Below are 72,089 nucleotides of genomic sequence, written 5' to 3' on the forward strand. Positions count from 1 at the left end.
CAGCAGCCTCCATGTCATTGTGAGTGCAGACACACAGACTGCCCTGAACCCAGCAGCCTTGGTGGTTTGGCCAAGATAATTGAGACAGACAGGGTGTCAAGGTCTATCTGTCTTAAACCAATCCTCTCCATCACCATTACAAAGGGGGTGGCTCTGGAGGCAGCCAACTTCCCAAAGCTGCTTCCTGATGCTTCCCTGCTTTGCAGCACCACGTACATGTCACAGCCTTCAAAGAATGAGGCTGTCACAGGGTGGCCCATATTACCCCATGGCTACAGGGAACCAATGGTCCAGCCTCATGGGCCAGCCCCACAGTGTCTGCCACCATCTCTCACACCAAAAGCTGGCTCTGTCAGTACCAACCATCTGGGTGTAATAAAGGCTTAAAACCCTACAGCAGGCTCTGTGACACAGTGATCATATCCCCTGTCAAGTGAAATTGAAAGAGAATCAAAGAAAGTCTCTTCTGTCTGAGTTTAAGTCACATTTCCTCAGGACAAGTGTGGCCATTGAGGCAAAAACAAGTCATTCGTAAGCTAAAATTCTGCAACCGAAATCTGTGTTTTTTAAGCCAAGAGTTTTTAAGAAGTATGTTAAAAATGATGAAGCAAAGCATGTTCATACAAGATGCAGCCATCTACACATGTGCCATTTCTAGAAGGGCTTTAACATCTGCTGGTAAACATTTGTGAATGGATCTGCAGATTGCAATGAGCTCAATGAACTCCCAGCCTTTGTTAGCAGGAGGTTGGGCTGCTCAGGGCTGGGTACAAGAAGTGCTTTGTGCATTGAGCTGTGCTTGGGCCAGCTGACAGATCCCAACATTCTCAGTATTGTGGCAAGCAGTGTATCATTTGCATCAACCTGTACAGCACTCTGACAGGTCCCAATACACAGCCCTCACACAAACATTTCAACATGTTTGGAGAAAAAATCTAGTCAATATATGAAGTCATTTCACCATAGCTTGTACCCAGTAGGAAAAAAAATCCTACTAACTTCTTTTTAGATGTTAAAAATAGCATGTGTGTGTGTGTGCACGAGATCAGTAAAAACAAATGAGAAAGACAGGAGCAAAGGTATATGTTGGTTGCACCTCTGAGCCACCTGGTGCTGGTCCCCAACTGGGTGGGGGGCTGATTTTCCTTTTCTTTGGACAAGCACCCTTTGTTTAATGGGATCAGGGACAGAGGGCTTTTCCTATCAGTCCCCCAGCTGCACCCCTCTTCTCTCCATGGGCACAAAGCACAAGGTCACGTACCACTTCACAGGGGTGGCCCAGCAAGGAAATGTACCCACTGAGTCCGTAAAAATAAGCCAAAGCAAGAAAGTTACTACCAGGGTGGTGGGATTAGTGACACAGTGTCAGTGGGCATGTGCATGTGCAGGTGTGCAATTACTTGTGATCCCCAGAGCAGAAGCACAGTCTTGCCCCTGCCCATTTGTGGGGTGCCTTGGCACCCCAGCCCTGCATGCTGCTGCATTCAGGAGAAGCTGGGGCAGGCCCACAGCTCCACCAGCAGCCCATATCTTCCTGTGGGAATAGCACAGAGTCCTCCAAGCAATAAATTTCCTGGAAGAAGATTATGCTTTCTGGCAGCCTAGTTTTTGATGTTGCATCTACCCTGCAGCACTCTGCTTTCACTTATTGTGTGCAGTGTGTGATGTGGATTTTCATATAACATTGGTGCACTCAATTTTGTAGTTGTGCAGCACCAGATGCTGCCCATGGGCCCTCACATCTGGTGGAGGTATAGCAGCAAGGTCTGCGGGGGCTGCTTTCCCACAGATGCACACAAGCTCTCACAGGGTGTGAAACCGCTCCTAAGGTCAAGACTCTTTTATGAGCCACCTCTTGATGCCATCTGTAACCCTCCAGCCCTCAGTGCAGTGCTCAGATTCGTTCATGACTAAAATAATACTGGAGTAATATTGCTGTGCTTATTCCCGCCTTTAATCTGATGGCTGCCTGCATGTGTAATGGCACCCAAAGTGTTTCCCTGATCTCAGGGCTCTGCGAGTATTTAAGCCAACAAGGAGAATAAAATATTTGCTTATCAAAAGTTTGCCTTTCTCGTGAATTGTGCTGGTGTGTCAAAAGGAGACATGAAAATCCTTCCTTTTTCTGGTTGCTGTCTCCTCTTCACCCCACTCCTGTCAGCTCCTTTCCCCGCTTCTTTCCTCCTCCCCATTTTCCTGTCCTCACTTCATCCTCTCAGCCCTATCCAGCCTCATGCTTCCTTCTCAGTGACGTAGGGAGGCATGGGGAAGATGTCCTGGCTCCTGCTCTGAGATGTTCCTCTGTCAGCCAGTGTACAAAAATTGTGTGGATCTTTCCACTCACATACTACAGGTTTTCTCCAAACCTTTGGGCAGTAGGACTGCCAACTTTGGCTACAGATTAGGGAGTGAAGGGAAGGGTCATCTGATGCTGTCCTCCCCTGTCACTACTCAGAACGGCTGTGTCAGCTCTGCAGCAAATATCTACTCCTGGCAAAGCTGGCAAAGTAAGAGGAAGTTAATGCTCAACTGTGGCTTTTTGCTCACCTTTCAAAGTCCATATTGTGAATGCCAAACCGTTGTGTTCCATGGAAAAATGAGAAAAAAGGACCTGTGCCCCTGCCCAGACCTCTTAGATGAGCTTAGATTTCTAGGCTCCAGCTCAGTGGGTAGTTTTCCTGAGCAGTGGGTAAGTTTTCAGTGTACAGCCACAATGTACCTAAGAAGAGGCATATTTATGCTGCTGAACAAAGTGCATTCAGTCATTCCATATAACAGGCAGGACTAATGGATTGCTGTTGTCTTTCATCAACAGAGGGTAAAGGTTGTGTTGAGGTCTGTAATCTTTGACTGCAAATTACTTATACCAAGCGTGATTTGGGAAAAGGGACCACTGCATGAAGCGTGGAAAAATTTGCTTCTTCCCTAAAGGGCTACCAGGTATGTGAATTTTAGTTTTTCAAATTAAATGCAGGAGAAATTCACGGAGCTTTTTCTACACTAAAGTTAGAAGCATATGGGGACAATGCCCTGCACAGCATAGGGTGATTTTCCAGCACTGCTGATATGACAGTTTTTTACTTCAGGTCCTGCAAGAAGAAACTTTCTCACCTACTCTGCTGGAATAGAAGAATTTTACCAGCTATAACTTCTCAGAAACATACATCCCACCAAAATAAATGTTAAAGTCCCCAACTGTTACAGTAATGTCTCTGCTATACAAAAGGCCTAGCAAATGCAATGTTTGTATGCACTTTAAAGATTGAGATGTGAATAAATATTTGGAAGGTTTCTACATGAGAAAAAATATTCTGGAGGAAAAACCAGAACTTTGGTTTTTCAAAGTGACTTGGAAGATGAGTTCCTCTGATTTCCAGTGAGACATTTGAACACCCTTGAGACTAAGACTTGAAGTTCAACTGTTCTTATACAAACCTCATCTACCTCATGCCTCCATGATGGCACACTGAGCCAGACCCTCTCCACAGCAACCAAAGCTGCTCTGGTGAATTTCATTTACTGGCTCTGCTGGGCAAATTGCAAGCTCCTGTAGAGCAGCTGTAAGGTACAGCTCAGGAAAGAAGACTCTGGAGAGTTTCTCTTTTCTCAGCTCCTTTACAATTCTGGGGAACCTTCAGAACAGGACAAAGATCCTCTTTCAATTAGAGAATGGTATGTTGATCTGGACTACCTCAGCACAGACAAACTGAGGATTTTGTCTCCTTCCCCTAGCTTTTGGCCATGTACTAATGTGCTAGCTTCCTTCCACATTTCTCCCTAGTGGATATTTCATGTGAGATTTACTATCTCCTTTTAGTTATGTACTGAGGCTCATTTTTCTTAGGAATTTCTGAGGAAATTTGTAGTAATATTGGTGAATTCCCTTAACGCATTATTCTCTTGCACATGGATATTCTTGGAGTGCCAGGAAGGTCAAGCTTTCCAAGGTTTGCTTGCTTCTGGTAACATTTTTCAGGTTTTGTCAGAGAGATTGAAGTTTCCTTCCCTCCCTTACAATGGCAACATGGGTAGCTAATCTTTGGGGAAATACCTTTGATACTTCTTCAGTTCCTTGTGCTGTTGTTTAGTCTCTCTGGCAGTCAACACCACAACCTGAGTCTTACTGTTAAGTCCATCTAGGTTGCAAGTGTAGTGCTGCTACTCCTTTGCTGTGCTAGCCTCTTTCAAAACTTCCCCAAAACCTCCTTTCTGTTGTACACTGTCAGCAGTAGTGGAAATCTCTAAGTGCTGCTGGTGATTCAAAATGCTTGGAAGTCCATAAAATACTGCTATTGATTCTTTATGGGGCCAAAGTTTGGCCTTGAGTGCCTCTGTACGCATTTTTCATGTTTGCTGCAGGGAAAACCATCTGACAGTGAAAGCTACGAATGGTGTGAAAACAGCTCTCCAGTATTGCAGAACTGAAGCTTCAGCAAAGAGATTTTTCTTCAGCGTGGTAAAATACTTCACATTTTGTTTTGGGTAGAAACAAAATGCATGTGGATGCCTTGCTGTGTCCTTTTTGGGAAAGCACATTCAAGGCAGCATCCCATTCGCAAACAGAATTCTTATAGGAAGGCAGAAAAAACAGAGCAAGAGGCTTTTGATGAAAACTGTCCCTGCTCCACTGATGCTGACAAAAACAGTGTTGGTTTACAACATCTGAGAAAGACAAGGTAGATGCTGGAGAAACCGCATGCATGCCTTCTAAAGGGGGATAACCTTGCCTTCTTGGGGCTTGGTTCACATCAGGAATCTCCCTAAATTCTACTCACATGGAGGAAATAATTCAGAACTCATTATTTCTTTAATCAGACACTAAAGCCCCTGTTTATTTAAAGGCTCTGCAGAGATAATCAGAAATAATCATCATGTGTAATACAAATAAAGACATTCCTCCCTTAATAGTAGGAGCAGACCTAAACCAGTTGTTCTCCAAGTGAACTCAGCTGGACTAAGATGAGTTTTCTGTACTTGTAGTGATTATTATTCTGTCACTAAAGGGATAATGGGAGGAGATATTCTGCTTTACAAGGCAATAATTGTATTTGCAGGAAATGAAACATTCTGAGTCTGAGTCATTAATTGTATTTACAATGGAATGAACCATGAGGAAGAAGTCTGAGTCATTTATCTCAGCAAAAGGACTTGAATATTCCTACATATGAGGCATACTTTCTATTCTAAGGGAAGGGAAATTAAAACATGTATTATTAATAAAAGCTATAGTCACTCCTTCCAATTATGTTCTGCCCTCAGATACATCTCTCTGGACTTAACCTGTACATGTTTCCACTTCTTAACAAAAATGAGGAACCTCTTCAGCAGCCCAGTTGCATCCTCTGCACCTTCATTCTGCTTTAACCAATTGTTGCACAGAATGAACATAATCATTCCTTTATTTTCCCTTTGTACTCATAGCTGTCTAAAGCTGAGCTGAGATGTCAGCTTCAGTGGTGAGTGACCATAGTACCCGAGATACCCAGGGGAGCACTAATTTGTTCAGGACTCTGGCTGACATTCAAGGGAGGCAAGGAGAAGGTTAGATCAGATGGAGTCAACATTTGTATAAGTAAACATGGGAGAATTCAGACTGATCTATTGTTTCAGAGATAAACAGAGACACCAGAGAGATATATTCAAATGCCCATAGGGAAGGCTGTCCTCTTCACAAATACTGCTGTTGCTTATGATGCTGCAGGATCATCTTGAAAATGGTAGCATTTCAGCTGTTTTCCCAGAAACATATCCCAGAAAAATGCGATATATATCATAAGGAGATATAATATCTCAGAAGTAAACTCAGAGAGGGTGAGAGTGATTACAGAAAGGTACAAAATAAAAAGCTGATACAAACCTTTATGAGGAAAGGCAAATCTTCCATTGAAAAATTTATTTTAGTAGAATCAAATAATCATACCATCATCTGCAGCATCTGCAAATGGCTTAAAGTACAGGAGACATGCCACCACTGTGGTTCAGATAATTCATGGACAAAAAGGATGGTGTAGAAACCATTCTCTGTCTCTGCTGCATCTGTAAAAGATGATCTGCAGCACAATGTAGTACATACATGGTCATATCTCTCTTCTTCTATTTAGATTGCAGTTGATACCATGCACTTACGTTTCACACACGGAGTAACATAATTGTCAAAGAACCCTGAAAGAAAGATACTGTAAATGATCATCTTAATTAGCTCATGTTCTGCAATGGAAAGGGGGAAAACCTACACACATTATATTGGTACCTCTTTTAATAGCTTCATGGAGATTCCCTCTGGCACTACAATTGGAAGGAGGAGACATCAATGAAGCACTTAATTCATCTTGCCTGACAACTATCAAGTGTTAGGGAGATGCTGGAGGGCAGCACTGCAGAAAGGGACCTGGTCAATGCCAAGTTGAACATGAGTCAGCAGTGCCCTGCACCCACCTGTGTCCATGGGTGCATCAGGCACAGCACTGACAGCCAGTCAAGGGAGGGGATTGTCCTGCTCTGCTCTGCACTGGTGTGGCCTCATCTCGAGTACTGTGTTCAGTTTTGGGAGCCACAAAATAAAAAAGACATTAAGATATTGGAGAGTGTCCAAAGTAGTGCAATGAGGGTGGTGAAGGGTCTGGAGGAGAAACAGTATGAGGAGCAGCTGAGATCACTTGGTCTGTTCATCCTGGAGAAGAGGAAGCTGAGGGGAGACCTCATTGTGTCTTCAACATTCTCAAGAGGGGAAACAGAGGGTCAGGTACTAATCTCTTCACTCTTGTAACCACAGACAGAATTCAAGGAAATGGCATGAAGCTTAGTCAGGGGAAGTTTAGGTTGAATATCAGGACAAGGTTCTCCACCCAGAGAGTGTTTGGACACTGAAACAGGATCCCAGGAAAGCGGTCACAGACCCAAGCCTGACAGAGTTCAAGAAGTGTTTGGACAATGCTCTCAGGGACCTGGTGTGATTCCTGCACAGGGTCAGGAGTTGGACTCGATGATACCGATGGGTCCCTTCCAATTTGATTATTCTGTGATTCTATGTCTACATCAGACATCACATGGAGCAGTAGGAGCAGCTCTGTAATTCAAAGCCATGTGTGTGAAGGGCCTGGCATCCCCATCTTTTATTTTGAACTCTAGTCTGCTCTTCTGGACTGAATTCCCATCAGCAGTTGGAGCACACTTGATGGTCCTCTGGAGAGTGTTTTTTGGCTTAGTGCGCACACTCTGAGATGGCACTGCAAAGTTTGAAAAACTGTGGCAATTAAGATATTCACTTCAGAAGTAGTATCTAGATCTAGCTTGAAACATTGATGTAGCTGCAAACCAGGAAACCAGTCTCCCTATACAAATCTCATCTCCAGAATCAAGAACCTCTCCTCTAGTTTTTCTGAAAAGAACCTGATTATATCCTCTGAAAGGCAAATGCGCCTGCAACATTTTGGTTTGGAGTCATGAAGTAAACAGGAGTTTCTTGAGAACTTTGCTTCACCTTCTCACCTTTGCTTTATGCAGATTAACATGCAAACAGCCTGAACACCCTGGTCCCAGTAACACAAAAGGGAATAATACAAACATGTGCCTTTACAAAGCTGAATGATACATCTTGCACGTGTAGTGTATTACCTAAAATTCAGATATTCACTATTGCACATACAGGAGGTTTACTTATCTGGAGAGCTCAAAGGACCTGAAAACAGAAAGGTTTCCCAATTAAGCATTCATGTAACGAAATATCAGTGATGCTAGCTAGTGCTACATTCAGTGGAAGGCAAATTCATTTACAGATCCTATGCAAATTTTGGGATGATTGGCTCATTTTATGTCAAGTAGTTGCATCCATTCTCCATATATTTCCATCTCCAGTTTAATACTATTGCAGACCTATCTGTGGCATACATGAGGAAAAGCATAATGCACAGATGGCTGTGCAGTTGGTAAGCTATATAGGCTGTTCTTGCCACTATATATCACCTATACTATATATACAAGTATGGATTATGAGATCTCCTCACCACCCAACAAAATCCCGACCCACAATTATTGCCTCTTCTTACTGCATCTTTATAGGAAGTCTTTCCATAAGCCCATCACACCTTGTTCGTGCTATACAAATGCCGACCCTTAAGTTGATCAGGAGTAGTCAGTACAGATTGACTCAAGGTAAATCATGCTTGACCAGCCTGATGACCTTCTACAATGAAACAACAACCTGAATGGATGAGCAGAGAGCAGTGAATATTGTCTACCCCAAGGCTTTTGACAGCGTCTCTCAAAATATCCTTAAGGGAAAACTCAGGAAGTGTGGACTGGATGAGTGGACAGTGAGGTGGATTGAAAACTGGCTGAACAGCAGATCCCAGATGGTCACAATCAGTGGCACAGGGTCTGGTTGGGGGCCTGTCACAAGTGCTGTCCCCAAGGTTCAATACTGGGCCCGGTGCTGCTTAACTTATTCATTAATGACTTGGATGGAGGAGCAGAGGCCTCCTCAGCAGTAAATTCATGTACAACACAGAGCTGGGAGGACTGGGCAACACCCCAGAGTGCTGTGAGCTCTCCAGAAGGATGTTGACAGCTGTGGACAATACTGTGTGCAGGGATGAAGCACAGGCAATGCTCCTCCCTGCTGAGGTGACTCCTGGCAGGCACCTCTCTGACTTTTTAACCTCTCTTCCTTTAAACAGCAGTCCTGAGGGTAGTACAAGAGGTGTTTCAGGTGTTCAGCCTCCCAGAGCACAAGGGTTCCCTGTTCCTTCCACAGGAGCAGGATTTGTGAAGAATGGTATGTAGCAAATTTTTTCCTTTAGGGCCTCCCTCAGCTTGCAGGTTTTTTTCAGGGTTAGGATACTCCCCGACCACCCTTTGAAGAAATGCTGAGCACCTGCTATGTCCATTAACTTTAGAGGGAGTTGCAGGTACTCAACACTTCTCAGTGGTGACTCATGGATATCCATGGGCACTGTGGGCACTTAGCACCTCACAGCTCCTTTGTTGGGAATCAGGCCCTCAGAGAGGCTCCAGGAGAGTCCATACAAACTGTAGGACACATGTGCTTCTGTTAGAGAAACTAAAATTGGCCTTTTCCAAAACATATATATCCAACCAAGACTCAAGGGATGTTGAAGTACTTAGGAGCTTGTAGTACCTTCTTGAAATTCACACTATTCTGTTGACATAATAAAGGTCTCCTGTGCACAAATTTTAAGAGACTTGACTGTGCTCTTCAGAAGAAGAAAATACACAATGCCATAAGTAAACATATAAATCAGTCAGAGATCCTAGAGATTAAGGATTGGATTCATAAAGCTTTATGTCCCATATATGAAAAGTGCCAAAAGTAGCTCATAATGACTTTGGAAAAGGAATGTGCTTTTTCTGTAGTCCTAGTTCTTTTCTCCCTTGTTAGCAAAAGGTTTCATTCTGCACTTGAAAAACTCACATGCCAGGAAAGGGAGAAAAAAAGATGAGTGGAATTTAACCAAAAAATAATAAAAATCATTCGTGGTTCAAGTGCTCAGCCTAAGCTATATTTATTCAGTTGACATTTTTTCCAAAAAAGACCAATGTGTAAATTAATGCACACATAGGCAGGTCTGAATTATACCCTGGTCATTTATAATATGCAAGGTTTTATATGACTGTTTACTCTCTTGTTCAATAAAACAATAAGTAGTTATGCAGCAGCCAGAGTAGCCAGTGATTCACTTACTTCCACAGGATGCCAAGAACCTTCTTGAGGGAATACATTCACCAATCTGTAATGAAAGCCTTTTGTACTTCCTGTGGTTCTTCAAGGCTTAACAGAATTCCCAAAGACAAAAGACAAATGAGATATAGTAGCGAGCACCACAGAGGCCAGGTTTGGCCCAGAGGTGACCACATGCAACTCAATTTCTCTGAAGCTTTACAGCAAGTGTGCTTTGCCCACACTGTGGTAAATACAATCCAATGACTCTTGGCTGCCAGATGGTTCTTCCTGCATCATTTGTTCAAATCTGTTCCTTTGGCTGGCTGGTAAAAAAGGAAAATCCTGAAACCAGGAGAGTGAGAAATTATTATTATTTGCTTCTCGCCACAATCAAAAAACAAGAACTTCAATGACAGAACAAGACTTAAAACAAACAGATCTCTCCACCCAATTGCACAGTGTGCTGACACAAGTTGTCTTAATGGATATATCGGTTAAAACCAAGGTTACAACAAATCCGTGGAAGTCTATTGATGGCTACTCCACCATGACTGTCCATATGGACATTCAAGGTCAAGCTGAACCAGGACCTGTGCAACCTGGTCTACCTGAAGGTGCCACTGCAGAGCAGTTGGACTAGATGACCTATAAAGGTCCTTTCCAAACCAAAATATTCTTTGGTTCTATGAAACCTGCAGATAAAAATGTTCCTCAAAAACTGCCTGGAATTGCAGTGATTTCATTTCTTAGGATGCCATGAAGTATCCTTTGCTGACCTTTTCCAGATGAGGTAACCAGCAGTGTGATGCACTGCAGTAGTTCTCTTAGTCTTAAGCAACAAATTCAGGGCAGGTGTGGAAGAATCATCATGGCTTAAAATTCTGACTTTAGTTTATAGCAGCAATGTCAAAACTGATACCAGTCAGACACTAAAATCTTTGTAATTCAATAAAGAATTAATTTCAAATAATGGAAAATGCAAAATTTTCTTCCACATAAATATCCAAACAATATCCAGTAGACAGTGTGAACTGAACATTGCTGCAGTGTTTTCTCTGATTGATCACAGGCCTTGGCTGTGGCTGAGGACGCTGAGAGGAGGATGTACTGAAGAAAGTTGCTGTCATTAGCATTATACCAAACAAAATCTGAATTTTGTGTATTTAGGGAGACTGAAGAGAAAATGAAAATAGATCAGTGTAAAGGAACTACCAGATACTACCTGCTCACCTTAAAGACCAAGAAAAACAGCCAGTCAGTCTCTACCCACTTACTCTTCTGCGTGTCTCTGAGGGTCTACACTTCTTTGTACTGATGCCTAATCCTGCATGCAGGACAGGATGGCTTTCCAGTCTCCTGTTTGCTTGTGTTCTTTTAGAAGTGCACATTCCTAGGGGAATGAACCCAGACTGAGGAGTTCTTTAATATTTTTGGACTCCACATATTTCCAAATGGACCTGGAAAATAAACCAATCTTTGGGTGATAAATCAAGGATTAATTTATGTAAGAAAACAAAAAAAAAATCTCTTCCAATCATACATGCAAGCAGTAACTTATCACACATTAAATTCTAGATGTCAGAAAGTAGCCATTGCAACCCAAGCGTGCTAAAACTCCCTTGAAGAGCTGAGTGATAAATCTGTATCTTTTGCACAAGATGAAGCATTATCATGCCCCAGAGATTGACTGGCTCTGCATTCATGAAAGGCAAATAAGGAGGCAGTGACCCTGGAAAAATCTCATACTGGTTGTTAATAGAGAGCTGGTAACATACCTGTAAGACTTATTTAATGCTTACTGATAAATGCTAGTATATATTGCTAGCAAATTCTCTGAAAGGGATCCAGGCCTTGAATGGACTATTTCCTGTAGAGACAGTCTGACTGGGATTTTCATTCATAGACCTTTGAGGTTATTCCAATACGTCTGACAGTGCTATACACACCAGAGCTTCATTCTTCCCTCTCCTACACCATGTATATCAGAAATAACTTCCAGACACAAAGAATTCTCACTCATGAAGTGCTGAGATGTTGGTATGAAAAAGTGTATTTTGTCAAAATATTTTCTTCTCAGGGTTTTCACTTGTTTCATATTATTTTTAATAGAAAGTGCATTTGTTTAAAAATGTTTCTGCTTTTCATACTTATGGTAAAATATTTTGAAATTAGAATTTTGTCTATAAGCCAAAAAAATTAAAGAAAACTCTGTTTAAGAAACTGAGCCATGTTCAAGGTTCTTTCTTAAACTTTTGGCAAAGAATCTTGAAATCAATGAAATATTTTCTTGTTGTTTCAATTGACTTTTCAAATTATCTCATAAAGTCTATAAGCTTGCTGAAATAAAAACCAGTCTTAATGGTACCACATCAATAACACTGCAGTTACCCACATATTTTTTAGATTTGCATATGACTCGTCTCCTACCTCTCAACATTAAATCAGTTCTCCATTGTCCCCACTAGTGATTTTGCAGTTTCACAGAGAATGGGAGAGGCAAGGAAGAGGCATGTGGACTCATGGCATTAGAGGTTTCAGCCTTCAAGGCATGAAGTGTTTAGCTCTTTTTTTTTTTTTTTTTTTTTTTTGTGATGGAGGATAGACCCAAAGTGACAATTTAATCATTTAAACTATATTTAATGCAATCTCTGTACCCATCTTATTAGATAGCATTTGTTGGACTACCCAATTGTCTTTGGCCCATGGTCACCTATTCCACCCTCCTGCTCAAACCAGGGTTAACAGAGAGTTCAGAACTGGATGTTCAGGGTTTTGCCCTGTTAGGTCTTGAAAACCTCCAGCTACAGAAATACTGAGGCTTCTCTGGGCAGTCTCTTTCAGTGTGTGACTCTATTGACAAATGGATGTAACTTATCTATCCAGGAAAGGGGTCATCATAAATTGGTCCATTAGTAAGAGAAATATTTGATTAATGAATACTATATCATATCCCATAGCCTCTCAGTTTCTGGGAAGCCATTGACATTTAAGGGAGATAAGGAACATTTGCATTACATTCTGCAGAGGAAATGGCTGAAAACCATCTTGGAATTTGATCATTTGTTGGACTTCACAGGTATCTGGGGTGTGAAGCAGGGGACATGACTGAAGCTGGGATATAAAAGTGGCTGTAGCATTGCTTGCCTTTTTGTGGGGGGGAGTGTTTGACAGCTGCAGCCCATCTAACAAATCTCCAGTTTAGGAAATGCAGTGATTATTCCACCTCAAGGGATAGTGATTCTTCCACCTCAAGGGATAGTGATTCAGATTCTGTTACATTATTTAGTCTTTCTTTGGAATCAATATCTTAATGAGAAGCTGTAAATTGTTTCCTGAAAATATAAGATTAAAATCTTCAAGCTACCTTGCTTGTGTAGGCCTCTTGGCTGCTAGTAATGTATCTGATCATGGATAGCTGCTTCATTAGTCAGGGATATTGCTGTTTTAATTGAAGTAGCTCTGTGGTGGTTCCTGCCCTTTCAGAGTACTGGAATACACGCCTGGCGATGGCTACTTGGTCTCCTCACTGAGGACTCTGAAATATGGCTCATCTTTGCTGTCTGTGTTCTTTAAAGTATAGCCAGATGCGGAGAACATTATACAATATAAGGTAGAGTATATTTGTATTTCATGGGAACACTGCAAATTCATTCTAAGCTATGGAGTAATGTCTGAATGTTACTGCATTTTAGCTGCATTAGGGATGTCTTGTCCTTAGCTTTGGATAGACAAAAATACTGATGCTGAATATACTGTCTTCTTGTCTAGAAGATGCTTATCTGGAGATTGTGAATAAGTTTAATAATACTGGCATCATTTTAAATATCTGTATGCACTTGGAAAGCCATGAGTTGGCTAGAGAGTCAAAACATGTTTTCCAGCTATGTGATTTGCATAGTAAGTCCCCCATTTATCTCATGATAGTCTTGAGAATCATGACCCCAGTCTTGTAACTTTTTAACAGTATTCATGGCCTTCTGTCCTATAACAATATTCAGTCTAATTGTGTTTTTTTAAAATATATATTGAGTCTAAAAGTAGCCCAATTATACTCAGGCATATGAATCAATCTACCTGTTTAGTAGGCTTTTCAGTCACAAGCCCTTTGGCAGATCTGTTATATTCCAAGAGCCCAAAATTGTGTGATTTCCTCTTTCTGAAATCTTGCTTGATTTTTTTTCCTGCTCACATCAAGAAAGACTTAAAATGTGAGGGCTTTTTTCTTTCCCAGTGATGAAATTGTTACAACCACTATTGCTGTTCAAGAATTTATTTTTATTGGTTTTGTTTATACTTCTGCTTTAGCTTCTTTTGCAGAGGGGTGGAGATTGGAGTGTCCCTTAATTGCAATAAAATTGGTGTGGGAACCATAACTGAGTGCCCTTCTTGAGGTTTGGAGAGGTTAAGTTTGCAGTGCTTTTTAATACTGTTACTTTAATTCTGTGTTTGTTTAACATTCACTCCTAAGCATTAAGTCTGGCTTTGTCTTGCGCCTACTGGGGGGGAGAGGCAGAAGGGGGAGCAATATATACTTTGGTGATTTCTCAGGGTATACTTGTTTTTGCCTGACTGAACACATCTTTAAAGACCTCTTCATACAGTTGCGCTTGTAAGTTTTACTATAATGGCGCTTATTGCACCTTCTTTTCTCTCTTTCATGGAACTTTTTACTTAGAGCGTTTTTGGTTTTTTTTCCAAAACAATCACTGACACCTGTATCACCTCCTGAGAAAAGGCCATTGTTACCTCTTTACCAGCCTGAGCAAAGTCTACCTGCTTTTCGCTGATAAATCATGACCCCTGACCTTTTTATCAATTGTGTTTCTGGATTTTAGGTGGCCCTGGTTTATTACTAGCTCTTCTGAATCAAGGGGCCCAGAACAAAACAGACTCCATGAGTTATGCTCTTGGAGTCAGGGGGACTGCTGGTATGACTAAGTGCTCACCAACATGAGCCAGGATCTCATGCCTGAGTTCTGAGTTGTGAAAAGGGGAATGCTTTATGTCACTGATTTACTCAGGTTCCCTTGGAACATGTCCAAACATAGCAATTTGCTTTTTTGCACAAAGCATCCTGTCATGCTCTCATGATTAATTTATATACTGTCACTGCCTGGTCTCTTTGTTACTGCTCTCTAGCTGGGTTCCCTCATTGGGCACAGTGTTTCTACAGGTATTATTTTCCCCTAGCCTCCTGTCAACCAGTGCAATAACTACAAATAACTAATATTGCCCATATTGGCAATCCTGAACGAAAACTTGGCTTTTGTTTTCCCTTGGAACCCTTCTCTGCATGCAGAGGTCAACTTTACGTGTTCAAACACATTTAATGGGGAAGGCAGTGGAGCACAGCATGGAGTTGTGGCAGCAGGGGAATTGCTCCCACACACTTAAGAAGCTGAATATCGACTCCTCTGAAATCTACCCCCTTTACCACCCAGTGTTTCACTAGGGCTCTGCCATGATAATGCACAGACTTACAACCTGCAAAAATTGCTGCTGACATTAGGCCAAATCAGCCTACCTGGAAGGAGCAGTTGGAGTCTTGTTGGTGACTTCAACATGAGCGGGAGCAGGTCTTTCTCTACACAGGAGATTTTCTTCTCCAAGTGACGTATTCTCCATACGCTATTTTGCTTTAAATATAATAAAGTGCTCCTAGTTGCTACAAGTAGCACCACTCTGAATGGAAAGTGCTGTTAGTCTTGTTTATTTTGGCTGCAAGGTTTGTACTCTGTTGTACTACTGCTCTCCACAACTTGCGTATTATTCCTTGACTCATTATGTGTAAGCACCAGGGGAGGTGCAGAGGCCAAATGTGATCTACAGATGTCCAGGAGTTCCCCAGTGCCTCCCCTCTGCTCCACCGCTGACCTGTGGAGCTGGCTGAGGAAAGCCATCCCACTCCCTTGGGCTGCTGCCATCCTCCCCAGCGGCAGTGGATGGCTGTATGCCATGTAGTTGTATGCAGATCAGAAGTGGCCATCAGATGCCTGGCAGGTTGCCAACACCGTGCTTGGTTGAGCAATATTTGGGAGCTCTTGCATGTTGTTTATTGCAATTACCACTGGGCAAGCCCTGCAGAGTTTAGTTTGTTTGAGCGACTACAATCAAAGCTGGAGGGTTCAGTTTTCAGAGGTTAGCGCTTGAGCAACCTCTCTGTATTTACTTGAAGGTTTAGGATCTATTAAAAGGAACCATTCTGCTCCTTTGTCCCCTGTAAGCTGTATCACATTTGGCAGGAATGAAAGTACAATAGTTTCTTTGTATGTAATATATTGCCTAAAAAAAGGTATGCGATTGGAATGAGAGAGGTGCTGGCTGCTGTTACTGCCTGACTGGAGAGGGATGTGTTTTCTCTCATGTAGAACCATCATGCAATCTGAAGAAATGGTACGAATCAATTGACATATTGCACATAAAAATAAATTTTGTACTCACAATTCTTTGCTTGTGTGACAGATAACATCCTGGTAAAAAGAAAGTTTTCTACAAATCCAGGGTACATGTCATTATCTAATAAGACTATCTTTCTAATTTTTTTCCCCCCTCATATTTCTACTTCTATTCTGGATAGTGAAAACCAAAATCAAAATCTGACTTTTTAAAAATAGCCTTGTGAGAGGTCCTAGTCCTTGAGGCTGAGAAGACCATACCCATTTGCTTGCAAATTATTTTTTAAATTCATTTTTAGTACCAAGAGACAGTCGATTTCAAAAATTTAAAACATTGTTTCTCATGAAATTCCATAACATCTCCCAAAAATCTTGACTGAGAAGGTGTGGTACAGTTGAGGAAATTTTTCCTTTTCTTTAGTTTCCTGTTGCATTTCCATACACAATCATAGGACACAGGATACTGAGACTGGGAAAATACATTTAGTGTCATCTGCAATATTTAGGGATTTTACTTATAAAGGCATGATGGTGTATGAGACAGAACTATATTACCTAACATTGTCAAAACTGGACATTTACTCATATAAAAAACCAACCATTTGAAACACTATTCTTTTCACTATATAAATTCCTGTGAATTATAAATGCAAAAAAAAAAAATCTTGTACATGGTTGATTTCATAATTTCCTGAAAACAATTCTTCTACAGAAACTGTAAGCTGTAAGTCACCAGTTTTGTCAAGGTAGACTTAAAAAATTTTGCAGTAGTTGAGTCATGACCATCCTACCCAAAACTGAAGCCATCTTTTCCTTTCATGCTGAGCACAAGAATATTATTTTTCAACATGGATCCCACTAAAATAATTTTTATCAATGACACCAATTTAGAAAGCAGGTAGTAGACATTATGGCTAAATGTAATATATATATATATATACATATATATATACACACATATGTATATAAATATATTAAAATGATCAGAGGTACAGTCTCTTCTAAATAATGAAGTTGAAGCAGGGATTTTATGTAATCTATGAATTAAGCTTTAGCTTCTTATCTTTATTTCATCTAGCTTCTTCTGCCTAGAACTTAGTATCTCGAGACCACAATCTTTGAACCATAACTGTAATATCCCTATTTGTCTTCTGGAAAATTTCTAGCCATTTTGCAAGAGGGAAAGCAAAAATATCAATTAATTTTATGGAAATAAGGGATGTGCCTCATTAAACACATTTCTTTTACAGTGTATTTTGGGAACTTCAACATTTCACATGATGACATAAGCTTTACGATAATATCTTGGCTGAATATTGATTATAATTAGTTATTTCTAAGTTGATGAGGCCATAAATTTTCTTTTCTCAATGTGCATGCTTGGGTTCCTCTTTCACCTTTGATATCTTCCTGGAAATTTCATTCACCTTTAAAATTCAATTATTTCACTCCCAAGTTTCTTAAGGATTTGTTCCTAGAATAACTTGTGTCTGATCTGATGCATGGACTGAAATAAAAATTTTCCGGGTAATAGAAATTCTCTGACAGTAACTTATGATCCATGCATTTTCTACTCGATAATTAAGACTTTCTAAATTCTATCAGTATCAGTTTCTTTGCATTTTCCCACCTGTGTTGCCATATCAACCCTCATCAAGCTCTAGTTTCATTACATTGCATTGCATACTTTATGGTCAGCAAGGTCACAGCTTGCCTATGACAACATGTATTCAGGGGTCGTGGTTCTTTTTAACATTTTCAGGTTGCCAAACAAGAAGGGTGTAGCATAACCCTTAATAGTAGTCAATATTCAGTTCTGGAGATGACTCTGATTACAGATATAATTATCTCTGCCAGTCTACAGGCTGTCTTCCAGCAAAGCCTTCATAAGTATTGTGTCACCGATGTACTGCAACTATAAATCTAACTGCCCTTCATTGGGTAAGTTAGGTTTTTGTTTACCCCAGCAACAGGCCACTTTCCTAGAAACTTCCTGGAAAAACCCTTTACTACTTGGCTTTCTTTTTGTTTTTTGATTTTGAGTAAGAGACTGGAATTAACCAACACATACACCCACACCCTTTTTTTTCTTTAATGTATATGTACATATATATATATAGCTATACATAATGAAGTATGTACTTTTATACTGAATATTACAACAGAAACAGTTTTCTGATAGCTCACTGTTAGTTCTCCTAAGTGGAGACATTAACATACCCTTCCAATGGTTCTGCTGGTCTGGTTGCTACCTAGTTTTTGTTAGGCAAAGTTGCATTTAGCATCTCTTCATATGACATGTACTGATTCCTTTACAGCCTAGGGAAAAATGCCTCCACAAACAGGAACTCCCTTACTGTGAAAGCAAGCTCCTTGTGCTGGTGTGAGGTTAAGGTCCTGCTGCTTCTCCAACAGCCTGGTGGGCTGAAGAGCCAGCCTGCTCTCCTCAACACTTGATTTTGAAGATACCAGCCACCTTCCTTGCCTGTTGCTCAAGGACTTCTTGTCCCTTTCTGTGTTTGTGATTATGGTGCCTGTGGAGACATGCTTTGAGTTCCTATAGGGAAGATGGGCAGAGATGGACAAGCACAGTTCCAGCCTGATCTTGCCAGCTCCATGTCTACAGACCTCTGTTCCTTTCCAGACACATTGTGCAGCAGACCAGAGAGACCTGGCTCCTCCCTAGTACCGAGTCAGCATTGCTGGCCAAAAAAGGAGCTGCTGTTTCAGGGAGCTCAGTCTGCTCCATGTCTTGTGGTTAAGTTCCTTCATGTGGCAGAGGAGCAACCAGACTTTGCTGAGCACCTGGGATAGGTGCAGGTCCCAGCTGCCCATACTTTGGGATGGTTTCTTTAGTTAGTCTGTGGTTCTGCTCTTCTTCCTGTCCTGTGGGTTTTCCATGAGCTCCTTGTGCAAAAGGAGGGGAGAGGCCAGAGAACCTGGAGTTTCCGACCCCAGTGCACTGAGCCCTGCAGGTCAAGGGGCTGCCAACTGGCATCTTATTTGTCTTCTTGTCCTTGTCAGTATCCTTGGCTGAGGCAAGAAAGCAGGGGTTATACAAGCAAAGTGTAAAAGCAGTTGTTTTCTGGGCAATGAACAGATCAGGTGAAGGCTGTTTCCTTTCTCCCATTTGCTGCATTACAAACCCTTTTAGACACAACAAGTGGCTGCACAAAAGCCAGGGGCCAGCTACATATTTCAGTATTGTGTGGGTCTAATTCTTTAATCCTGTGCCATTCTTACCAAGTGATCACTGAGTGACTGAAAGAAAAAATCCTAAAGTATATATTTTAAAACTGCAGAAATGGAATCACTTGAACCACGTCTGATTAAAAAGAATGAGACCAGACATTCAACAGTAAGTGGATCAAATTTAGTTGGTTGTAGGATTGACATGTCTCTGGTGTCCTCTGCAACAAGAACCAAATGCTAATTGCCTGACACTATTAAACACCTCATCAACTGTGACTTAGGGTTCTCCCTGTGCATGACTTCAGAAAAACAAGCCTGCCTTTATGCTTATCCCAGTTTTGTGATTTTCAGCGGACCTATTTTTCTGACGCTAATGGGGGTAATGTACTTTGTTGCTGCCGTTTTGCAAACTGCTTTTGATGAAGCACACAGAGGAAGCTTTCACACTGTTTGGATTCACTAATTGGAAAAAGACTTGAGACAAATCTGAATGGCACCATGTTTCCCCGTGTCATCACAGAGCCGTTGATATGTTTCAAAAGACCACAAGGAATGGTGGTGACATACTTCATTTCAGAACTTTCAGAAGAAGGGAGAAAACAGGAAGATTCTAATAAAAATGCTAAGTACAATATATTATCTTGCCAACAAGAACTTGTCCTATGAGGCCATTATTCAGAACAAGATGAAAATATGAAGAATATGACCTCAGTTTTTTAAACCTTTTTTTTTCTTCCCTAAGTGGGAATATTATCCCAAGATTTTTAATTGGTTGGAAATCAAGTAAAATTCACAAATTCTGATATACTGCTTGATTCTTCTATATGGACATAAGGACTTGAGTAAGCTGTACAGCAAGTCCCTTCACTTTTTTGTGCCTATTTTCTCCCATAGCCTTTGACTTGTTGGTAGAACACAAGTTTTCCACTACATTTACAATTCTGAGTAATCTTGTTGGCATTTCATGATACCAAGCAATTTCACCCAGTGTAGCTCAGCAGGGTGTCTGTTCACAAGCATTTATGTAAGTTCACATGGGTAGAACTTTGACATATAACAAAAAGTTAAGGATGAGATTACTTCCTAGTGCAAAATGAAGTATTCAGTTTGATTCCAATCCCTTAGTACAAAAGGTTGCACTTAAAGCAACACTTAAAGGGGAACTCATTGCTTTGGCAAAAATTTATCTGAGTCATGAAACACAGCAACACCCGTGTGGAAGCATCAGTACCAAGGACTCATTAGAGAAAGAAAAGGTGATGGAGGGCTGTAAAGAGAAGGCAGCCATACCTGAAAGGATTTCAGCAGCCTCTCAACACCTTGAATCTATTGAGAAAGCTGCTACTGCTTGTTGGGAACACGCCTGGTGCCATGGAAATTATGCCAGATTAACTTCACCATCCCCAGAACAGTCCAGCAGTGAAAGGGTACAGAAAAAATAGGTCAAAAAAGCTTTTGTCAGCTGTGCATTGTGCTGCTTAGATAATACTATACAAACACCCACAATATTCAAAAAATAATCTAAGGAAGCAATAAATTTTCAATATCCCACATAAGCCTAAGATTTAACAAATGTATGGTCTAGTTCTCCTCTTTTAATGCTTCCTGTGTGGCTGCAGTGAGGCTCTTGGAGTTTCTCCCAAGCACAGCCTGCATCAGGTAGACATCAGATACAAAATAACATAAAAGACAAAGCCATTACATAGTTGAAAACGCCCTTGAACTTACTTTGCAGGCACAGAAAGCCACCTGCTTTCTCACTTGCGTTGTTGCGCACGTTATGGGAAGACTTTCAACTCATGTGGAGTCCGATCCTGAAATCCTGTACAGGAAGCTTAGCTTCTCAGCCCTGTCCAGTGCTGCATGCAGAGAGCTGTCACCTGGGAGCCTCTTACAAAATGTTGGCATGTGCTCTGGGGGACCACGTGCCTCAGGACAGCTTTTAGTTTCAGTCACCCCTGTCACACTGAGATGGGTTTGTAGTACAGCCCTTGTCTGAGAAGTGAAAAAATAACACTTCTCAGGAAAAATAACACTTCTTTCCCCAGGAAGTCTGCTCCCTATTAGGCACTACTTTATGAATTGGGCTAAATCTCATTTTAATATTTCCTTCTGTGAAAGTTGTGGGAAATCATTTGGGTCCTTTACATATTTACATAGCTGACTGAAGGTACAGGAGCTGCTCTGCAACACAGGCATGAGTCCAGGTACAAAGAAAGCCCAAGGTCTGAGCCCTGTAATCCAGAAGAAAACCCCAGGCATCAGGAGAGCAAACATAAGGTCTGAGGCATTCCATAGCTGATAGTCAGAAAATCATAGAATGGTTTGGGTTGAAAGGAAACTTAAAGATCATCAAGTTCCAACCACCCTGCCATGGGAAGCAATGCCACCCACTAGACTGGGTTGCTCAAAGCTCCATCCAACATGGCCTTGAACGCTTCCAGGGATGAAGCATCCATAACTTCTCTGGTCAAACCGCTCCTGTTCCTGTGCCTCACCACCCTCACAGAGAAGAATTTTTCCTGAGCACATGCACCAGGATCTAGCTGCAGCTATTGCATTTACAAGCAGACCTTCAGCTGTTGTACAAGCAAGGCTGCCTGCATGGTGCCTAAATTCATCAACAAATCCCTGCAGGGTTCACCTGGTGTAGCAGCTCGGGTGACCAGGACGTAACACTGCAGGGTCGGACATCTCACATGCAGGCACTACCCCCCATGCTGTGGGGCATAGGAGAGGGGGCTGGAATTCATCCCATGTGCAGGTTCCTGTACAGTGCTGGCCTTGCAGAATGGCTCTGCAGCCACGGAGATAATTCCTTACATTTGCGTAACCCCATGAAACACACTAGAGTTTTCATAGGTGCAACTGAGGCACAGCTTGTCCCTCATAATCTTTATTACTGATGATGACGATGATGATGATGATGTGTGAGAAGGAAATAGCACAAACTTGACCTTCACAGCCCAGGGGGAATTTGCAGAGCTGGCAGACATAAAGCCCCTCAGCTTTTCACTTGTGAACTGAGCAAATTTGTTCTGGGAATCATTAATACATAATGCCATTTTGAAGCCAGTTTTGGAGTAGAATTGCACATTTGATTATCCGAATTCTTCTGTCATCCCCACACTATTCTGCAACGAGGCTGGGACTAAAGGAAGTCAAAAGTACTTCAGAAATTCAGGCAGCCAGCTTAAAGTACCTGCTATTAGGTATTTTCAATTCAGTATGTGATTCTACTCTCCTAGAATTCATTAGGTAAACTAGATCCTGAGAACTCATTCCTGAGTTCGTTCATTCTGAATGCTTCCTGGAAGTGCTGCAAGGTTTTGACTCTACGTAATGGGACCTGAAAGAGGTCAGCATTGGCCAACAACTGTTCCTTACATCTCTTCAAAACATTATGAGTCTGTTCCCTTTCCTTGAAGTGATATAGTGACAGCCCTAATGATACTAAAGGAAAAGTGAAAAGTCCTGAAGTTAGAACTGAATGAATTCATGATCACTTGCACAAACCCACAGTTAGCTTATGCTCCAAGTAAGTGCTGGACATGAATTGGCAAAAGACTGTAATCTCAGCCACATGTAACAATTTAGAGAGCAGTCGCAAGGTTTTTACTGATGTGCCCAATCTTAGCACATCTTTACTGTTGAAGCTTTTTCCATCCTCTTCTGTCATACTTTCTTTCCAATTGAAGTCCTGATAGCAGATAGGAGAGGACAGCAACTCATCCAAATACATCATTCAAATTGGAATTTCACACAGCATTTGCATTTTTTTTGCACATGAACTCTACAAGCACTGAAGGGCTTTGATGTGCTGGGAGCGCAAGCTCTCCGTTCTTGTGCTTACTCTCCTTCATTACAGCTCTGCAGACACATCCGCTCGGCTCACGGAAAGGAAATCACATGACACTTTAATTTACCGAGGTTATTGTACTCACTCCATTCTCAGTCTGAAATTAAAAGGAGGGAAAAAGCCTGGGCTGATACTCTCCTACAGATGAATGGTTAAAATCACTAAATGTTGGAAAATGCAAAAGTAAGGTTCTAACAACGAACTGTAATTTAGCTGCAAACCCTCTGTGCTTTGGAGTCTGGATTGACTCCAAATGTAAATTAATAATACTTTTGGCATTTAAATAATGAAAACAGGAATGGAAATCTGTTCCTGTGTGGCTGACCTACTATTCTCCTTGATAGTGCAAAGCCATTGTGGTTGCATGAGTTCTGCCAATGCTGCCTGCACCTCTCTTCCCTTGCAGCTGGGAAGCAAAGACTGCCAGAGCACCCATGCCTGCTCACCATGTAGAGCATGGCACTTTATTTTACTCCGTTGTTTTCAAGTGGGACCTTGCCTTGGTTACTGTGGGTTTGCCCTTTAATTTTACCTCATTTTTGAAGAGTGTGTCTCTCTTCAAGCCCATGAACAGTTCTGCAGGACTCCCCTGCTGCTGAATCATATCTTTCGGCAAGTGAGAGATCACACCTACCAGCACCATGCACCTGGATGCTGTCACTTTTTCTAATTGTATGGTTTGATTTAGAAGAATGTTTTATAAACTAATTCCAGTCAGCTCACAGAAAGAAGTTCAAAATTAATATTTCAGCTGGTTTTGCTGTAGCAGTGCTCAGAAAATCACTTACCATGAGAAAGTTGTGCTTCTTTTTCTCTACTGTTCCCATAAGTAAAAAAAACCTGAAGAGATAATAGCCCTATTTTAAAACTAATTGCAGTGACTGAGAACAGACAGTTTCAGCCCAAAATAGATTTTTCAGAAGTTTGTAAGACTGTGAAACAATGGAGCTATGATGGAAAATGTTTATGAATTTCAACTGAAGTGGCCAGTGCTATAACACTTTGTAAGGCATTACACTTTGAAAGATCAAAGAGAAAAACAGAGTTGAAAATACATTACTGTCTTGTAAAATGGGCTTGTAAGTCTTAAACATGAACACTTAATGTTGGTCTCTGGGAAAAGAAAGAAAGAAAAAAGGCAACACAGAAAATATAATTAAGATAATAAATGAAAGGCCTTTCTTTTAATCGTTTCTGTAACTACCTTAAATATCTGCTGGAATTGATTATATCAGCAGAGGCTGGACTATATTAAAATAATGAAGAGTGAAGTTTTCACTGTGTTCCCATTTAATCATCACCTCACAACTTCACATTTTAATGTCTGACCTTAGGATATCCTCTTCCACTATCACATTAAGAATGTTGAAAGGAAACAGGAAGGGCCACAAGGGCTGTAGTTTCCTCAGAAGAACAGTGGCTATCAGCCTAATGGATTCTGAGTTTCTCAGACAAAGAGCAGTAGCAACTCAGCCAACAGTCAGAGTTATCAAACATTCACAAAATACAAGCCTTTCCTCTAGCTTAAAGAGTGGCCTTCAACGAGGGCACTACCTTTTCTTGCATTGCATTACTCAAAGGTAAAAAAATAAACTGCAAGGTGGGACTGAGTCTAAAAATAATCTGATTAAATGCAAAACACATCACAAAACAATAGAAAGTAGGAGAGAAGACCTGACAAACATCAGGAATTGTGTTTGTTACATTGTGTCTCCTCTGTAATTCAAATCCTAGAATTAAGTAAAGTCCTGAAGTCATTAGGAAAGTATATGGCAGGTTTCTGGATGCCATTTTTGTAGTGAGAAGCTCAACATTGCTAACTCAGATGTACAGGTGAAAAGTCAGACACCAGCTGCTCTTCTTTAAAGGAATTTGTAGCATTTCAGGAGGGGCAGGGGGAAAAGAATTATTACGAATGAAAACAGAAGATTAATTATTAATCATAGAATCCTTTCAGCAAGCAGACTTACATCAAAACTACATGTTCATGTAGGGAGTGGACAGGGAGAGGAAGAGGGCTGTCCATCATTGTACACATTTTATAGGGCCAAATGCTTGCAAATTCTTTGATATTATCTTAAAGCATTTCCAAATCTGAGAACTGTGTTTGTTTCATGAGATCCTAAATGGATCCCACTTTCTAATATCACCTACAGGAAATAAGTTTAACATGGTTTCCTCAATGAGAAATAGACGAGGATCCGTCCTAGGAAAAAATATTCAAGGAATATTTGCTTTCAACAGCCTCTAAGTTTGGCTGCTTATGGAAAGTGCAAGGCAAATAAACCTGGATGGAAATAAGTTTTGCAAACAGGAAAAGCTACAGTGTCAACTATGGATTGTGGTTCTCAAGTCCTGTCATTTGAAAATAGATTTTACTTTGGTAATATCAGGATGTTTGTACTGCATTCATGGAACTCCCTCTGGTGTATAACTTAATACATGAAATTTCTTGCTTTACTCTACCAAAGATCTTGTGTAGCCCAGTGCATGGAGAGGCTGCTTTCATGATAGTGCTGAAGATGTTTCTACTACAAATAGGAAGAATGCCCCCCTTGTCAGATCATGGCCACAGTAGGGTTGGGAACTAGGGAAACACACATCTGTATGATGTGTGTCCATTAGTCCAAAGCAGCAAAGGTCACTTTAGGGATAGCTCTGTGGCATCACCAGCAAACATGTCAAGCATCCCTAGCTCCTCTTCTTTAAACAGGACCCTTCTCTGAAAGAGCTAACCAAATTTAGTCTTGAAACCAGGATATTAAGGAACTAACTTGCTTTTTACCCCTCATCTTTCTTCACAAAATTCTTCTCTCTGTCCATCTTACACTCAGTTCCCTAAAAAAAAAAAAGGGAAAACGCCATAAAAGTCTCAATCTTGTTCATCCCCAACCACAAATTACGAAAATCATATGGAAAGAAATGTGGGTTGAAGGGTGAGGATTGGAAAACACATGGCCTTGCAATAAAAAGCTTTGTTGTGGTAGGGTAAAGATATGGACAGATGGACGGGAAGCTTTCTTGTGCTATGTCTTGATAGACAGGTGACTCAATATCCAGCTGTTAATTTTCTTCTCTTGATCCTTTTCCTTTCCCTTCCTTCTCCCCATCCTTCTTTTCCCTCTTGATTTTTTTTTTTTGAGTGTGTGACATGGATTTTCTGAAGTGTACATTAGAAGATTAATCAAGCAAGGGATTTCTTTATTTGCCAGATAGCACTTTTCAGTGCTCCACTCCACCCAATTTTCATGCTCAGTATGGCAAAACTCCTATAAAAAAATGTCTGGAAACAAGTACCAGGAAGAAGGTCTCTTTTTGGCACTCTTCCCTTTGATACTACCTTCCACCAAGCCATTTTCTTTGCATACCATACAGAAGGAGGGGAGGAAAGGAAGTACAGGGTTGTTTTAAAAGTATCCACTACTTAAAACTGAGAGTCCATTTTCTTCTGCTTACTCTGGCATTTGACTATAAATAAACTAACAACAGAGCAACTACCAGATCGAAATTTCCTTTCACTTCACATGCTGACATGAAATATCAGAAAACTGATATGATTTATACACCGTATTGTGTGATAGAGTGATCTTGTTTTCCCTCCTTCCATATTACATACTGCAGATGTCCATAACAAAGGATGTATTGCAGGGACTGAAGGGTGTGTGAAGAAATTAGGTTTATTTTTATTTTGCTAATAAGCTTTTGGTATTAAAACAGCTTTTATCTCATCAGTTTTAGCTGACTAAAAGCTAGCCTCTTCAGGTCTCTCTTTCATCAAGGGTGCCTCTAATGAGTGATTCATCTCCTCTACCTTAGTAATACTGCTTTCTGATGGGCTTTCCTTTAGTGGTGCCCTGTCTCTTGCCTTTGATCATAGATGGTCTGAACTTTGGTACCTAGTGTTTTGATGGCTAAAGTGAAATGAGTCTTAATCCTCTGAGTCTTTCTCAGTTTCAATGCCTAAACCATAAAAACCCCTTCTTCCTACATCAATAGTTCATTATGTGACAACATATATTGTGCACTCTCAAAGTCATTGGACTGAACTATGCCAGCTCAAAATTGATCTTCTCAGAGGACTTAAACTACAACCTGAGAACCACAGCCTCAAAAGGGATCTGGGTACCTGATTCCCACAGAGGAAGATATCTGAGTCCTACCACTCAGGGCAATTGGAAGTTCTGTTTCCTAGCAGGCAACTGTTCTCAATTTTAAAAAATCAAACCAAGTAGTCTTTATAGTGTCTGAAACATACTATTTCACTCTAAATTTTCTCAGAAGGCCTATCCAATTTTGCTTGAAGTAGTTTAGTTCAACTGGAAACATGCATTCCAAAAAGGTGATGTTTTAACATGGCTCTAAGTATCTGAAAATGAGCTTTGAGGATGAAAGCATACATGTAATTTCATCTGGGGGAACCAGCATGGAGTCTCATAGAAAAAACAAACTGTATGATATTGTATGCTAGACTTCTAATGGCTCTGCATGCATTCCCAGTTGCCTGATATGAATGCAACACAAATACCATACACTTCACATTTAGCTGTTAGAGATGACCATGAAGGGAGAGCTCATTCATAATTTCACTTTATTTTAGTGCTTTCTAAGTTTGAAGTCATTCTCAATTCATTACAAGGAAAACATTCACTTTCAGATTTATGATCCCCATACCCTTTCTCTCATTCACAGAAGTATTCACATTAAAATCATGTGCACCCTGTCATGACATTCTTTTAACAGGGTGGCAGTGTCCTGGCAAGGCCAGCTTCCAAACATAATGGCAAAATTTTCAGACAGGGCATGAGGATAGCTCTGCCAAAGAGAGGGGAAATTGCCAAGAAAGGATGAGTGCCCAGAGTCTCAGCAGAGAACCTTTTAAATCCCATTCTGAACTCCAGCCACTGTGTCCCTTGGTGATGACCTTGGCCCTCACATTTAATTTCTATAATGTTGTTGGTTATTCTGACCAGTTTCTTTCAGTAACATGGGGTCTACCGATATAATTACATTAATGATATTTTCACTACTAATTTTGATTTTCCATTGTTTTTTTTCACAGACACCATGTGTTCAGTTCACTGAATAAGCCCTGGTCCCTGTCTTGTGCTCCAACAGGCTGCTGCTATGTAAAGATACTGCATACAGTAGTGCACATATATTATATACAGTAATTGCAGCACTAGCGGGACTCCAACAGCTCTTATCACTGACAGGACTGGAGATGTTTGCAAGGGTAGGAAATCATTGCAAAAGTTTCCTACTCTAACCAACAGAACCCCATTTTGGCTACTATAAAATAATGCTCACCCTTTCACGGAGGCATTTGGAGCATTAGTTGGTGTCTCTCTGCTCATCACTGCAAATGTAACACACTATATAAGTGTTATGTTTGGGAGGCTGTAATCTGTGAACTACAGCATGTATTTCGAATTCTATTTTTAAACCAAGGAAAATCAAGTAAGCAAGAACTGACCATGTGTTAAAAACACTTGAAGACCTCTTTCTTGTAACTGTTTATCTACATTTTTAAAACCCTGTTTACATTGTAATAACAGCTGTGTTTAAAGGGGACATGACAGAGCAGACTAATTTGTAAAGCTAAACTTGATTTTGAAGTTAAAAAAAAGCTAATGTTTGAAAAAAACACTTCAAAAGAAGACAAAAATGATTAAAATAGACATAACCATTTGTTTAAACCATGACTTTCTCAAGAAAAACCAGGCTAATGTAAACTGGCCTATACGTAGTCCAAGCAGCTGTTCTGTGTAGCTGTTCCACAAAACCCCCACCGTTGGAGGGAGGGGACAAAATTAAGACAAAACAGGTCATTCTCAAATGAAGGATCCAAACTAAAGGCTGGATTATAAAACAAATGCACATATACTGGTGAGACTTGCCCCAACCTGTCAGAAGAAAACTTGACCTACTTCCTTCAACTGTGTTTTAGCCATGTGTGCCATGTTTAATGTGTTTGGGTTTGTCCACACCTTCAGCAAACCCAGAGCCAGCACTGGCTGTGTTTAAATCAAATTGCTCAATTTCCTACTGTAGGCAATGGATTTCTTAGGGGTTTTATAGAATTTCTTTATGGGATGCTAAAATGCTACGGAGGTAAATGAGATCTATATATGTCATGGGAACTGCTAAGGAGATATTTTCTGTCTGGGCAGTGGGAAACATTTTAATCGCCTGTATTACAGTCATGCTATATCTAAGAAAAAAGCACTTTGTAAAGAGGAAGATGTCACATGCCCAAGCACTAGTCATACACCATTAAATCTATCTTTAAAATCTCATTATATTTTCATAAAATGTTTTCTGTTTACTTGATTCATCTGAGGTTTTGTAAGTTGTATTATCTCCATGGAACCCAGCTGAACTGAGTGAGTCAGTTGTGGCAATGTGGTAGTGAAATGACTCAAAGGGGTCCTAAGTCAACTTTACAGTCCTCTAAAATCAGAAGTAAAAGCTGGAAACAGAGAACAAAGTACCAAACAAATCAGTGAAGGCGTAGAGAGCAGAAAAAAAGGGAGTTCATGCTAACCTGCTCCACTGAGGAGAGCAGATTAATTTGTTTCTGGATCCAAACACAGACAATACCTGCTATAACCCAGCCTGGACAGGATGGACACAAACATTCAAGTCCTCAGTCTCATGCTGCTCATCAAGTTTTGGTCTTGTTTGTGAGTTTTTGTCAGGTCCCATTAAAGGGGAACTGATGTCTCCCAAATGAGGCTCCCCTATCATGGGTGTAGGACAACATTTACTCTGGACACCAGTTGGCAGATTGTGTGTGGACTTCTGACCTACACATTTATCAAAACCAGGAGACAGGGAAGTGCAAACATAGTGCAAGTAACTGTGTTCAAGGTGCTTGTGGCAGGACAAGTGATGGCATCCTTCACAACTTCAGTGATTTACAGCTGATGATCAGTTCTCTCCACTGCAGAAACCTCAGCAGACTCTCTAGTCTGTGTTGACCAGTGACCATAGATGCCTAAGATGTGATTGCATTGCCAGTTTGGCCTCCATCCCTGGCAGCCTTCCTTAGCAGGAGCTAGGTTATTAACTTGCTAGAGAGGTTTTAAAGTGGTTTTGAGAATTCAAACCCAAGCACAATGGGAATGAGAAGGAAGTTAAATTTTCATTCACTTCAGTTTCCAAATATGCTCATTTCTTGAGTTTTAATCTTAGTAACAAAGGAATCAAAACTGAGATGTCAGTGCTTGCCTTAAAATTATTTCATTGGACCTCTCTGCTCATGTTTCCAGGACATTTAATGGTACTTAGACCTTCTCTATCATGACACTTCAGCTATACTGCAGGGCATTACTTTTTATCGTGAAAAGGATTTGCTTAATGGAAACATGATTCCTCTGTTAATGCAGGTGTTAAATAATCCTTCAGGCACAAAGGCATGCAAAAGATGCTATGATACAGTAGTGATACATGCAAAAGATACTATGATCTAGTAGTGTCCTCTAACCACTTGGATGCAAAACCAAGCCTGGCTGGCTTCTCCACTTTCCCATCTTTGGTGGCACATGATGATTAAAAGGCACATCTTAGTTCCTCAGCTATGAAAACTATGGAAAAGTATGGCATTTTAATGTATTGGAAAATGGCAACTGAAAGAGATTTGCATTGTCCAAGCAGTGGAGCACAGTGAAAGCACAAAGCTTATATCTGCAGGCAGGTACTATTTTCTCATTACATCTTTCCACAACACTTAGGAGAATGAGCTCCACTCCTCTGGGTATCTGGGAAATCCCACAGTGTAAATAATGCTAACCGGCTATGGGCGCAAGGAAATGAGAAACATTTTCCCCATCCACAGAGTCTGCTGTAGCTCAGTGTAATCTGCTTCTCAGAGAGACTGTGGCTATTTTTAAGGCAAAAGGGTGTTTTTCTTGGTCTTGTGCTCCAGCTAAAAACAGTGTAATGGAAACCTGATAGACTACGCACTCAGTTACTGGACACCCACTGCAAAGCTCACAGCAAGTTCAACCTTTTTATAGAATACCAAGGGAAATGTTTTCTAACATTTGCATTTATTTACTGTTGTATTTATTTACTGCTGGATCAAGAAAAGAATTGTATTGTATTATTAATTAGTCCCCTAGATTCTCATTTCATTTCCCACAGAATGAAAATGACAAAATTTTAAAGTTTACTTTATATTTAAAATAATTTATAAAGATGAACCTGCAGTTTGAGGATACCCATGTCAGTTCATCATGTCTGTGCAATACTTGAATGGTCAAGTGCTAAAAGAGTATTATATATATGCTTACATACTTACATACATACACAGACACACATAACCAAAGAGATAACTGACTATAACTCACTAATTTCAGTATACTAAGGACATCTATAGTGACAAATTCTTCTTGCAGATGCATTGGTAGATTGGTATTTATGTCACTGGCTAACTGAGTTTATATATAAAAATATATATATAAACTATAACATATCTTTCTCTGGGTTAAGTGAACATGTATGAATACCTGACTTGCATTATTTCATTTTTACATGCATTTTTGAGACTAAAAAGAGTCTTCTCAGAATGAGAAGTGATCTCATTTGACTTTAGAATTGACCCCAAATAGGAAATGGAGTACTTGTGGCCTGATACTTAATGCAGTGTGTCTCATTTTCCAGGTGCATACATCTGGTCCTTAATGGCCATTTTATCAGGACTGCATCATTTCATCTCAGTCCTTTCACCACAAATATTTGATTGTAATAAGATCTGACTGTGGGATGTGCCATCTGTAGTACTGAATGTATAGAACGGCTTGGGTTTATTATTTCTATCTGTTTCCATGTGCTGTTAGGGGTGACAATTTTTTCATAGCAAAACATTGCTGGCAAGATATTGTGCAATGAGATTTGCATGACCAAATATCCTGTGAGTAGTGCAGTGGTTAGGGTAGGAAACAGAGCGTCAGGATAGCCTGGCTCTGTTCCCACTTCACATACTGACTCATTTCATGACCCCGGGGCAAATCGCTTAGGCTGGAATTTACAAGGGGGTTGAGATGCACTGCTCCCAGGGAAAGCCAAGCAGAGCTGGGTGCCTGACTCCTTTGTCATTTAGAAAACCTCATGTCTCAGCTGTTTGGCATCTCAGTTCGCCCACATTAATAAAGGGACAAGGTTTACAAATATATTTGGGTCCTCTGGAAGAAATTTTTTATTAAGGAAATCATAATCATGGCATAAATATGTAGTCCTTACCAACATATCCTATTTGGTAGGTAAAAGAAGATAAACAAGTTATTTCCTCTGGTCCTTGAGAAGAGCAACATAGTTTGTTTCTTTTTTATTAAGACGATGAGTTTAAAAGACCTACAGATCATCAAACCCATGTTTCCAAATGTATTTTGCCTACAAACCAGCAACTAAAGGGCCTTCATAATAGCAGAGTAGCAGCTCTTGGTCCTCTGGCAGCTTGTCCATGCAGGAGCAAGGAGGCATGACTTCTTCTGTACTCTGTCATTAGACTCAGTCTAGGATCCAAAACTATTCTTCACCACCTTACGACTAAAAACTTACCCAGGCCCTCACATCCTCCATTCTCCTCCCTAGAACCCATAAGAACACCTAAGGATACTCTTGCTGTTCACCTTGTCAGACATATTAGTCTGCATCTTTCCATCACCTCCCACTTTTCATTCTCTTCTCTTATTGCCCTTCCCTGCTTTTTATGTCCTATGAGGAGATTCAGGTGGTGGCACTGGTAGGACTTTTACAGCAGCTGCTAAGGCAATAAGGTATTGCTGATCTCCTTCTGGATACACAACAATCAGAGTGTGAATGCACTCATACCAGACTGCACATTAGAAAAATTGTATCAACCTACACTGCTGGAAGGTGTCTGCAGACCTTGCTCCAAAGCAGCTTGCACATCACCAGGAAACCATGATGTGAGGAGGCCCCAGGCAAGCCACTGGGTTTGAATGGGAATATTTCTACATAAGTGTTTTCCCTCTTAGGAAGCAAACAAAATGTAATAATATGGGACATTTTTACCCACAGGGTAAATTTCAATCAATGCTTTTATTTGGAAATAGGGAAGAAGAAAAGAGATGTCTTCAAAGAAACATAAAACGCTGTGGTTTAAAATTTCTGTTCAAAGAGAAGTCCAGGGTTTGAGATAGTATCGGTGGTTTTTTTTTTTAATATTGAGAATACTTCTAAATTTCTGTTGAAAAATGTGAAAATGCTATCAAGAATGGCCATTCTCTAATTGGAAACTGCAATGAACCCTTTACATAGTTGGTCAGCTTCAATTGAAAATGTATGATGTATTCAATTTGGCACTGAGCTTGTTTAACTTCAGGACATAATTTTGGAAAAAGAACAAAACTTATGGAGGGCACAAGTCTTCTGTGAAGGCAATGAGTTACTCCAGTTTACACCAACAAAGGGTTAAACAGACAAGCTGTGAGCTTGCCTACCTATGGCATCTGGTGCATGTTTAGGTAGGGAAGATGTCTCTTCTAGTCTCAAGCTGTGATTCTGGAAAGAGACAGGTCTATTTTAAGTCTTCTGCCATAGCTGACAGCCTGTGCTGATGTATGGGTAGCATGGTGGGCCTAAGAGGGCACTGGACACCATGTTTATGGCCATAGCCAATTGGTCCCCTATTCTGGAGTCTTGCCTGACTCAGGAGCAAGTTAAAAAGGTGTTGAATCCTGCTCACCAGTGGCTGGGAGATTGAGTGCTTGTGCATACATGGCATTGTTCAGCCTTCAGAGAGATGCAAAGAGAAAGGAAAGGAAAACATCAAGGTGAACAGCAAAAAAAAAAAAAAAAAAAAAAAAAGGAAGCAAGGAAGTTTGGCTCAGTACTGAAAGCCCTTCACATGAAGCCAGCCAGGAGTGCAGAAAGGGAGAGATAATGAGGTGCAGGAGGTGGAATTTGGCACTGAAACAACTTTTAGCTCACACAGAGTGAATTTCCTTTTATCACTAGTAGCCTGGGTCATGAAGACTCAGAGGAAACTATCCCATTCCAAATGTTTGATACTAAATGTATTTGGCTGTCTGCTACTTCCACATGTGAGTGAAGCCAGTTTACATGTTTGTCTAATAACACGATTTGGCCCTGCTCTTCGCTCTCACGCTGAAACCCAGAGTACAACCCAGGCACACCTTTTTGTCACCCCAGCTGCTGGCCTACACACTGCTGAACAGTCTTCTGGCACATGCTGCAGTAGCTTAGAGGCGGCTGTCATTTGTACCAACACATGGTATTTCCAAGGGGCTGCTACTGCACTGGGATCATGGAGATACCAAACTGCTTTCATAACTCGCCCTTATTATGACATTTGCACTGAGATGGCAGCAAGAAACATCACTTTACCTCCTGACACCACTCAGGGAACTCCTCTACTCAGTCTCCCACTGGCAGCTAAGTCTGTTTTAGTGTAAGCTTAGAGAAACAGAGCCATACAAATTCACTTTACATCAAAGATGATCTGGTCTCATCTCAAAGGTTATTTTTTATAATCTCTGCTTTCTATGGTTACCCTGCCCATCAGCATTACTAGGCTCATGAACTCATGGCCAAAACAAAGCCGAAGCTCACTCTCAACCCCTCGTTCGCATGCTGCTTGTATCGCAGCCCATCCAACAGCTCACTCCTTTGACTTTGAAGAAGACTCAGATCAAGTACTATGAGGGAGGCAACTGGGACGATAAATTATTAGCACTGCAGCTGTGATGCAAAGAAGCTGAGAAAACAGTTGTGAGTACAAAGAAAGAAGGGGGTGACTGTGTGTATTCTGCAGATAAGATTAATCCAGAATGCTACAAATTCTACAAATCTCTTGATACAGTGAACTCATCTCCTCTGGCAAAGATATGATGGAAAGGGAAGCATTCTTTCTACTGGAACATACATATATATATTTAATAAACATATGTATAAGTTTGCTGCTACTATATTTGCTTGCTTGCAAATCACAGCAGGCTTCTCGAGAAATTATTTTTGGTGTCTAGAAGTAAAAAAAAAATAAATTAAAAAGAGTTATCATGATTTATGTCTTTGGAGAACAGCATTAAGACGGCATTTTTCTGACAAGGATAACAAGCAGCAAATTAAGAAATGGGGAAGCCTTACATTCAAGACTTAGCAAAACATGCAGTGTGCACGGGGAATTTGTAATGCTGTTGACAACTATCAAAAATTCTTTTCCCCCAAAATTTTATTTTGTATTTTATAGGCTTCTGAGTTTGTGTATTTGTTTAAACCTTTTGTGTTTATTATAGCAAAGAGATGGGTTTGGCTGCTTTTTAATACTGCTAATGTGGTTACAAGAACAGTAGCTCAGCAGAGCTTGTTCTCTCCATACACCCTTCTCTGTGTGTTAGCGTGCAATTATACTAATTCTTTTTATACAGGGACAATCCTTATGTCTCCCAGAGCAGTTGTGGATGTTCCTCTCTGGAAGTGTTCAAAGCCGGGCTGGATGGAGCTCTGAGCAACCTGGTCTAGTGGAAGGTGACCCTGCCCATGGCAGTGGAATTGGAACCAGATGTTCTTTAAGGCTCCTACCCAAAGCATCCCGTGACTCCGAGATTCCGTGTCACAACCATGCCCAACCATTCCCGGTCTGTGCCCACACAAACACGCGGAATGTAATGTGGGCACGTACATCCGTATACTCCCACTCTCCGGCGCAGACGTTTCCTACCAAGCCGTTCCCGCCTCACTGCCTTAAACAAAACCTGGAACGAAGCGGGCAGGACGCAGGGCAGGCTGCAGCCTGCGGCGGCGGGTGAATTTCAAACGCGGTTCGCGCAGGCCGCACCCGACCCGTGCGCGCCGGGCAGCACCGGCCGCCAGGGGGCCTCGGGCCGTGCGGCGGCGCGCGGAGCGGCCGGCCCTGCCGGGCAGGCGCGGTGCCGGGCAGCGCCCTCAGCGCCCCGAGCTCCCTTCGAGCCCTCCGCTCCCTCCGAGCCCTCCGCGCCCTCCGAGACCCCAGCGCCCTCCGAGCCCTCCGCTCCCTCCGAGCCCCCCGAGCCCTCCGAGCCCCCAGCGCCCCCAGCTCCCCCCAAGCGCCCTCCGCGCCCCCAGCGCCGCCTGTCCGCCGCCGCCGGCGCCGCGCCCGCACCCCGCGCCTCGTTCCCCAAGTGATCCTGGCTGCCGCTCCGGGAACTCGGCACCCAGCCGCGGGGTTGCGGTGCGGGGTCCTGGGGAGGCTCCCGAGACACAACCAAGAGCCCGAGGCGGCGCGCTGACCTCCCGAGCCGAGTTCCCCGGCACCCCATCCCCACCCCCGACGGCAAGTTCTGGTTACCAATCGGTCACACTGAAAGACGGTGTTTCTCCCACCGTTTCAACACTCCTAGTGTTTCAAATAAAGCACCAGCTACCTGCTCCCCCAAAAAAGTATTTTTATTGAATCCTATTCCACATAAGTATGAAGACACTGGCAGCACTGTACAAAGAAGTTCCTATGTATCAGCCCGCCAAGTAGTCTAAACAGTTACACTAGAAGTTTTCCAGCCTTGCCCAGTCAGTGACCACAGACCTATTTGGAAAGCCATCATTAGCAGGGGCAGCAGTGTAATCCTGCCTCCCTGCTCTGCTCTTCCTCGGAGCTCCGTTGGGGGACATGTAGGTGTTAGTGGCCTTGTGGCATGCGCTGCTGGGAGGTTAAGGGTGTGTTTAACATGTGGTTATCGCACGCGGAGAAACCATGGCACGAGGCAGAGGATTGGGTTTTTACGGCTTCAAAGCGTCACACCTATGTCACAATCACAGAAAATTTCTACAGTTCTTAAGTTCTCAGTTGATTAATCAGTATGAAGTTTGTAAGTAGAGGGCATAATATTAATAGGAAACTTACTTAATAAAATTATTCCATGTATATCTTTTTTCATGGGAACCTCAGGACTTTGTTAGATTGCAAGTGAAGAATTGCGACAGCAAAGACCTAGGCCTGTGTCTCAGTTTCCTTATTGATACACAGGGGATAATTCTACAAGACTTATCTTCCAAACAGATTTACGTAGGGACAAAATGTATGAATTTAGAAAATGCACTTGTATTTTCAGGAAGTAGTAAAGAAGTATAATGTAATGTATTTTAAAAAATCTTCTATAAAACAACATACTTGATGTACCTCACCTAATTAAAGCTGACAAGTTTTGCATGTGTCATCATATTTAATCAGTGGGTATCAGCTATCCTGAAATGTAAAACCAGCATAAACATAAACAACATAAACATAAAGTTGCATAAACAACGACTTTTTCCTAAGTGGTATCATACAGATATTGGAAGCAATAATACAATTAGATTCATTTGCTTTTCAAGGTATTTAGTGGTGATAAAAACAAAGAAATAGTAAAGTTTTGGAGGGGACCTATGAAGTGGTCACTGGTGCTTTTCATAGCAAACTTTCCATTTTGGAAGCTATCCTGCATATATATTATAACCCTAATGTTTATTTGTGTCCAGGTATTCAGACTTGAAAATTACGGGTAACAGTCTCTAATGGGTTTGAGGTTTTTTCCTGCAAGATAAATGGGGATGTGTTTGAAAGTGTGTGTGCAGGTGCATGCACATGCATGTGTATGTGAGCCAGTAACACTGAAATGGTTCCTGAAGCTTCTAATGAGGACAAATTCAACAAATCAGTTTTTCATTTAACTATGGTTGTCACATGGCCTCTGATCTTTCTTATCTTAAGCAGAAGAAATTCATTGGCCTGGGCCACGTCTAGTTCCCAAGAAAATGAGTCCTTTCATGCACACCTTCTGGCTTCTGCTCACACATTTTTTGAATGAATTCTTCCCCTCAGAAATGCTGAGAATCATATGAATGTATTAGAAAGCTGGAAGTACCCCTCATTTGGAAAAATACTGAACCATACAATAGTTTGGGTTGGAAAAGACCTTCAAAGACATCTAGTCCAACCCTCTGGAATGAGCAGGGACAGTTTCAACTAGATCAGGTTGCTCAGAGCCCCATTCAGCCTGACCTTGAATATTTCCAAGGATGGGGCATCCACTACCTCTCTGGGCAAACCATGCTAGTTTTTCACCACCTGCACAGAAAATGTCCTTCTTATATCTCATCTGAATCTACTCTCTTTAGTTTAGAACAACCACCCCTTGTCCTATCGCAACAGGCCCTACTTGAAAAAAATTTTCCCCATCTGTCTTATAAGCCTCCTCTAGATAAAAAAGCTGGAAAACTGCTCTAAGGTCTCTCTTCTCTTCCTCATTCTGTGCAATCCCAGCGCTCTCAGCCTGTGTTCACAGGAGAGATGTTCCAGGCCTCTGATCATTTTTGGGGCCCTATGTGTAGCTGGTAGTCTTGATTTCAGCACCTTTTTATTTCTTAATTTTTTAAATTATATATAGCTCTATATCAGAATGATATCTACTGTAATTCAAAATTACCTCCTGCAGCAGACTTACTTCATCCAATGCGAAGTAAAGATAACAGAGACCTCCCTGTTTCCTACTGCTTGGCTGCAGATATTGTATCCATTATTTCTCTACCCTCTCGAGACTGTATGTCTAGACGTACACAGTAGAAAATCCCTTTTTGAATGTATTGGACAGCATTTGGCGTGGCTTCTGCAAAATGATATTTGGCCAAAATTGTTCCGTGTAATCAATATCTTGACACTTCACTGGGATTGTCACAAAGCCTCTGATTTCATCACCCCACAATGAATGTGGTTGCAGCAAGTTTTCTTAATACCCAATAAAATTCTTTTACAGACATGAAAAAGTTCTCTTCCCTCTGGCTGATACCAGGAATTTGTGGGTAGGGCTCTGCAGATTTGCAATATAAAAATGAACCCTATAGACAAAATAACAAGATATGTTAAAAACTTCTAATAACATGGTCAAAAACCACATATCATGGAATTTAAACAGCAAAGTGCTTGTGTAAGCAAGGTGCTTGATTAAAAGTATAGTCATAGGAAGATACCTTCTTTTATATAATTACTTGTAGCACACCTGAATACTTTGAGCACAATCTCACATTTTAAATAGTTGCATTTCTCCAAACAGTAGCATAGATTAGAAAACAGATTAGTGTTTACAACAGCTTTACAAAAAAGTGTTCTCTGAAGTCAGTGGACTTGCTTTCCATGCCATCCTGTTTTTCATGAAATTGTAGGTATGTGATCCAGAGCAGCATAGTTTTACCTGAATGAAAACATCAGTATATGGACTTTTTTTAACAATTAAGCATGGTTTTTTGTGTTTGCCTTTCTTTCTTTCCTTCTTTCTTTCTTGGACACTTTCTTTCTTTTCTTTCTCAGCATTTTTTCTTACATCCTTCCTTGGCAAAACAGTTGCTAAAATGCTAAATGACCCTAATGAAACTGAACCCAGATTCACAACTTTCCTAACAGACTAATTCCAGTTAGTGACTTCATGGTAATTCGTAAGGAGCTGTAGCACAACAGATAGGAACCTTCCTCCATGCACATACACACACCAATCTGCCTGTGAACATGGGAGAAAAGCTGCCTGCTCTGCCTGCTTCTTAGCAGTGAATCCAAATCTCTGTTCCTCCAATGTCCTGCTCAGCTGTGCTTTCAAGCCTGACTGGAGATGAAACACTGCATAGCTGCTCGCTCAACCTGCCTCTCTTCCCCCCTCCACTCTGGTGGAATGGGGAGGAGAATTGAATCGTTGAAATGCATTTTACAATTATACAAGTATTCCCTTTGCCTCAGAAGAATTGGACTAGCAGCCATAGGTATCCAGGCAAAATCCATGAAAAGGTGTACACTAGAAGTCAAAAAATTATCTTCAGGAAAATATTATGTATTTTCTTTATGATGACTTCTCAAACCAGAAAAACGGGTCTCCAGCTGAGTCTGTGTAGGAGCTTTGCTGTTACGGCTCTACTGGGAAGTCTCTATAGCCAGCTCTAGTCCTAGTTTAACACTCCACTAATCTAAAGGGCTTCCCAGCCATTCATCCTCCTGATGCTCCGGAGACAGGGAGTTCAGCAGCATTACTCATGCAGTGGAATTAAGAGACACAGAGGAGAAGGAGGGTAAGCTGACCAAGACCCAAAGACAGCCCATGGCAAACCCCAAGTAGATCTGCTCCCAGTTTCTGCTTGCTCTTTCAGACCTTTCTTTTCTTTGACACACCCACAAATTCATCCTGTGGTTTGCGAACCTTAACAAGCCTTTCAATAAAGCTTGTCTGGGTTTTGGATTGGTAAAGAAATTTGAAACCAAGGCAAGGCAGTGTATTGGTGTGTGCTGTGCTGTGAAAATTTCACATGGCTGTTTTTCACCCAACTTGTTCAACCATAATAGCACAGCACAGTGGGCCAGAAAACTACATGTCTTACTGAACAGCCCAGTTTATATGAAGAAGGTGGTAAGAGTGGTAGGTATGAAAAATGGGTTTTCAAGAGTTTATGGAAGTTAACACTTCCTTTGGGAATATGTATTCCTCTTCCCATCCATCCATACCTTTTGTTTTTACTGCAGTGGTCCTGTGTACCCAATAATTTGGCACTATGTATTTGTTAACAGACTCTGTGCAGTTTGAATTACTTGTAAAGTCCTGCTTTCTACAACCTGTATAGAGTAACTAGGTTAAATGAATTCAAAGAAAGGCAATTTTAAGTCTTTCATAAAATTTTAAACAAGGATAAAGGGCTCAAATAATAGGGGTTTTAATATGTCTTTGCTACTGCACTCTTGAAACCAGTTTGCAATTCAGTTGTGAAAATGTCTGAGACGTTTGCTACTTTCATGGAGACAACTATCCTGCTAATTTCCATCCCAAATACTGATACATATATTGCAAAAAGTGCACAGGCTGTGTAAACTCTTGTTTGTTTAGCACAGCAGTCCATATTTATTCCCTTGGGGCTCTTTACTGCTACCACTAAAATCTGTGGATTATTAGATTAATGGGAGTAGACTCAAGACTCGTACATGAGACTAGGACCTATGCTGCTGTTCTGGAAGAACCACGGGTTCATAGACCATTTGTGTTGTGTTTTAAGAAACAAAAAACCTAGTGTCAAACTACCACTTAAAATTTTATGGTGACTACCCAAGCTGTGCTAAAATGGTAGGTAAATCATCTGCCTCAGTCACAGAGTTGCTGCAGTTTTCATTTTCTCAGTGCTGTGGAAGTGATTGGCAGACATCCACTTTCAGATATAATTGTGCTGACCAAAGAATCCACCATCTCTGCCTGCTTCACACTTCCCTCATCTGTTTAGCACTCCCCTGTTCTACCAGTGGAAGGACTTGCAGGAGAGTTTAGGCAACCCACTGCAGACAACAGCTGCTGGGTGAGCCCAATCCATTTCCAGCAGCCATCTGTCTTGAAGGAGACTCTTTGAATACCACTGTTGTTCTCTTTTGCCTAGCTACCCTTGTTGGTCTTATAAAAACCAAAAACTAACACCCCACTTCACCTTATAGAGCACTGCTTGTCTTCTTATTCACAGCTAGAGCAATGTTATACACACTAGGTAGGTGAGTGGGCAGGTAAGAAGAAAGAAAGAAAGAAAGAAAGAAAGAAAGAAAGAAAGAAAGAAAGAAAGAAAGAAAGAAAGAAAGAAAGAAAGAAAGAAAGAAAGAAAGAAAGAAAGAAAGAAAGAAAGAAAGAAAGAAAGAAAGAGAGAAAGAAAGAGAAAGAAAAAGATATGTACAGTTTTGTTGTTCTTTAAAGATACAGACAAAAAACAAAAGCTACTACACACTTAAACATGCAGTCTTATTTCCTCACACTGTAGACTTTTCTCTTGATCTTCATCTAAACATTCTACAAGAGGCTGGAACACACAGACTTTTCTGTCCAAGGAAGCTTGTCCATTTTCTCTATCTCTGTCTTTCAATTTACTGAATGATTTCATTTTCCATTGTTTCTCCAGAATAAAGCCAAGGCAATAGGAAGAAATGTCTTACAGTTAGAGGGAGTCAAAATAATCACTGGAGATGTGTTTATGTGTGTTGTGATGATTCTGGCATGAAACCCATTGATCTGGCCACCCCTTTTATCCTGTTTTCATTCTACTTGACATATGTAATGTATGGTTAGCACATTCTATTTCACATTTCTTGCTCACTTGTTTTATCTCCTTCCTTCTATGAATGTAGTAGTTATGAAAAAACATTCACCACCCATACCCGTGTTTGCTCCTTTTAGATCTTTCTCTGACAGACATTTTTTAATGGCATCTTCCAGGCAGCTCTGACTAAACTGAACATTCGGCTGCATGAAATTAAAACAATCAACAGCAGATGGGGATGCCATCAGCCCAGCAGGTCAGATAAATTTTTTCTTAAGTCTTACCAACTTTTCAACTCCAGAGCCATATTTTTATTTTTCTCAGAATATCTATAACACTGGTTACAGATACCAGTTTAACTCAGAATATTCTGTCAATGCACAATTTCCATTCTTGCTAGTGAAAAGACATCTGAAAAAAACATTTTCTGTAAAAGGATAAATTAATGCTAAGTTATTACAATGCTTGTTCAGAAATGGTAGCATTAACCACAATAAATTTTAAGTGGACTTCTTCCTACAAAAATATAAAGGTCACACATAAATTGACCTATTGCACACAAAGACTATGTCTCCAATTTTGTTTGAATTATGATTTTAATGATTCTTGAGATTCACAATACCAGAGTGGAGTTCAATGGACAGTGACATAGAGGGTTGTCTAAATTCTGATAAGTGTGCTGAAAGTGTTCTTTTGTCTAACACACCAGCTAACTTTTTGATTAGATAAAGACCTAAAAAAACTCCTACGGCAGAGAAGATGGCAATCAAATGTGGAAATCTTCATTGTATAGAGAACCTTGAGGTTTGTTAAATATCTGCAGATTTGCTTGTTGTAAGTGACAATGTTTATTCTTGCAAGTGAATTCCAAGATAGCCTGGCTTCCTTGGGGTTTAATCTCAGCCTTTTTTTGTTTGTCTGATTAGTTGGAAACTGTAGCAGGTCACCCTGTCTCTTTGAAGAATGAAGGGTCTCATTCCAGGGTGAGGCCCAACAAATTTGTGAATGAATGAAAAGTTAATTGAGGGAAAGGGTAGAGCATACTTCAGTCATAGTTAATTTAAGAAAAGCTGATAAGTTAGTAAATAGAAACATCAGTGTATTCTTTCAAGTAGAATTTTTGCTCTTACTGATATCTTAGGTGTTGTTTCTCTGGCCCTTTTAAAGATTGGTGCTTGTCATAAACACTTTATTATCTAATCTTCTGCCCAAGGAGAGATTCTGTAGTGTTGAGTAATTACAAATACACGGAGCTCTGTTGGAAAGTGCAGTTGCAAAAACAAAAGGAAACCTCATGCACTACAAATGTGATTTTTAAACTTTATGTCCTTAAGATGATTGTTTTAAACTAGCAAATACTGTGAGGAAAAAACATTAATGACATACATTACATCATAATTTTTTAGGAAGGTGAATGAAACTTGAATCCTTCTGGGTTTTTGTTGTACTTGAAATATCTTTTGTAATCACTTCAGAATTGTGGTAAAATGCAAAAATATATTGTGTGATAATATACAAAAAGTGGCTTAGTAAAAGCCAGGTATTCAACTTAAAACTGTCATATTAAAACAAAAAATTGCAGGAAATTTATATGCAAGCAAACGTAAAGCCACTCTTTCTTCACGAGTAGACAAGTAGAAGAAAAAGCTGTGCTTTGCTAGAGGAAATCTGCTTAAGGAGAAGGTACAACTGTGAACCATGACATGAAAAATATACAGCAATGATAAAAGCAAGGGCCATAGGCAGCTGCTTTTAAAGTCTCTATGGGCAACATTTTTTTAGGAGTCAGAAAATCTATGGAAAACAGCTGGAGATTAAATCAGACATTTCTTCAATTTTTAATATGCTTTGGACTTACTGCCCACCCATCTTAGAGCACCTTAACATTGCTAATGAATTTAGTCTCCTACAGTCCTCAGAGGTTGAGTGCTATTCTCACTATGTAGTTTTGGAAAATATAGCAGGAAAAGGTAAAATGATTTGCCATATATCATGCAACAAGACTATAAAAGAGTTAAAATTAAAATATGCTCTCAAAGAGAGAAGATTGGGAGTGTTACCCTGGCAAATCTGAGTGGCAAATATGCTTCAGTGCAGATATGAGTGCCAGAAGCTGGGGACAGGACCCTATTTCATGAGCTACGCTCGTGTCACAGACGAAGGTGATGTGAGTGGCCTCCATTTCTTCATATCTGTTCACTCATGTGCACTAGCTAATCTGCAACAAAATTTGATTTGGGGCTCCACTCAAGTAAAAACATTACAGCTACCAATGCTTTTATTAAAGAGGAGACATTTGAGCCATTAACAATCCAGATCATGTAACACATGGCAGTGTTAAATATTAAAGGTACAAGCCCACTGCTTATCTGTACACAATAACTACATGACAAGCAACCTAATTGAATTAATGTATATTCATACAATAGCCCTTGCAATGTGATCTAAAGATGCTTACAGTGGTGCAATTGTTTTCTGGGACAAGCAAACAGGCCTGAGGTCCCAAGCCGAGTTAGGCAGCAGTTCAAGACATGCAAAGCTCAGAAGGGGGAGGAGGAGGAAGGAAGAAACAATGCCTTCATCTCCACTCAACTCCATCCTACATCTAAGGTACTGAGTCTCCAGCTGCACCTTACCACAAATACAAGTGACTAAAAGCCTTCAATATACCTTAATTACCAAGTTAACCAGTTTAATTTTGTGCTTAAAGAATGTGGGCACATAAGACACTGTCTTTGCCATCAAGGAGGTTACAATCCAGCTATTTTGCTGTCCTGTGGCTCAGCTGAAGCAGGTATTTGTCTTACAAAAATAGAAACAAGAGTTGCACTCTTTCTGCTGATACCAGACATCATTATCAGCAAAATAAACAACAACTGATTAAATAAGTAGTTAAATTTTTCGTTAGAGAGGCAACTCCTTGTAGCCTTAGGTCTTGTTCAGTTTCAGTAATCATGGCCAGTACCCTGCGTAGCCACAGATAACTAGTGGTGATTTTAATCATTTTCACCATGGATACAAAGTACAAAGGTTTGTTTAAAAATATGCTGGTTAAAGCAGGAGCCAACTTCAAAAGCCTTTTCGAAACTGTGTACGTGGGCCCAGAGGAGAAAAAACAAAAAGGCACCCAAGAATTGCACACGGTAGTGTTTTCTTTTTAAGCCACTGACTGAAGAGCGCAATCCAAATCACCTCTAAACTATGATGTTTGCTGCTGCTTCTGCTCCGAGGAAGCAATTGCTTCCCTGGGGACCCCACACAGCCTGTCAGCCCAGTGGGGAACTGCCAGAGGTCAGCAGAGCATCCTGTAACCCTGGGGAGGCTGCTCTGCCTTCTTGCTGACTCCAGAAACGAAAGGTCTTCCCTTCACCTGGAGACTGGCTACTGAGCCAGGGCACCAATATGTATGTTATGGTTAACACAGTAGAGCTTAGATCATTTACCTAAGGCTGGGACACTTAGGTTTAATCCCTTCCTTACTGTGACAGGATTTATGACCATCTCCTGCCATCCAACCTCCAGCCTAGTCAGGATCAGGAGCCACCAGGGAAAGACTTTGGCTTCCTCAGTGTGGGGTGGGCAGAGGCCTGGTTACTAAATGGGACCAGCTGCTGTGGGTAATGAGCCCATGAGACTTTTATACCTGTCATACCTACCCCTTCCTCTGCTGTTTTGGTTTTGGAGACCGGGTCAGTAGGCATGTGGTACATGTGTACCAGCCAGGCAGAGCCCTCCTGAGGAGCAGCTGGTTAAATTTACCCTTTCACTGTGTGGCTGGGACCCTGTATGCCTCCACAGAGGTTAGCGTGGAGGGACAGCCCCACAGATGGGACCAGGATCAGGCTGAGCACCCCGGAGCAATGGCCCAGCCGCCTCCCCTTCCCCTACCCCCCTCTTTGGCCCCCAATGACTCAAAATGAGAAACTCAGGAAACACAGATCCTGGGAATGGAAAAAGGCACGTGGAGGGAAGATGCTTTGCTGTGTCTGACACTGCCTTTTGCTGGAGCAGAAAGAATCTTTGGAGCTTTTTTTAATTCCTCATTTTCTTTCTCCTTTTAAAGGTTTAGACCATATTTCCATAGCTTCTCTGCTATCCACTGCACTGGTGTGCTTTTTCTCTGTATCTGGAGAAGGTGTATTTTATTTATTATATCTTAAGACACTCAACCTTTAATTTACAAGAACTCATTTCCCTCCAGTTTTGTTTCCCTTCTGAACTGCTTTCCTCCACCCCATCCCCCAGCACCACATTCTCTCCTGTGACAAATAACCACTCTGGCAAGGAGTGATGCTTATCCTGGGTCAAAACCAGCTCCCTTCCCCTCTCCCTTTCACTCCCCTCCCCTCCTCTCCTCACAGGGCTAAGGCAAGCAGGAGTAGGAAGCAAGGCAGTGGGGGCAAGGGACATGCAAGGAAAGGACAGCTCATGCCCTGGTGCATAATTCAGAGACCCCACAAAGCATCCAGCTCAATATAAACTTTGACCTTTTCCCTTTCTCTTTCTTGAGTATCTGTGCTACTCAACAGGCACTTACCAAGCCCAAGCTGGTAAAATAAGAGCCTTTTTAGTGTGCATTTTGTTTTTGCTAACAATTAAGCTATGCCAGAGGAAAAGTGAATTTTTCGTAAAGCCAGCAAGTACTTCCATGTTACCAGTTTATCTGTGTGAAAAAATATTTAGTGGATTCTATTTAAAACTAAATAAAAATAAATTAAAAATTGGTGACCAAGTCTCCTTCCACCCTCAAAAATAATAAACCATGCCTTCTATTAACTCTTCTTTAAAAGTTTTCTTTTTCTTAGGAATAGAAATCTGTAGTTGTCCCTGTGGAATGCACTTTTAATAATAGCTACCACTTTGGGTTTTATTTTTAATTACAGATTCAGTACTTTAGAAAATAATAGCTTACTTTAGTACAGTTCTTTAATTATTTTAATTCATTTTATTTTCTAGGTCTCTTAAAAGTCAATGGTATATGCTTTTTAATGTGTCCCAGTCAGTTAAGGAAAACAAATGTCATTCCTACTTAATATTTTTTTAACTTCAGTGATTTTGTTATTTTAACATCTCTTAAATGTAAAGAATTTTTCAGGATGCCAATTCGCCTATGAATAAACTTAATTAAGATGTACATTTAAATGAAAGAGAAAATTAATTCACACCATTCCATTTGCTGATTACTTGACAGTCAGGATGTACTAAATGCTCAGATGTGTGAAAAGGAAACATGGAGAAAGAGGCACAAATAAAACAATCAGCATCAACATATCGTTTTCTGTCACCATTTTCCTATGGTCGTATAATAAAACTGTCAACCACATGAAGTTATTTTCTGCTTTTTATGAGCATGGATTATCCTCACTTTCCAGTGAATAATTTCACTGACACTGTAAATTTTTGTTTGTGCTCTTCTTTTCTTTCTAATTTTAGAAGTCATGGTAGTTATGACTATTTCTATATTTAAACATCCCCCTCACCCACAGCCCTGAATGGCTGCCTGGACAGTCAGTAACTTTTTCCAGTAAATTCTGTATAACAAGTCAGTGTTTCCTTTGTTTGAAAGGTGATTGCTAGAATCATTTGCTTACAAACAGGAATAATATGGCCAAATAACAATGCCATTTGAGGGTTATTACTGTGAGTTTTTTACAAAAAAAATCTAAGACATTTTTAATTTTAAATGGAATGTGGTTTGTTTCAAGACAAACAAATCTTATTTGTGGAAAGTCTCATTATTACCAAACCACCCTATTCTTGTTTAGGGGGCTATATTGATTGGGATGCAAACAGGCTCTGCTGAAGCACTGGCCTTCTGCTGTCTGTTCTACTAATTCCTACATCTACTACCACCACATGTAAGGCACAGAGAAACCAAAGTTGTTTTTGCCAGTGGCTCAGGCCCCCCTTTGCCCTGCCCAGAGGCACCTTCAGTGATGCAGGTGGGCACAGTGCTGCTTGCCTGGTTCCCACCTACCCACCAGGTGCTCACAGATCTCACATCAGTTTTGTCCTTGGCTCCCCGAAGAAAATCAATAGCTTTCCAGAGGCTGGAGTCATGACCTGTGTCATGCTAAAGCCTCACTCTCAACCCTCCCAAACTTGCAGATGAGGGAAGCAAGTCTCACTAGCTGAAAAAGGCAAGGGCAAAGCATCACTATTGGCCAGAACATCATGGAGAAGCAGAAATTGTCACTTTGGTGTTTGGTAGGTTGCTTGTTCTGGAGAGAGAGAGAGAGAGAGAGAGAGAGAGAGAGAGGTTTGTGCACACCCACCCCCTCCCCCAGGGAAAGTAATAGTAATGGTGGGTGATAAGAAATCTGAGCTTCTGGACATCTCTCCCTTCACCTCCACAGGCAACTGGGTAACCCCTCCCTGGCTGGTCTTTCGGGGAAAGGCAGGTCGGATTACTGGAAAGTGTGGTCTTAGTAATAGCCTAAACATCTATGTAAAGCCTCCCTTATGAAGCTGTTTTTAAGAAGTTGTGAGAAGTAGCTAAGCTGAAGAGCCTTTGAAGTACAGGCTGTCTTTGGCAGTGTGAACACAGCTGACCTGTACTTGATTGCATGACTAGCTAGGAAATTTTGACTGCAAAGACTCAGTGTGACTGTCGAGAAAAAGAAAACACATGAGTAAAGTACAAAGGCTATTTTGGGCATAACAGCTAGTCATTCTGAACACTAAGGGAATACATACACACACATCACAAAACATTACATATATGGAGATGCTATGATAGCTCATACTGTCTCATAATTTCCATTAAAAAGCTTCAAGGATTTCACCATTCACCCATACACATTTACTTTGAGGTAAAACCAGACATAGAGCATACCTTAAAAAATGTGAAGAGTTGAAAAAGCCTAATGTGCAAACCAAGTAATTTGATGCAAAGATGGTATTTTATTAGCAAGAATTTTAACAAAGAGTCGCTGGTAGTAAAATAACACAATCGTTTTCTGCATGGGGCCCTGCATTTTGGTCGCAACCATCCCACGCTCCAGACTTAGGAAAGAGTGGCTTGAGGGCTGTTCAGCTGAAAGGAATTTGGGGTTGCTGGTTACTATCTGGCTGGATATGAGCCAGCAATGTGTCCATGTGGTACACAGCATCTTGGCCTGTATCAAGAATAGCGTGGTCAGCAGGAATAGGGCAGTTATTGCCCCGCTGTTCTCAGCACTGGTGAGTCTGCACCTTGAGTGCTGTGTTCAGTTTTGGGCACCTCACAAGAACATCGATGTGCAGGAGTATGTCCAGAGCTGGTGAAGGGTCTAGAAAGTGAGTCATATGAGGAGTGGCTGAGGGAGCTGGGGGAACCTTGGAGAAAAGGAGGCTCAGGGGAGACCTCCTTGCCCTCTATACCTACCTGACAAGAGGTTGTATCAAGGTGGGAATTGGTCTCTTCTGCCATGTCTCAAGTGAAAGAATGAGAGGAAATGGCTTTAACTTGTGATTGGGGAGGTTCAGAAAACAAAATTTCACTGAAAGAGTAGTCAGGCATTGGAATTAGCTGTCCAGGGAGGTGGTGGAGTCACTGTCTCTGAAAGTGTTCAAGAGGCATCTGGAGGTGGGACTCATGTGTGGGGAGTTATGGTTTAGGGGTGATTATGGTAGTGCTCGGTTGATGGTTGGACATGATCTTAAAGATCTCTTCCAATCTTGATTCTGTGATCTATACTTTCAGAGGCCATAAACACATTGCATTCTTTTGGTACTCTACCTCCCAATGGGATTTTGAAACCATTTACAAATATTAATTATTTCACAGCTACTGTCAGGTAATGTATAAATTATTCCATTTGACTCATGAGGAAACCAAAGGCCAAAATGGCATAAAATGATGCAAGTCTCGGCATCACTAATTCTCTAAATTCTTTCTTTCAAACATCACCTCTTTCTTCAGGTACAGCTATGAGTTTCTTTGCCATTGCAGCAGCAAAAAATAAAGACAAATTAATTTGATTTTTACTGTGATTTAGAAAGGTACTGCATAAATATGTACTATATTTCATTTGAGGCAGCTGTACTCAAGGTTTTTGTCTTTGCAGTGAATGATTTGCCATAACAAAAATAGATATAGTAGCATCCTGGAACATTTGAACTTTAGTCTTGAAGGTGGACAGAGTCATGTATAAGAGGTGACAAAGTTGCATGAGAGGTGACAAAGTTGCACAGGTTGAAAAGTGTCAAGGCATATCTGTCCTGGGAGGAGGAGCTTTCCCACAGTTCTAAGTGGAAACACCTTTCCACTTGGCACTGTTTGTCAGAATTACTTAAGTAAGATAAATTCATTACAAATTAAGAAAAAAATCAAACTCAACACAACCTTTCCAACCCAGGTGATTTCTTTAAAGCCATTAGGACACTTTTCTCTTGTTTTTTCATGCTTTTTCCTTTGCTCCCTTATCTCTGCATGTAAGTAGAAGATCATTGAATTCCAGGAGCTAGAGCTTCAGAAAAAATGCATAAGTAATGGAAAATACTAAACATTAGTTTCACTTTGATAGGCTTGCATTCCCAGATGCTGCTTAAATAATTTCATTTCTGTCAAGCTTTTAACCTCACTTTAAACTTTAGAGACCCCACTTCTGGTCATGACTTTTATGTTAGTTTCTGATCTGCTGCTGGAGATACTGAATTTGAGTTTGAATTTGGAGAAACTGATTAATTTCAAGCACTGTGTACAGTTGCTAACCCCCTGTCTTCCCAACTAATGAAACCACTAAGAGTCAGACTCCAAGAAACTTATGAGATGGAAAATTTTAAATATGATCATTTTAGAGCCTTTTCTTTGGGCCCACTTTTTTGTTTTAACACCTCCTACCCTTCTGCAGGATGCACGCACAATAATGACAGCCCTACCCTTCTCATTTATAGTGAGCAATGTGATGGTGACCTCCTCTGGAAAAGCTGCTGTAAAAAAGAAATGCAACGCAGAAATCATGTGCTGACACTGTTGAGAACTCACAGCTTTTCCTTAATGTATATGTTGCTGGTGATTGATGCCAGTCCAGCCCAGTCCACATCTTCCTCTTTCTCCAACTGAATCTGCAGCGATTCCTTTCACATGGAAGCTGTGTCGAGTCCCCTGCTCCCAGAAAATGCTGGGGAGGGAGCACAGGGGTCAGAAAGGTGCCTACCTCCACTCCCAGCCCTTAAATCTGAGCTTACTTCCTACATCTTTCTGAAAAGCCAACCATGTGTTATACCTGTAGAGACCTTTTGTCGCCAATTTTATTGAACACTACTGGGATCAAAACTGGGCTGGTACCATTTTGTGGAAGTGAAGAGAAAGCAAGCCAGACTGAGAACTGTCTCTGTTGGGCTGTTTAGAATGATACAATGGTTTGTGTTGGAAGGGACCTTAGAGATCATGTAATTCCGAGCCACCTGCCATGGACAGATGTATTTCACTAGACCAGGTTGCTCAAAGCACCATCCAACCTGGCCTTGAACACTTCCAGGGTTGGGGCATCCACAGCTTCTCTGAGCAGTCTATTCCTGTGCCTCACAACCAACACAGTAAAGAATTTCCTCCTAATATCTAACCTAAACTTTCAGTTTAAAGCCATTCCCTCTTGTCCTGTCACTACAAGGCCATGTGAAAAGCTCCTCTCCAGCTCTCTTGTAATCTCCTTTAGATACTAGAAGGCTTCTGTAAGGTCTCCTTGCAGTCTTCTCCAGGCTAAACAACACCAACTGTCTCAGTGTGTCTTCATAGAAGAGGCACTCCAGCCTCTGAGCATCTTCATGGCCCTCCTTGCTCCAAAGTCTATGTCCTCGTTATGTTGGAGGTCCCAGAGCTGGATGCAGTACTCCAGGTGGGTCTTGCAAGGAGGAAGCAGAAGAGAAGAATCACCTCCCTTACCCTGCTTCTTGTTTTCTCTCCTTCCCTGAGCAGTGGCAGTGGTGCAGTGGGTAGGACATTTCAGCTAATTAAAGCCCAATTTGCCTTGACTCACCAGCTGCTAATGATGCAGCTTCTCTGAGTCGTGTGTGGTCTTCAGCTCTTTACAATGCTTAAAGAAACCCCAAAATTAAATTTTTCTTTTAGCATTAGAAACTCAGGTGTTGTCTGGCTTGGAAATCTTCCTGGCAAGGGGAAAAACATTACAAGAGACAAGAGAGTGAAAGACAAACAATTGAGAACCATTAGCAGAGTTGCCAGTTCTAATGGTTTTTGGAATAGGTTGGAGGATTTCAGACCCTTTTAAGGGTTTTAAAAGGAAAACACAGGTTTTTAGAACTAGTTCCATGACTGATCATTCTCTTTCTCTCACCTGCCATCCAGAGGTGCCCCATCTTTGTCTCTTTAATGGACCAGGTACACAGGGCTTGTTTCCAGCTGTCCTATGCTCCTGCTCACCACTCACTATTCCGCAAGAGGAGGGTGAAACAATAAGAGGCATAGGTTAGCAAGAGTTAAAGAAACAGCAGCAGCTAAGATAGCTGCTCAGTAATGAATACAGCTAGCATAAATTATGTTTGGAGGAAGGAGAGGTGTATCATTAATTTTGGAGGCTGCAGAGATGGAGGAATTTTACACATGAAAATGAACCTGTATTTATACAAAGGAGTCTATAATTTTGTTTTGGAGTAGGGGATGGAAGCATTCCTGGAGATGTAGCTGAAATAATTGGAACCCATCAAAATAGTGTCTAAGTTTTCAGCTTGCTCTGTCACTGCTATGGGTAAAGCTGGGAGTTGGAACTGTGGCTCTGGGATATAGAAACTGACATAGAAATGCATTATTCTTTCCCCAAGGTTGTGGGACTGTATACAACAGCACTGCCCTGTGATTTGGGGCAAGTGGGGGTGGGAGAAAAGCAACCAGTGGTTTCTCAGTGGTAAAGCCCAATTTGGTAATTATTTCTTATAACAGTGCTATGAAGAATTTTGTTTAAGTCAGTAAACACAATTCTGACATTATTTCAGGGGCTTTGAGTTGTAGATACCAGATCTGATCACTACCTGGTCCTTGTGTTACATGCAGTTAGTTTTGCTGACTTGCTTCATCTATCATGTAACAGCTGTTTCTTTGTTTTGCTATTTAAAGAAGTATTTGTGGAATGGAAATTACTTAAATATGGAAGCAAAGCCTAAGATGCTAACTCTGTAGCCAGACCATGTCAAAGGAATTGTAAGTTTTTTCTGAAAAGTCTCCCCTTGCTTTTCTCTAGCTATTTCACAGTTGCTCTGTATGTTAACATGTTCCACACAGGGGTCAGCAGTAGTTAACCATAATGAGGTAATTACAAGGTACATTGAGTACAGATGTATGTTAAGGGACATACATTAAGGATGTAGACTAATGGTGTTGTGGTGACAGCATGTTCAAGTCTTTTGGTAATGTTTAAAGACACTGAATGTCTTTAATATCTCTTCTTTTATTAAAGTAGGTTTTATCAGCTTTTTTTTCTGACTACTGTATTTATTTCCATGTGTCCGTTCACATCTGTGTGTGCAAGGTAATGACAGATCAAGGATACCAGTCTAATGACTCAAAATAGGTAATGGATGTGTTTATATTTTTTTGGTCCAAACTTTCTTCACAGATTTAAAACGACCTCATTACCATTAAAGGAGAAAATATGTTTTTGTTATCTTTGTGGGATTTTGAAAAACATAGCTGCAGAATAGGTGAAGAGGAAATTGCTCAACTGAAATACCTGCATTGGCCTCACAGAAGAGGAATAATACGTGAAAAGACTTGAGAATGAAGATGAAACATGTTTTGCCTTAAGTGAGGTAGTGTGACTCCTGTCAGGAGGCACTCAGCAGCAAGCTAATCAGCACAGGCTGTAAAACGTGCATCAGTCTTGCTAAGCTCTACCTTGGATGGTTGATCTGTGCTGAGAAAGGTCCTGCTGTATTATTTATTATTAGCAACACCTGAGCTGGGGATTTAATATCTGTCCCCAAGCTACTGTGACATAGACCTCAAACCTCTGCAGCCAAAGGCACAAAGGGCAAATTTTGAATCTTCTTTTGGAGACAATAAGGAACCCCATTTAGGGCAAAGGATCTCAAATTTGAGCACTGAGGTGAAGTAGTTGCACTCTGGGTCTTGGGATTGCTCAGTATTGATCAATAATCTTATTCCATATCAATGTTGCATAATTTTATTAATATTTCCCTAACAATGAGATATTATTATAAAATATTAGGAGACAAATATCATTAGCATATTCTGTACTCAACGCGACGTTTGAATAGCATATAGTTATCAATACAGGAAGCCCTAGGCTTGAGAAGGACAGCAAAACTATGGCAGAGTTTAACAAAAAACATCTTATGTTTTGAAAAAACTGCAAGAGGGAAAAAAAATGTATGTTAATGTTTAAGTAAAAGACCACTACCAAGATGCAAGATGAATTTTGATTAGGCTGGGCACCTTTGACTTAGGTATTTTCCTAACTGTATGTTTGTATTTTACAACTCGATTAACTGGTGGTATTTCTATCCTCAGTAATGTATGTATTTAATATAAATTATATAAGATACATATATTTTATAATATACATTGTACATTATGTTCTACTGAAAGTTAAAACAACCATAACACATCTTCACACAAATGAACTTAATAGATTTTATGCGTGTTGTGACATATACACATGTACCAGTGTACACACATACCAGGGAGGTATAATTTTGCTTATATAAATGCACACATTCAAAATGGTACTGTTATTTACCTTGCTAATGAAATTAACAGCATGAGTATACCGCTTTTTGTAACACTTAGAGACATTATCAAATTAAACCTGCTTAACATTCTATTTGTTGAAACAGTCAACCAAAAAACAAACCCAAAAGGGAACAGGTAACTCTTCACCACGTAAGGACAGGACTTTTGCAACCAAAAGGAACATGAATAGTTTATTTTTAAATGTCACGTTTTCCTCAAGCCAACACCAAGCGCTGCAAAGGCTTGGGTGGCAGCGCAGAGGAGAGTGGAGGGACCCCGCTTCCCGACAGACCGGTGTCCGGCGGTGCAGCTCCAGGACGGCCAGGGAAGGAGCTGGAAGCAGCGGCCGAAGGGCTGGCAGGACGGGAGCATTCCCAGAAGCCGCTGCCCCCAGCCTCCAGCACCACCACGGCTTCTTAGGGATTTATTTACTTCCCCGACACCCCATCCCGCTTCCGCTCACGGAACACCTCAGGCGCTGCCGCGCTGCTGGTGCCGGCCCCTCCTTCGGTCAGATGCGCTCAGCGCCGGGCGGTGCGGCGGGGGAGCGGGGCGGGAGCGACCCGCACGGCTCGGGCAGCCCCCACCGCTTCCCCGGGCAGCCCCCACCGCTTCCCCGGGCAGCCTGCGGGCGGGGGGCGCTGAGTCAGCGCTCCCGGTATCACTCGGGGAGGGGGCGCGGCGGCCGCCCGAGTGGGACAAGGGGCCTTAGTCATCGTCCGCGGGGCCGGGGGCGCGGACGGCTCCCGGGTCACCTCCGCGGCTAACGGGGGGACCTCCCCATGTCACCTGGGCTTGGACCCGGTCCTCCCCTGCGGTGGGTTTGTGTGTGACACCGCGACCGCCATGCCCCGCCATCCCCGTCCCATCCCCCGAGCGGGCGGAATTCGTCGGCCGGGGGCGAAGAGAGGGGTGCAGGGAGGGTGGGTGAGCCCTTCGTGGCTGTGCAGCAGCGGGAGGCCATCGATCTTGTTTAGGAGCTGGTGCGCAGCTAACACTTCCTGCGGTAATTTGTGACCGTGGCTATTGATTGTCCGCGTCCCGTGCGCCCGCCGCCCCGACGCCGCGCAGTCTGGGGAGGAGGAGCCCGGCCGGGTGGGAGGGGGAGGAAATCCCCCACCGCAGCCGCCTTCTTTGGGGGTCCCTGCGCCCTGCCGCCGCTTCCTTTTTTTTTTTTTTTTTTTTTCTTTTATGAATGGACTGGATGCCCGGTGACATATTACCCGCGTTTTTCTTCTTCTTGGAAAAAGCCAGCCGGCGTTCCATGGGTTCAAATCGAGTTTAAGCAACAGTTCTCAACAGTTCTCCCCACTCCTGGCGGGCCAGGGAGGGAAGAGAAGCCCGTGCCCCCCCGGTCCCCGTCCCCCCCCGCGGGCCGGCAGGTCCTGGGGCAGGGGCAGAGGGGCGGTGAGCGCTCCCCTGAGGCTGGCCGGGGGGGCAGGCGGTGGGTCTCGCTGGCCGGGAGGCTCCTGCCCCAGTGGGTGGCGGGCAGAGGGGAAAACCTCCACAAGGGCCCCAGGGCCACCTGGAAGAGCTTCGGGACTGGGGGATCCCTCAAGGCGTCCGGTGAGGGGCATCACTTTGGGCTGTGGCAAGGCAAAGTCTAGAACCTCCGGCCCTGGGCTGGACGGAGCCGGCTCCGCTCGCCTCGGTAAGGGCATTTAACATCTTTACTTTGCCCTTTGCAATTGTCCCGGCTCTCCCCGCCCTCATTCCCCTCCCGGTTTATAGACTGTGCCAGCGGTAGTCTCTCTCTCTCCCTGTCTCTCTCACACGCACACGCACACGCGTTTAGCAGACACAAAGGTAAAGGCTTGCCCCGCTCTGCAGCGCGGCGCTGGCTGCAGCGCTCTCCCAGGGCCCGGGCACCCTGCCGGGAGCTGTGACCGACCCCGCCGGGCTCGGTACCCGGTGCTGCCTGCCCGCGCCGAGCCCGCCACGCTGCAGCAACCCGAAGAGGAGCCTCTCGCGTTGCCTCTCGCAAAACTTTGCCACTTATCCATGTTTTTTAGTTTATCTACGCTTTAAATGCGCTTCCCTCACACACAACTCCCAATACTCAGCACCGATTTTTTTTTTCTGTTTCCGTTCAAAAACCGGGACTGCTACTCGCCCTTTAGTTGCTGCGTTCTTAAACAACGTGATTCAATTCTGTAATCTGCCCCCCAGCTTTCCTAAGCGAAGCGGGCGGGGGCTGCATGTTTTCTGAATGGTGGCAAGGAGGAGCCTAAGGGACAGCGGTGATCTCTTGCTGCTGTCGAGCTGGCTGCCCCGATCGTGGGAAAGTGGCTGCACGTAAAGCAGCAGATTCTTTGTCCCTGTTGTTCTTCTGTAATCGATCTCACTTCAAGTCGAGGGGTGGAAGACTTCAAAGGCAGATCAGGCTGTTGGAGGTCGGGGCAAGAGCACAATCAGCTCGTAATGCACCCACTTTGCCTCCTCCCCCTCTTACTCCTCCTCCTGCAGGAGACGGGGGTTTGGATGGGGTGGGGGTGAGGGGAAGAGCCCTCCGATCTCTAAAGTACGTCCAATCAATAAATAAAATGCAGACTTTGTGGAAGGAGTGAGAGGGAGTGAGGGAAGGAAAGACTTGTGTTAGTATTCCCGAGTCAGGAATAGGACGTACAGGGTCCTGACTGCACTTTTTCTGCCTATCCTGACTTGTCTAAATAGCTGAAGAGCTGTGTTCTAGTTATATATGGATTTTTTTTTTGTCCCTCTCTAGGTTAATCTCAGGACTGTACAGTTTGCTGCGTAAATTACTGTAGAAGAACAAAAATAGCTGCTTTGCACCAGCTGAGGGTTGTAGTACAACGCAATCTACTACCGCACGGAGTTTTAGCAGAGGAGGGAGGGGTGAGCACTGCTGGTGCCAAGACAAAACACAACCGCACTGCGGACATCTGCCATTCAGAGCCAGCTGCGGCTGCGACTCCGGTCAGATCTGCCAACACGTGTAAAGGACATCTAGGAAGGGATATCCGAAGTCACGGAAATACTCCCGTGCAGTGAAGTGCTTTACATTAGAACATTCTTTTGGTAGACTAGGGTAGAAAACTTGCCTAGAGTGGTTTATGAAATTTCCTTAAAAAAAAAAAAAAAAAAGAAATTTGAATAAGATGTCAGAAAAATGCACACAATCAAATGTAGATCCACTCCCACACGCCTTCCTATCATAATACCTTTAACTTTTGAGTGCTGTGAGAAAGTTGAATTTAACCATTTGAGATCAATGGTTTTGTTACTTTATACTGCTTTTTGGTATGCCTTGTATAAGCACCTGAATACACTTTGATTTTATTGTTACTTTCCTCTTTTAGCTAACTGTCCAAAATTGGAAATCACAGAATTTGATGGGTAACTTCTTAGTAGAGTGTAGATTCTTCCCCTAGCTCCAGTTTGTGCCCATGTGCCCATAAAGAAGCTGCTAACCAGAACTCTCTCTGAGCCTGTTTTGGGAATCCCTTGCCAGAAAGAAAACCCTTGGTAACACACAGCAGTAGCTGAAGCAAGCTATTTTAAATGCTGGCTGGTGCCAGCAACAGGAATTTCAGGTAATCCTGGGGCTGCTGTAACTTATGACAGAAACTTGGTTAGCCTCAGACAGAGAAGTGAAAACTGCAACTCAGTTTGGCACCTTCAGTAAGTTAGGTTTCCGCTCGGGTTTAGTCATTCTCTGAGTGTTTGAGTAAGTAATAGTTTGGGGGTTTTAAATAAGCAATATGATTTTAGCATCCTCCAAAGTCATAATAACCCTTCAAATATATTTCCACTGATAGTCAGCTTCAAGTGTTGCAGCAGTAAAACAGTGACATACTATGTGCAGCCATGCAGTACAGGTGAAGCTTATGGCAACACCCTGTGCTTGTACAGGGATCTTATAAAGGCCATTTCCACTCAGTTGATTGCAGCCTTTCAGTTACTCAACCTTTACATCATAATTTTCTGTTGGGTTTCTTTCTGAGAATGAATTTTTCAGGGGCTATTTCAGAAAAAAAAAATACCCAGCTCTGTTTAAATACAAAGAAATTTTGAAAATTGTGAAAGCACTTGCTTTACATTGTAACCATATTCTCAACAGGGCTGGCTTTTCAGTGTTGTAGCATAGAGAGTTAAAAGTAGGAAGGAATGTCATTCAATTAGAAACAAGCTTTTTTTTTAGTTAAATAGTTGTGCTTGGTGTGATCACTGAGGCTGGATTTTTATCAAATGAGTGGGTTATTTAAAAGAAAATTCCCTACATCAAATTAACCCAGCCCATGCTGGCTAAGAGGACTATCATTGCATTGTACATTTGCACATGGAATAGGAATCATATTATAGGAATAGGGCTACCATACATCTGATTTTTTTTGCCTTTGGATGATAGCTCTCCTTCCCCTCACCTGCCCTCTGGGTCCCATCTGGATAACCTTTTCATAATTGCACTCTGTGTTTTAAAATCTTTGCGAGAGTGGGAACTAGGGTTTTTTGTTTTGTTTTCTCTCTCCCACTTTTTTTCTTCTTTCTGCTTTGTTTTGCTACACGGAGGACTAGGCAAGGGGTGGGCTTGGCCCTGTGTAGTATCTAATGAGAGTGGTAGCAGACGGGAGTGGCAAGCAAAGCAATAGCAACAATATGGAGGCACTAAGTGCAACAGCTTGATGCTATTCCAAACCTCAGAAAAGAGTTTGGAGGATCATACTTAGGAGAAAGATACCCTAGGTTCAGATAAAAAGGAGAATAATGGTAGTGCTTAAAGGGTTTTTGGGCACCAAGGAAGTTTGGAGTAGTGTTCCACTGGTCTGGGAAGTGTTTGGGGAAAGGTACAAGAGGCTGGGGTTTGACAGCCCCCTCAAACTTGCAGTTTGAGGATCTCTGAGTCAGAAAAACTGAGGATTATCTTCCTGGACACTTCTAACAAGGACTTTGGCTTGTGGTAGGGACCACATTCAGGACTACTGAATTTCATCTCCCACCATGAAAGTGGTAGCAGTGGGTGTATCATATAGAACTTCTATAAATATGCTGCAGAAACAGGGCACAACACCTACCAGTACTGTGATGCTGCTAAACCTGCTAGATATAGTCAGTAAGGTTTGAAGGGCTGTAAATGGGAATTATGCTCTGCTTCTAGATCTCTTTCTCCCTCCTTCCATTCCTTCTTTCTTAAATTCTTGCTTACCAGTCAATCTTTCTGGAAGAGTAGGATCTATTCTTTGGAGAATCCTAAGACAAAGGATGAAGGACAAGGTATGCTGAAGGTGCTCAGAATGAATATTTGCAGCCCTTTTACCTCTGTCCACATGCCCAGCATTTCTGCTCCATCACTTTGTGTAGTCTGGCATAACTTTAATATAATGGATATTGCAAGATTCCAATAAGATCATCCATATTTTGCAGCTAATAATTTTAAATTTTATCAGCATATTTGGGGATACGTGCTGAATCATAATTCTAGAAACACCTGTCCATTGTCTACTTGTCAAGATAAATCTGAGGCTGAAGTTCCATCAGTAGGGATTTCCTTGGCTCCTCCACCCCCCCCTCCACCTTACAAGTTGCTGTTGAGTTTGGATATATTCTGTCCCAATGCATCCTTACCACAGGGCTGTTACAGAGAAATTGGTATTTCCACTTTGCAGATGTGAAAGCAAGGTGAAGAGAAACTCTGAATAAAGCTTGATGAATGTGCACATTTTGAAATGAAATATCAAGGTCCCCCAGCTCTAAAATACCTCCCCTACCTCCCTCTCTGGTCTACATTGAATGCAGATTTACCATGGAATCTGAGCTCTCCATTACCATGGTGTGATACAGCATGATCTCTTATATCACATGATAGAGGAGAAGCTACATTCATCATTCATCATTCATCACACAGAGCATCATTCCAGAGTTCCATGCACTCAACTCAGCCTTGCCATGTGTGTGTCTTGTGGATCTTCTCAAGGCAGGACTGTCCTTTTTTTTCAGACATTTCCCTATTGTAGGTAATCAGGGCTATAAGGCACTTCTTACTTCAGGTTCTGTGACCGTGGTTGCAGGCAAAACTGTTTAGTTCTCGGGGAATAAGCTAAACATATTCAGTATAGCTGGTTAAAGAATTGCAGTGGTCCCCTTGAAAGTGACCTTAGTAAACTAGTGTTGTCATTTAAAAGTCTCTGGTATAGCTGGGAAGTGAATCCAGACTTCTCCAGTTCTCCTTCAGTTTGCTAAACATGAGCTCTGCTTCACACTTAGCAATACCACCCATCCTGTTTCCCTCCTTTTTTTTTTTTAATCTCTCCCTTTAGCACTTTTCTACTTCTTTTACTCTTCATGTTGTGTTTTCTTTCACTTTTCAACTTAAACTTAAAATGCTCTGTTTAAAGATGCAGGGGCCAGATCCTCAGAGCCAGCCAAACCACACATGGTGCAGGCCCAGGGTATAGGGAGGGGGAAAGTGGCTCTAAGCCATTTTTCATCTCCCTGGATTCTAGGTTGAAATGATGCCAAAGTGGCCCCTGGCATAACTGAGAGCAGGAATGCTCTAAATTACACTAGTTAGAACAGTTCCCAAGGGCCTATCCTATGCCACTTGCTCCTTTCCGCCTTGGCCACCTATGAAGCCTCCTACACTGCCTTATTTTGTGCAGGGATTTCCTACATCAGGGAATGCCCAGCTGCCCTGTTATGGTACAAAGGTGATAGAGAATCATTCCCTAAGAATTTCCAGAATAAATAAAGTAATTCTGTTAAAGAAAATTATAGAAATAACATAGCTTTAGAATTTGTCATCTTAATGACTTTGCTTGAACATCACATTTTTCCTTCTTACCTTCAGTGTATGTTTGACAGGGAAAGGACTTGTTTTGAATTAGTCTGTAAAGTCTTTAAGGAGGGGACTTTTTAGGTTGAGTAAAGAATGGTCTGGAGAACAGTATAAAAAATGTTTTATATCATTAGAAAAAGTCAACACATTTTTTTATGAGAATACTGTATGTTGTTCTAATTTCCAAAAGGAAATGTCTATTATGGAGATGTGGTAATGGGAAGACTGAAGTGAGACTGGAATGATTGGAACATATCCATCAGAAGACAAATTAGAGGGGTTATAATAAAAATCCCCAAACAATTGTAAATATAATCTTAGATTAGTCTGGGAGCCCTCTTTAGCTTGGCATGTTTCCAATGAAAGGTGGCAAACTGAAAATTAGCCCAAGAAAATATTTTCTTATCCAAGGAGGATAACACCACGACACTTGAGACTTCTCCATAATCTTCAAGAGAATAATAGAGCAAAATATTCCAAATGAAATAAACATGACAACAAAAACATCAACTGTTACAGTTAATGGCTTACAAGATGAATAATTTGAGTAGAGAATAAAACCTGGTACTTCATACTTCATTATGACTTATAGTTTAAGTCAGATTTTTAGGGGTTAGAGTGCAATTTCATGAGGGCAGACTATCCCACAGCTACCTAGAAAGGATTTGTAGCAGCTAAGTGACAGAACCAGTTGACACAACTTCCTGGGCTAGGCAGGTCTCAAGTCTGGTTCTGTATTGCTGTGTATAAGCAAAAACAGGGAGACATGGGGGGATCCAAGTCCTTCTTTGGGGCCACTAAGTGCCCTCACATTATAAAATACTGCAATGTTGATCACAACAAATATAGTCAGAAGTCAGTACTGGGACACAGTGGAATGTCAGTTGCAAAAACAAGACAGTGTTAGACCTGAACAGAGCATCTTCAAAATGTGTGAGAGAGTTCAGTTTCTGAAGTGACCAAAGGCCTGAAGTAATCTCTGAATTTTAATTACCAACCAACAATATCTTACTTTCCTCTTGAAAGAATTGTTCTTCATATCCACATCTTCAATTTTTATGATTGTAAGTTTTCAAAAGGATTGTGGTTTAGTCTACAGTTGGCAATTTGAACACAAAGCTTTATTATGTGTTCTTGTCCAAAGCAGCTAGAATTTGAGCTAAAAGGTTTGAACTGGCTTTGGAAGGACTAATGTATATTCTGAGCTGCCTCAGCCACAGCCAGCAGGGTTCTGTCTGTTACTTGTGCTGTTGCATGTATCTTCTGCCTGTATTTTAAGCACTGGGTACTAAAGCCAGGGCTCTGGTGCATATCCTGTAAATGTTTCACTCCCTGGTGCATCAGGAAGTCATACAGCCTCTTCACATGGAAAGAGCACTCGGAAAGTTGAGGAATAAAGTTAGTGACATTTTCTTTCATGTTTTCATGGGACTACTATTTTAAAGAAATACATTTATGGGTGGAGATGTGAATTTTGAATTTCCTTTGCTTTCTTACCTTATCTAAGCACTGTGAAGTTTTACAGGGTAGGAAATTCCTCCTGGATGTAAGAACTGTTAGTAGGAAAGACTGTCTGTCTGCCTTTCTGTGCACTACTGCTTTAATTAAAGAGTGTTTCCTGGAAGTCCTAGGAAGAGATAGAGTAATAGCACATGTGAAGGAATATCTGTGCAGTGAAATTACCATGGCAGACATTTCCTTCTGAGCAAGGAGAGCAAGACTTTTCTGAGGGGATCTGCTCCTATCCTTCTTTGCTCAGAACAAATTACTCAAATCAATTGAGAAATAAAAGATTTTGCTTGTCAAGTGCAGGAGATCTCACTCTAAGTTCTCAACCTTCTAGCACTGTTGTTTGTTAATAAGTGCAGAATTGCAATTTTATGGCCAGACTTGTAAAGGGTGTGCTTTGACAGACAGACCAGATGTCCTTTGAAGAAGTTAGAGGTAGATCCTAACCACAGGACAATTTTTTCCTTGATTTCAATTCACAGGAGTGGTCTTGTGACCTCAGGCTTTGTTGCATTGCATTTTGCTTCACATTGTCAACTTTGAGAAATCAGAAAGATGTTTCCTTGCCTAGTAGATTGACTTTCTATCTATCAAGCTACAGACAGGACCAGACAGCCAGTGTACTGGCTTCTTGCAGGTCAGACAGTGCTCAGCTTTAATTCAGTGAGAATGTATGGACCTGAAAAGCTACCTAGAACATGCACAAGCTGGAAGTTCAGCAAAATCACTCCTACTAAAATTGCCTTCTTTCACAGGGGAGTTTGTGAAGCACTGGAAACACACAGGTAGCACGTTACAGTGTCAAGACAGGCTTTCTGAACTTATTGTTGCCGCTGGCCCATAGAACACTAAGAAAGACTCTAATAAGTTTTTTTGTTTTGTTGGTTTTTTTTTTTTTGTTTGGTTGTTTGTTTTGGGTTTTTGTAGGTAGCTTAAATTATCATGTGATGGCATTTTCAAATACTGAAGTAATTTTGTCATGCTTTGGGGAAATCTTAAGAAAGTTAATAATGTTTTATGACATCTGTGTCAAGCTATCTGTGCAAAGTATGTTAAATCTGCAGTAAAACATAGTCTTACTGGAGATCTCCTCCCCCTACAGACAATTTAGTCTACAATATATTTGACAAATAGATACGATTCTGATTTTATAAGGGCAGAAACTGGGTTTGTACAATTAGACCAAAGTCTTGTGGGCTGTCAGTAGCAATATCCAGAAAAAACTTAGTACCTGTGGTTAAAGTTAAATAACTTTATCTACAGGTTGAGAAAAATTGTGTAAGGTGAGGTCTAACTTTCTTGAGAAAAAATTATTTAGATGGAAACACATGAAGTGATTGGAACTAGTGTTCACTGAACTGACGTTGATGGTATCTCTGAGCTGGATTCTTCTTTGGATATCTAGTTCATCTGTAGGTATGCAGACAAGGACTATAAAGAAGAGTGGTACTTACAACCAGTACACCACCCAGGTTTATTTCATGTCTCAGAGGGAGATGGAATAGTGTTGGATGAATAGTCTTTACCTTACAAATTGAAATTCACAAAGTGAAATAAAATACTTTGCATTCCAAAATTGAAATTAGTCATATAGATTGGAGAACAAAATATTATTTCAGCAGGAAACTCCAGTACTTCAATGTGTGTTTACAACAATGGATGAGGTATTAAAGCTTTTACTGAGTAGAATTTCCTCTGAAAGCTGTTATTGACAGTATCAGAGGACTCAATTTTTTTATCAACTCCAGACACCATCACATGATTTGTAAGCTTGAAAGTAATGACATTTTTGGACTGTGTCCTAGAGGAAGAAATAACTTTCTTCTTTTGACTCATATGATTTTGAGCAGTCCATCTGGACTGAATGATGGCAGTGGGAATACTCATGGGAGGAGAAAGGGTTGTGATGAGAACCACACAGAGGTGTAACCATTTGCAAGGACTTTGCCCACACCTCACCTCAAAGTATTGCAGATAAGAACCTGAATGCAGTGACAGCTGTATGTGAAAGCCTGAGCAGTATCTGCATGCAGTCCTTGAATCGTGCCAGTGTGCTTTGTCCTTTGCCTTTATATGCACCAAATTCACCCACATCATCTTTTAGATATGAAAGTATGACCTGTATTTAGTATTCAATTTGAAAATATTAAACCTCTCAATTATTATTACATAAATGATCTTTGAAGAGGCTAACCACTATTATGGACTGGTTTCATAAAACACAAACCAACTTTTAAAATGGCCTAACAAATGTTCTTGAAATGTGCTAAGATCAATTTGTACTTACTTGGAAGTCTGGTCTAAAATCATCTACATCTGACAGGCAGTTAAACCTCCGTGGGATGGAAGAAAATCCTGTTTTAATAGAATTGCTTGAAAGTGTCCTATAGCACTGTTCTATTTAGTTTTCATACAGCTTTGCTTTGCTTCCTTGCTTTTCATTCTTATGCACCCTAGTGCAGAGACTGCTTCCAGATACTTATCCTCACACTCACTTAGTCTCAAGGGAAATTAAGCCTGTGATTGGTCCACATATATTTCTCATTTAATACCAGTTTTCTAACCCTGCACTATCTTTATCTTCATTGCATCATCCTCAAGAAATTACTGTCCCCCATTTTCTCAATGCATTTATCAGCCTTGATATTCTTGACTAGTCTGTGGGAACCACAATTCCTCCCATAGTGATGTTGCTTCAAATACACAAACAGTCTGTATTCCACCCTCATTCAGATTCTGTCCAGATGCATCCACCCTAATCTTTTGCTTACCAAATGCATGCCCTTTGGGCAAAGTTTGAAATGAGGCTAAGAACTCAGTGACTGGAAAGGTGCCAGCATGCCTTCCATTCTCTAGTAATTTATCACAGATTTTAGAAATGAAATTTTCCAGCATATAATTATAGAGATGGACAGTGTCCATTTCTTAGAAGTCCCATACTCTGGTCTATCAGTTACAGGTGTTGCTGGCTAATGCTATTAAAACATGCACCTGTTATTGCCATTTTTCATGCTATGCCTTTTCACTAGTAATTCCAGTCCCCTTCTCAGGCCCTTGTGAAATGATACTCAAACAAAGCCACAAGTTGTGCAGCTTAACGTTGTTCCACAGCCTGTGTACAGCTGAATGCTCACAAAGGTTTATTTTCTCTTCTCATTACAGCAGCTCTCATTTTAGCAACTTTAGAGGGTTGCCTGTTCTTGCTCACTGCTAATCAAATTAAGAGCGTGATTTCAAAAGAACTAAGTAAAATGTAAGAGTCAGCATACTCAGGTGTCTCCCAGTTTTCTGATGGCTTTGAGGTAATGGCCATGAGAAACTGGAAGGCCAGAGTTGGAAGGTGGAACATGCAGAAAGGGTAAAACACAGTGCTGGGAAAAACTGTTGAATGTGGCTTTTAGCATGATTACATGTGTAGGCACTGGAAGGAGTGTAATTCCTGACAATATGGTTCTTTTCAAAAAAATTCACCAACTGACCAACATCAGTGTTTCCTGTAATAAACAACTAAAAGAACTATTGATGAGCACTGAATAACCTGGAATCTCAGAACCTGAGTCCACTTAATGGGTTTGTTGTCCTGCATTTCCTTCTGAGACCCAAAAAAGTGAGATAGAATCCTGAACGCATTACCAGATTAAGGCTTTACCAAATCATGATTTTTTTCTCCCCTCAGTTTTAAAGGGTGGTTAGGGTCCTCCATTAGAGCAGGTTTTGAAAGCATAGAGAAATACAGATGGTAGTTAGCAGCTACTAGTCTAATAATAAAGTGCAATTGTAATGACAATAACTCATGATCCATGTAGATATAGTTTAGCAATTTTCAAGTAAACATAAAGATATCTGAAAAGCAAAGACTAACATAATGCATTCTATAAGAAGAAAGGACTATACAAAGTAAAAATTTTCTTTCTAATCCTTAGCTGTGAACTGCAGGCTGTTCAGTGCCACAGCACATCTGTACATATGTAGACACTTTGGTATAATCCGTGACAAAAATCTTGCAAATGTACTTGTCATTTAAGGTTCTACCCTACCACTAAGATATGTTAATCAGTTAAAGTGAAACCACTAATTTAAATTGATAATAAATAAGTTTATTGTTGGTGGCTTTTGTGGAACACATTAAGTATATAGATTTCCGAGCATGATTTCTTTTTTCTTTAATTGTATAAAGGTCTCAAGTGGAAAAGTCCTTCTTAAATTAATATGATCTCACTTATTGCTTGTAAAAAGTTTGTCTGGTCCAGTCTCTTATCACTGTGGCAAAGTGGGATACACTGCAGGTATGTCAATTACAAGAGTATGAAGAGTATATAAACACAGCTTAAGATTCAGTAATTTAACATACATAGAAATATGTTGCTGTCTGCCTGCTGTAATTTTTACAAAATAAGGAGATAGGGGAAAGATTCTGGGGCTGTCATTTTGGTAAATCCACTAGTTTTAGAAGTCTTCCAGTTGTGGCATCCACTTGAGACAGCTAAAACTGCAATTGAGAAAATAAGCACCTAAATCAGTGAATATTTTTAATGTGAATGGGTGGTTTCTTTACCTTGACAAGATATATCTGCAGTACTCCCCTAAATCTTCCCAATTGCTTCACATTTTTCTTATTTTTTTTAAGATCTTCATAGGTCCTCATGGAAGTTTTTTAAGAGCTGCTTCTGACTTATTTTTTTTCTTATGAACTGAACCTTCAAGGTGCTTATTCTCCTCAAATTCTGTTGAGACCAGGGACTGATTACTCTTAGGTTCTTGTAAGACTGGGCCCTATAAGCAAACTTATTTGATTAGTTAAATTGGTGCTCTAGAAGTTGCTGGATTGTCTCCCATTTTGCTTTCTGTCAATAGCCAATTTCAGTATAGGACTACTCGTTTGAAATTGGTAGGTGCACATTCAGAGCCTTGAAAGAAATTATCTGGTTGCCATGAACTGTAGATTTAATTATAAAATAATGTATCTAGCCAAATAAGTGACCGACTCTCAAAAGCATTTGTTCTTTTCCAGCAATGGCTTCTGGTTCAAAAATCTCAGTAATCTGCTTTCAGTTTTATGTATTTTGGTGTTATTTTTTTATTTAGTCAACACTTTATGGGGCCATTATTTTAAGGGGAAGTCTGGGTAATTATTATGGCTTTGTGATCATTAGTGGTGAAACACATCTGTTGATACAAATTTGTCTCTTTTTTGACTATTTCAGCTGCTTCAGAAATGCTGATGCTTTTGTTCTGTGACATCAGTATAGTAGTCTACTACTGTAATCTGTTAATGTTAGTAAGGGATGCTTGAAAAAGTGTCAGGTGCTAACAATTAAAGTGGGCAGGGCCATCTGAAACCACAAACTGCTGCCTGCTTTTTCTGCTTCTTGGCCCTTTCTCTGTAATATAGAAATTCTCAACTATTTCATCTTACAAAATATTTTAGTTACAGCACAGGAGCAACTGTAATATTCTGTGCTGTAATTAGAAGTTATTTAAATATTAATGCCGCACACAGCTTTGAAAAGTGATCTTTTTGTATTAAGTTGGCTAGCAATAGTCACTTTGGACTGCTGGGTTTAGAAAGAATACTCACTTTCACACTGACCAGTAACAAGTGGTCACTACCTTTTTCTGTGTAGTGGCTGCTATGTAAAAAGAGAGTGTTTTCAACCATTCAAATATGGGAATGCCTGATTATATGGACATATCTACTGCACAATCTTCTGCTTAAATATTCTGGATAATTTATGCTTCCATTGGGGAAACATTTCTGGACTTACCCTTTTCTTTAAAGTGATATGAATTAAACTAGTACAGTTTTGCAAAGCTCATATTGGTTAAGCGATGGGCTTGTTGACATTTCTGCGGTTTTGCTGGCACGGCTATTCCTTAAAAGCAGATGAGAACAGAAAGCATCATTTCCCTCTGTTACTGCACCTATTAGAGCTTTGGAGACTTGATTTTTATGTTTTATACTCTGTAATCAATGTATTCCTGGCAGGGGATTTTCCTGTTTGGATTCTTGGGACACATCTGTGATCTGTCCAAAGAACAAGATGAGCTGGCTGTCAAACTGACTCACCAACCATGCTCATTCTGGACTCCCATATCTGCCTGTAAAAGTCACTTCATTAGAAGTACCTATGCCCTCTGGAGTCTTCAAACACTCATATTGTCCAGTTTTTCTGTTCTTATAGTCCAGTGTCTGTGTGTGAGGGCGAGCTGGATAGACCCTATGAATGTTTTGAGCTGCAGGATAGTACCTGAGAGGAAAACATCTGGCAGTGTGGGATGATGCTGTGGGTGGATAATGGAACTCTCTTTGGGGCCTCCTTTTTGCCTTACATCATAAGCATAGGGTGGGTATTTGCACCTTGCTCAACAGCTAGCAGAGCTACCTGGTTGTACCGTACACCAGACAGGAGGGTAACAATTTGGCAGTGCTGACAAGAGAAAGGGCAAAGGGAATGTATTTTGGCTGTGACTGTCTCTTTCACACAAAGCTGGTAAATGTTAACAAACCATTCAGAGTCAGGGAAAAGCAGAAATATGCTATAACACAGGTCATCTGACAGCTGGCCATATGCTGCAAGCAGTGATTTCACATGGCAAGTATGAATAGACCTGTTTCTGGGAACTATTTGGGATTGAATTAGAATTGATTAGTAGATTTTATCCTTTTTAAACAGAATGTCCTTTCTTAGTCCTTGCATGTTAATGCTTGACCTGGTCACTAACTGAGATGGAAGCTCCTCATTGGTTTCAGAGGAAGGGGGATGGAAAAAATTACGCAGCAGGATGAAACCCCATTTTATGCACTTAAAACTTAGAGCTTTAAGTTCAAGGCTTGTCTGTGTTTGTTTTCCACTGTGCAGAACCTAGTGACAGTGGTTTGCCAGGTGTCTTTCTCTAGGCTTTTGAAAGCACGTACATTTTCTCTCCTTTTGGTCCTTAATAGAGAGCGTCTTCTGTGGATGTAGTGGATTTAATTGCTTAAGTCTTGTTCACATCCTGGTACTTCATAGATTGCTGTTCCTTAAATCTCTGACAGTAACATGATATGTATTGGATTCTCAACAGAAGGAATATGCAGACAACATGGTCACTCCCCTGTAACACCCCTTATTTAAGCTGCAATTGCAATTCATAAAATCATTGCAAAATAATAAAAAAATGGTTGTAAGATAAATAGCATAGATACAGTCCCTAGAAACCACATCTCACTTTAATTGAGAGCAGATGCAATATTGCAGAAGCCCAGGGAATGTTGCAGTTCATATTCTCCCTCCCTGACTCCTTCTAGGAGAGCACAATACATTTTGACTAACATACATCCTGGCAAGTTTGTATGCAAATTTTCTTTCTTAAATATAAACCAAAATTAATTTAAAATGTTCTTGCACTCAGAAATGGTGATTTGTAGATGCTATTTTCCTATTTCCTTTGTTCATGAAACATTGCCCATACTTTGGATTGTGCCTTTAAGATTTCCAATTGAACAGGGCATTTGGAACTCAAGGGAACAATTGCTTTGCCAAAAATTCACAAGCACAAATGGTAATGAATTGGGAAATGCATATCTTTTATCTGGTTCATCTTCTAGTTCAAAGATTTTGTTTGGACTAGTCTTTCATATTACTTCTTTATCATTACCTCTGGGGGGGAAAAAAAAATAATAGCATGAAGTCATACAGTGCTCCCAGAACTCATATCTCTATTGAAACAGGCATTAGAAAAGAAATAGTGAGAACCTGGTATTTTTCAGTCCCACTTGTTTAACTGATGAGAGACTATAATAAATCCTTAGCCTGAAAATAATCCTGTGCGCATTTTTGGAGACAGAAACCAGGTATTAAGGAACACAGAGACAAATAGCTTAATAGTCCAGGTACATAACTTGCACTTTTAAGTCATTCTCTCACTCATGCCCATATAAACCATTTTATTCTCTTGAAAGCCAAGTCAAATGTACAACCCAATATAACCATTTTAACAGCATCAAAACTGCCTTTGTGTAGCTCTCCTCTTGCTAGCTTTAAGGATTGCCTAAAGCAAATGCAATTCTCTGGGGGAACTATCAAGGTTTAGAAACCTTCAAAACAATTGCCAACCAAACACATTCAATCCCTGCTCAGTCAGCTAATTTGAGATAGATTTTATAGTGTAACTATTTTGAAGAAAAGTGCCGGCAACAAGATAGCATCTCTGAGCTGCACATCATACAGAATAATGTTAAGGATTATGCTTACAGACTAATCCTTGTTCTGTGTATTGTGCTAGCCATTTGGAGTGAGAGCCACACTTTATTTATTTATTTAAAAAATGCATTGCTCCTCCATACAAGATTTTTATAAATCCTAGTAAATTATCTCTCTGGATGGTTCTGGGAGGCACATCACTAGCATTAATTAATTTTTTTTTCTGAGAAGCAAATGAGGCACAGCAGCTGTGTTTCTCACACAAGATCTTCTTGATAATCTGAAAAAGCAAAAGCAAATGAGTCCAGATCTCACTTACTTGAAGCCTCTCTTCTTTCCCCACTAATATTCTGTCTTGCTCTTTAGTATTTCAGATTAATTTACAGTGTGTAGAGAAAGAGTTCATAATGAGATACTCTTCCATGGAATTTTTCCAGCATCCCACCTAAACATGGCATTTTTATTTATATTTTTACAGAAGGACTCTCCCTTCCCCAGGCCTCACAGAAGTTTCTCTGATAGAGAGATGGGACAACTTGGGAGGTCTGTGTGAAGAACTACATTTTGCTGGATACACTCCTGCTGTTAGCAAATTGCCCCAATGGGAGGACTAGCCAACTAACTCAGTCAACCTATTAAAATGGATTCTCTAATTTATAGAGATAGATCCTCTCAGTTAACTCATCTGTAGGATTGTAAAAAATGAGAGAGCACATACTACATGGGGAGAGTAAACAAAAGCTAATGGGT

At 41.1% G+C, this 72,089-nt stretch overlaps 1 protein-coding gene across 1 annotated transcript; it reads left to right on the forward strand.

Annotated features, from left to right (window-relative positions):
• The first annotated feature begins 34,741 nt into the window (after positions 1-34,741).
• On the forward strand, positions 34,742-36,274 carry LOC134043774 (nematocyst expressed protein 3-like). The gene is made up of 2 exons (XM_062492505.1): positions 34,742-34,806; positions 35,821-36,274. The coding sequence occupies exons 1-2, from the start codon at positions 34,742-34,744 to the stop codon at positions 36,272-36,274; spliced, it is 519 nt and encodes a 172-aa protein (XP_062348489.1).
• Positions 36,275-72,089: the final 35,815 nt, after the last annotated feature.

This window comes from Cinclus cinclus, chromosome 4 (genome assembly GCF_963662255.1).
Source record: "Cinclus cinclus chromosome 4, bCinCin1.1, whole genome shotgun sequence".
Classification (NCBI taxonomy): Eukaryota; Metazoa; Chordata; class Aves; order Passeriformes; family Cinclidae; genus Cinclus; species Cinclus cinclus.

Coding starts and splice junctions, on each gene's coding strand:
- LOC134043774 (XM_062492505.1), top strand. CDS start 34,742: ATGCTGCTTGTATCGCAGCCCATCCAACAGCTCACTCCTTTGACTTTG. Junction 34,807..35,820: donor TTGAAGAAGACTCAGATCAA/GTACTATGAGGG, acceptor TCTCCGGCGCAG/ACGTTTCCTACCAAGCCGTT.